The sequence below is a fragment of the Oryza sativa genome, chromosome 6 (genome assembly GCF_034140825.1).
Source record: "Oryza sativa Japonica Group chromosome 6, ASM3414082v1".
Classification (NCBI taxonomy): Eukaryota; Viridiplantae; Streptophyta; class Magnoliopsida; order Poales; family Poaceae; genus Oryza; species Oryza sativa.
Window position 1 is genome coordinate 26,816,590 of NC_089040.1, and position 68,859 is coordinate 26,885,448.

The 68,859-nt window shown below is 42.2% G+C and overlaps 7 protein-coding genes across 19 annotated transcripts; 2 read left to right on the top strand and 5 right to left on the bottom strand.

Moving 5' to 3' along the window:
* Positions 1-2,453: 2,453 nt before the first annotated feature.
* Positions 2,454-10,371, bottom strand: LOC4341616 (cyclase-like protein 2). Of its 9 annotated transcripts, none has more exons than XR_010742152.1 (10): positions 9,938-10,371; positions 8,605-8,649; positions 8,261-8,333; positions 8,065-8,162; positions 7,867-7,937; positions 6,758-6,904; positions 5,935-6,083; positions 4,951-5,063; positions 3,718-4,787; positions 2,454-3,053 (listed from the first exon to the last, which is right to left on the bottom strand). XR_010742152.1 is itself a non-coding variant. In XM_026026451.2 (6 exons), exons 1-6 carry the CDS (start codon positions 10,341-10,343, stop codon positions 6,779-6,781), a joined length of 819 nt encoding a protein of 272 aa, XP_025882236.1. In that variant the 5' UTR covers positions 10,344-10,371; the 3' UTR covers positions 6,534-6,778. The 9 variants fall into 9 exon arrangements, 1 of the variants encoding a protein (XP_025882236.1); XR_003243018.2 differs by having other exon boundaries at positions 3,718-3,873; positions 6,674-6,904; XR_003243016.2 differs by having other exon boundaries at positions 6,674-6,904.
* A 623-nt stretch (positions 10,372-10,994) lies between these two features.
* Positions 10,995-14,536, bottom strand: LOC9266130 (extensin). The gene is made up of 7 exons (XM_015787533.3): positions 14,414-14,536; positions 14,183-14,287; positions 12,438-12,564; positions 12,294-12,365; positions 12,178-12,226; positions 11,599-12,100; positions 10,995-11,496 (listed from the first exon to the last, which is right to left on the bottom strand). Exons 1-7 carry the CDS (start codon positions 14,445-14,447, stop codon positions 11,459-11,461), a joined length of 927 nt encoding a protein of 308 aa, XP_015643019.1. The 5' UTR covers positions 14,448-14,536; the 3' UTR covers positions 10,995-11,458.
* Positions 14,537-15,251: 715 nt separating this feature from the next.
* On the bottom strand, positions 15,252-21,763 carry LOC4341618 (probable E3 ubiquitin ligase SUD1). The gene is made up of 9 exons (NM_001424536.1): positions 21,412-21,763; positions 19,891-20,571; positions 18,063-18,830; positions 17,769-17,980; positions 17,307-17,675; positions 16,786-16,943; positions 16,505-16,668; positions 16,195-16,341; positions 15,252-16,078 (listed from the first exon to the last, which is right to left on the bottom strand). The coding sequence occupies exons 1-9, from the start codon at positions 21,658-21,660 to the stop codon at positions 15,560-15,562; spliced, it is 3,267 nt and encodes a 1,088-aa protein (NP_001411465.1). The 5' UTR covers positions 21,661-21,763; the 3' UTR covers positions 15,252-15,559.
* A 2,344-nt stretch (positions 21,764-24,107) lies between these two features.
* Positions 24,108-27,934, bottom strand: LOC9271266 (ethylene-responsive transcription factor RAP2-7). The gene is made up of 10 exons (NM_001424535.1): positions 27,388-27,934; positions 27,159-27,184; positions 27,022-27,052; positions 26,798-26,885; positions 26,546-26,691; positions 26,384-26,428; positions 26,200-26,291; positions 25,757-25,866; positions 25,518-25,673; positions 24,108-24,817 (listed from the first exon to the last, which is right to left on the bottom strand). Exons 1-10 carry the CDS (start codon positions 27,708-27,710, stop codon positions 24,515-24,517), a joined length of 1,320 nt encoding a protein of 439 aa, NP_001411464.1. The 5' UTR covers positions 27,711-27,934; the 3' UTR covers positions 24,108-24,514.
* A 9,569-nt stretch (positions 27,935-37,503) lies between these two features.
* On the top strand, positions 37,504-40,428 carry LOC4341620 (uncharacterized). Of its 4 annotated transcripts, none has more exons than XR_001546555.3 (10): positions 37,504-37,697; positions 37,816-37,893; positions 37,976-38,050; positions 38,133-38,197; positions 38,275-38,377; positions 38,483-38,533; positions 39,042-39,195; positions 39,552-39,696; positions 39,782-39,915; positions 40,038-40,428. XR_001546555.3 is itself a non-coding variant. In XM_015786602.3 (10 exons), the coding sequence occupies exons 1-10, from the start codon at positions 37,559-37,561 to the stop codon at positions 40,184-40,186; spliced, it is 1,065 nt and encodes a 354-aa protein (XP_015642088.1). In that variant the 5' UTR covers positions 37,504-37,558; the 3' UTR covers positions 40,187-40,428. The 4 variants fall into 4 exon arrangements, 2 of the variants coding, with proteins under 2 accessions (XP_015642088.1, XP_015642090.1); XR_010741817.1 differs by having other exon boundaries at positions 37,816-37,887; XM_015786602.3 differs by having other exon boundaries at positions 39,810-39,915.
* A 9,900-nt stretch (positions 40,429-50,328) lies between these two features.
* Positions 50,329-54,046, top strand: LOC4341621 (protein KINASE OF THE OUTER CHLOROPLAST MEMBRANE 1). Of its 2 annotated transcripts, none has more exons than XM_015788410.3 (5): positions 50,329-50,547; positions 51,255-51,623; positions 51,721-51,812; positions 52,087-52,560; positions 52,850-54,046. In XM_015788410.3, the coding sequence occupies exons 2-5, from the start codon at positions 51,258-51,260 to the stop codon at positions 53,808-53,810; spliced, it is 1,893 nt and encodes a 630-aa protein (XP_015643896.1). In that variant the 5' UTR covers positions 50,329-50,547; positions 51,255-51,257; the 3' UTR covers positions 53,811-54,046. The 2 variants fall into 2 exon arrangements, with proteins under 2 accessions (XP_015643896.1, XP_015643897.1); XM_015788411.3 differs by having other exon boundaries at positions 52,904-54,046.
* Positions 54,047-54,175: 129 nt separating this feature from the next.
* Positions 54,176-57,496, bottom strand: LOC4341622 (elongator complex protein 4). The gene is made up of 8 exons (XM_066311549.1): positions 57,158-57,496; positions 56,416-56,666; positions 56,251-56,326; positions 55,616-55,772; positions 55,359-55,439; positions 55,058-55,215; positions 54,875-54,966; positions 54,176-54,762 (listed from the first exon to the last, which is right to left on the bottom strand). The coding sequence occupies exons 1-8, from the start codon at positions 57,306-57,308 to the stop codon at positions 54,595-54,597; spliced, it is 1,134 nt and encodes a 377-aa protein (XP_066167646.1). The 5' UTR covers positions 57,309-57,496; the 3' UTR covers positions 54,176-54,594.
* Between the last annotated feature and the right edge of the window lie 11,363 nt (positions 57,497-68,859).

Sequence of the window (68,859 nt, forward strand, 5' to 3'; positions counted from 1 at the left end):
ATTTCCTTTATTTTTACTATGAAGCTACCAAACAATACTTTATACATTATAGCATGACACCATGACATTGTGTTCGAAAGATTTTCTTTTGTTCCCGTGTTTTGAAAATCCTGTGTTCCGAAGAAGCCCCCAGAGAAAGCATCTTGCGAACAAATCTTGATGCATGCATGCTAGCTAATTGTAACCATCTATCTATCTATCCTATCCTATCATCAAGTAATCAGCCGTCCATCAATTCATATGCATTGCATGCATGAATGCAACTACCATAGCTGCATTTTTTTTTTCAAAAAGAAAGAAAGAAAAAGACCTAGCTGGACCCTGGAGCTGTTCATGTGTCCCTCTAGATGATCAGTGAAGTGAACACGTCTTTGTCGTTCGTTCAGATCGAGCCGGGTGCTTTCTACGGCCGGCCATGTGTTTGTTCTTCACACACATGGTGTGTACTCTTGTTGGGTGGACAATTCAGGGAGTAGAAATGCCCCCACAAAACAGCTTGATTTTGCCCTGAATTTGATCGTTGTATCTGTACAATAATATGACCACACAATGCCAATTCTTTTGTGGTGTTGTTTTCTCCACAAGAATATCATTTGATTTTTTGTCCCAGAAGCTTGAGTTTGTTGCTTATTCAAAGTCATGGAACCAACAGTGTTAGAAATCATGATTGTTGATAGATGAGATCCATTCATGCATGTAAGAAGATACAAGTATACACATATTGACATATATATGACAGTCAAGTCATTATCATGTTGTGTGATCTCCTTGTAATGGAGCTGTCTAACTCAACATCATAGGCACTGTATACCGTATATATATGCAACAAAACTAACAGTCCGTTTTCAGGAACATGAAACACGAACTTATTTGTGTGTACTTAGTGATGGCTTGTTAAATGTCTATATGTAAGAAAACAACATAAGTGCAATTTGTGGCAGAATATTGTTCATGCCATCAAAGGGGCAGATTAGGCAGAGCCATCAAACACAAAGTCATCAACTTTTTTTTTTGTGAGGACTATGAAACAACAGGAAACATTAGAGCCATCAAACACAAAGCTATGATATATATATATGGTAGTTGGATTGGTGTAACGCCCGGTACCAGTGTTGAACAAAATTTCTTCACATTGATCATGAGATGGCATAGAGTACTATAGATGAATGTTAATTATTGGTGAATTCATGTTGCCGGTTGACCCACTTGAATTTATGCTAAACATTGTACCTTTTTCTCTTTATTGCTAAATATTTATTGTGAAAATGTGCATTCATTCAAAAACTAAAAAATATAAAGTGGGTCGCCAAATCAACACTGTGGATTAATCGACACCCATATTGTTAGCTTACACCTTGACTGCTTGGATCTAGATGAATTGACTTTGTACGATGACATTTCTTAAAACTTGTGCTCGCCAATAGCAAAACGCAGAATAATGCATTTGTTGATGGCATTTCTAACCATTTCTCTTAAACTGAACTATGAACAATTTCTCTGACACATTTTGCAGCTGGCGAATATATATACAACAAATTCTTTTGGCATGGAGTGTTCATATATATTACTATACACTAACAAGTGACAATCAATATATGAAAAATGCCATGATTTAGGAATGCAGATTGGCCATACATGGAATGAGGTTTTTTGTGTGTGAATAGGGGGGGAGTTGCTGGTGTTTGATCTATGCATTGCATATGCTTTTAACTGGACCACCCATGGATGGAGGAGGTGTGTAGTCATGAGATTTTCTTCCGTGTGGCTGCTTTGGCCGTTGCATGTGATGAGTGCGTGATGGACCACATGGGCCGGGGGATCATGTCATCATGATGTGAGAGTGAGAAGGTTAGTGGACAGGGTGATGTTGGCATTTGTGAGGATCTGACAAAGGTTAGTAAAAAAGCAGTCTGGGATTCATACGAAATTATGTCCTTTGTGGGTGCACTCACACAAGGAAATTACTATAGATTAGGAAGAGCACATCTAGGGTTTATCATTAGCTTTGGGATGTTTGCTCCTAAATACTATTTTAGGGAGCTGATGGTGATTTCTCAGTGTTGCCCCTGGCTAAGAACATTAAGGGGGTATAAAAGGTTCTTTTTTGAAGTTACCTAATCCAAAAGTCCATCCTCTTTGGGCTCAAAAGTTAACAAAGAAAGTTACTTTAAAACAATTAACATAACATTCTAGACCATCGGGTGAAAAGCATCTTGAATACTTCTACACACTGAGTAAATTTCATTGCTGTGGTCTAAAGATATTACCAGCTTCACACATAATCTTTTTCTTAAAAGATATTATCATACTAGCTAGTTTATAAGATCTTTTCTTAAAAGAGAACAATGAGCAATGATACATCAATACAAAACCTTCCCAAATTAATTAAGAACTTATAAAGATCTAGCCAATGGCACCAATTAAAAAGGCATTAAACAAAGGGAGAAGCATCAGGTGCATACCTGGTGGAGACAAGCAGATCTCCGAGAATATATAGAGTATTAGTGTGTGAGCGATGCAAGATTACGCAAAGACCCATCCTTTTCTCCCTCGGAGCCTTAAGCAAGACGGTTAAATTGTTCACATGAGCTAGCTTAATTAGCTGCATGCTCTGATCCGTACACACAAAAGCCCAAGCTGTTCATGTTTAAAATTTATCCTTGGACATATACGTGCATGCGTGACTACGTGGTCGGTCACATTGTCACATCTCGCTTGGTCACATACATACTCACATGCAATTTTTTTTGCAAAGCCAAAAGCCAAGGGAATCGACAAAATCCACCACTGGATTAGCCCGTTGCATTTGGGCAGCTTCCTGCAGCCCGGAGATGCTGCATGCTCTCTTCTTGTGTATTTCTTTTTGAAATTTTCCTCTCTTTTTGTAGATAAGAAGCGTCTGGCCTTATTGGTGGTTAATTGCATATGGCTTTCGTAGAAAGGAGCGTGGTCAGTGGTCACAAGGAGGCACCTACTGAATACTGATCACTAACTGTGCGCCCACGCACGCTCAGCCATACATGCAGCTGGTTTCATCTGGCAAAAGATTATACCTGCATGCATGCAGAGAATTGCAGATTACAAAATGTAGTAACAAAATGCAGTAAGTACAGTTAACTGTGCTTGCTTGGAAGGTATTTATGCGTGTGGCTTATAAACTGCTCTCTCTATCCACAAATATAAAGGTAATGTCAAATCTTTTTTTAACTTCAACTGTCCATAAAAAACATAAAAGATTTATGTTACTATATTTATCGTTAAACAAACTATCATGATGCACAACTATTTTTATTTGAAAATATTTTATTTATCCATAAATTGCTGATCAAAGTAGCACATCAGAGATCGTGTAGTCAGAAAATAAAAATATGTGGTACAATAAAAAATAATTCATGGAAAGAATATTAACCTTTTGTATCTCTTAGAGTTTCAGAAGGTTGAGTGACGAAAATGGTGAAAAAACCCTAAATTAATTCTACAATTCAAAATTGGTGCAACTCAAACAAGCAGGCTTTGAGATTCATATTCCTAGAACATGGTAAAACTGAGATGTAGTGAAAAGTACATGCTGATTACTTGTACATGTGTTGAAAAGAAACTTCCACATGTGCGTTCAAAATATTCATATAGGTAATCAAGAGTTAAAATCTATGGTTTTATGTGACCTTATATAACTTGTACAAGAGATGCAGTACTGTAGTAGTTGGATGGACGTACAGCAATGAAATGGCCAAATCTTCATGGAGCCGGGAAGGACGTCGCACACAACCAACGCCTGTAGAAATCAGCCCCCAAACCTGCAGTGAACCAGAGTGAACCATCGCCAGCAGCAGATAGCAGGGGTTCACAGCTTCTGGATTTCACTATTATCTCCTGCAAAAATATACTACACAAGTTCAGTGGTCCATTCTGGTAGTAGTAGTAATTTGGATCCTCCTTGCTTGCTCCCCTGTGATTAGAGATTCATGGATATTTCATTTCCCCTCAAGGCCACATGTACATATGGTCCTTGGCCTTGTTTGGCAAGAAGAAGGCATTGTCGGTGATGTACTGGTATTGTGTAGTGTAGCAAGTAGTGACCTCCAGCTAATTGCTTGCATAGGACTACAGAAGCACAACTGTACAAGCAACCGAGTAATGGCGCTCCTTCACTGAGCCCTTGGCCATGTCAGTCCTTCTGGGTACCATCCTGTCTAAAAATTGCCATATGGTGCGTACACATAAATGTGATCACAGTACAGACCCGTGAACGCAACACGTGGGATGGCAAAGCAATTAACACCACCAGGCTAATTAATAGTGCATCTGGTATTCTGGTAAGCAAAACCTGTACCTAGCGTTTCGGCTCATCTTCATCAAGAATATTATAACCATTGGATGCATGCACAGTTTCCTAAACGCAAACACAGATGAAAAACTTAACATACTCCACCCGTTCAAAACGGAAAGGCTTCGATCAATAATTACTCTATTAGGATATAATTCATGTGATATGAAATCATAATCATACTTTTAAATATGCATCTAATAAATTCAATATTATGTAAAAAAAATATCCTAATAGAGTAATTATTCGTAAAAAAATTATCCTAATCAAACAAAATACACCAAATACTTAAAAACTGAGTAGCAAAATAACAAACACTACAGTTTAATCTTTATTTTTTTTCCTTCTTGCCTATTGTTTTCGCTTACATGGTTTCTCTGATCTGATCAGCATCTTTGTATATCATTGTGTAGAGAAGGCTGGACGTGAGCAAGAATCGATACCAACCGAGGAAAAAAGGCTGTACTCCGGTGCAATGCAAGTGCAAGAAAGCAAAAGGCCATTAGGAACAAAACAGCCCAGCATTAGCCCCCAGAATGTGCTACTAGTAATTATACTGTGGATAATGCTGGAAAATATGAAGCTAATTTTTTCTTCCTAGGGCATCTGAGTCATGGGTCTACCTTGAGAGGATCCAAATGCAATGGACAAACACGCAGAAAAGCAGGAACTTTTGCCCCAAGCGCGTTCCGGCTTTACGCATTTGTGCTTTGGTGTCATGTGTGTACTGAAGAACCTGCAAAGCGTTGCATGTTTAAGGTCAACTGACATTATCAAACAACCCAATAGCTGTTTTCTTGCCCAGTTGATGGTGATAGATACCCCCAACTTGGTGAATAAATACAGGTCAGTTTAGTTTAAACATGATGCTGAATTCCTAGGACTTAAGTACCGATCTAAACATTCCAGGACATGTGCTTAATTAGTCCCCAACCATCAAATTTTCAAAGAGTAATCACAGATCATAAGTTTGAAGTTGAAGAAATGTGCTGTACACATTGTACATGTCACTTGGAAGTTAGTAGGACAGTAAAGTCGAGGCAAGTAATGGAGAATTTTCCCAAGAAACTTAATGGGTGCAAGTTCTGAAACCAAGGCAACTCAATCTTTATTTTCTATTTTGAAGGGAGACATGACTGCTCCAATTTGGCATGTTCTGTGCAGTTTGAAAAGAGGAAAACAGGAAGAAAAAAAACTGTAGTAAGTTCAGGTCTAATTTCAAAAGCTACTGAACTGAACAATCTAATTAGGTTACTATTTCGTTACCTAGAACGAAAAGAACAAGTACATGACCAGATCAGACTCAGACAAGCAGATTAGACAGATTTTGTCATATATAATAAACCAGCTTCACCTAAACCTAACCAGATTCGTCAGCCCAGCTAGAAACCTTGCTAAATGAAGTGAAGCAAAAGATATAAACAACACATCGTAGCATAAACTCATCATTAATCAATCGACACTTCAATAATTAGAAACACGGCTCCAATGATAGAACTAGCATTTCTCACCTGTCCGAAGGTTAGGTGAGGTCTACCATCTACAGTACCAGTTCATCTACAGATGGGACAAGGCTGTAAATTAAAAGAATTTTATGCCAAAGCTACCTTGGCATTTTAACCACCATGGCATAGTCCGCTTGTTCTATATGCAACTCTGCATCGTCTTCATCTCCTTGTGAAGCTGTGAGCACATATCAGAAAAGCAGCTTAGGAAGACCTGCAGGGAAAGGACCTGTCCTTGAAGAAAGGCTGACCTGTGATGATTGAATGACCAGTTAGTAGTTTCAACCCTGTATTTTGTAGTAAGATCTGAACTGTTTGGGGCTCCTTTTCTCTGTAGATGTTTGTGCAAGTGCCAACTGGCCATTGAGATTCCGGATGATCCTGGGACTACTACTTTCTGTCTCTCACTGGAGAAAATGGATGTGGGTGAAATAGGCAAAAAGATTTAAGGGTTCATGTCTGTTCAACCGGATTATAATTTTCAGCAAGGGCATTGAGTGAGTGTGCAAATTTCACACCAGCAATGTCGGTGCAGTAATGTGGTCTAGTGGAACGTAGTGGTTTGATGCAGGTTCCATCATACAGTTTCAGTTTCTGGAATGAGCTTTATCTCCAACTAGAAATAGAGAAATAGGACATTGGATTACTTTGTTAACTGCAGAGAACCTAACTTTTAATAGACCTGTACATAAATAATAGTGTTCCCAACTCTCATTTGATAGTATCCTAATAATACCAGAATGGAACCAGGGAAATTACAGCACTTGAGAGATATGATATATATAAAAAAATCACAAGTGTTGAATTGATAAAGAGAAATGGAAGAGCAAAGAACACGTACATGAAAAAGAACACTGTTTTGAAGGTACATGATCATTGAAAGCCAAATCCTACATTACAGCGGTCTCTTCAGCTGGTACAGTACCTCAAATCCTCAATGACGCGATCATTTTATAAGGATGCACCTAACGGGTGAACCCTCAGCTCCAGCCAGCCTTAGAGGTAAGCAATGTAACATGTACATGCCAGGTTCCACATCATCTAACTTCAGAGCTTCGACAATTACAATTTCCTTCATGAAAAAATAGCCAAATAAATAAGTGGCACATAAACTAGTAAAGAAATATCTGACTGACATAAAAAGCAGCATGCACCATTCTCGAATCACCGACACACATAGTGTAATGTTCTTCAGAGGAGCACTAGACAAAAGGGAAGTACACATTACAAAAAGTGAAGAGTAAAGTGCGTAAAATCATCATCTCCAACCTTGTCAGTTTAACTCTATTATTACCATCGCCTTTCCAATATAAAGCCCAAAGCCCCCGCCAGCACTAGCCAAAAGATGCTTCTTTATAAAACACAAATCCTTTTCTTTTGTCAACCAATGAGTATACAAATGATGAATCATTGAGTTGCTTTGTCCAAGAAAGTCCTCTAATTCTGATTATCTGAATTTCTTTTCATTGGTATACAAGAGATTGAGCATGGATCTTTGACAATGCATATTTAGTAACACATCTTGTGTTAGATGGTCATTTCGAAAGCTAAATTGGCAAAAGAAAAAAAAAAGTATTCAACATATAAGTCAAGACTAAATCCACCACTAGTGTCAAGGAACTTCTTGCCCTCTTGGTATCACCATTGGAGTATGAGACCCTGTAATTTGTGCAGCTATTTTTGTTTCGTAAATGTCCCCTGATAGATCTTGAAGCTCAGGACCCAGGAACACACCATTATTGAATTTCTATGCCTCCTAATTGTACTCCAAAGATTTAAAGAAAAGGAGGGGGAGCTAGCTGTAGTTCAATAAATAGAAAGGAGAAATATGCTGATTAGTTTTGGAAGTACTATTTTGGATCTAGCATCAGCATTCTCAGAGTAATTCGATCAACAATGCCTGATACAGAAAATTTGTGCAGTACAGGCAACAAATTCAACAGTAAGAGACTAATAGATCTTATTACAGGTGGCGAGAGTACTAAAGCTGATCCATAGATTTCAATATTTCATACAGGAAGTCAAGTTTCTTACCTTACTTTTCAAAAACACTACATGTGCAGGAATCATGTGTTCATACGAAGCAACTGATAGATAGTCCACCCCTACAGGATTATCAAGCAAACATGTTAAGTCCAGGTTGTAAAAGGTAAACACATCAACCTATCAGAACCATATACACCAACTGACCGATGTTCCATAGGACAGGATGTCAGCATAGCAATTACTTACCGACTAGCTTAATATCAGTGTAACCAACCAACCATTGCGCACCATCCTCTGTAAATCCAACAAAACTCAGATCACTCTCCTTTTGCCACATCAGTCTCCTGGAAATTAAAAATTCCCTATCTATTAAGCTTTCATCGCATGGAGCTTAAATGATAAAAATCATGCAGTACACCTAAGTCGGCTATTTATTAATTACTTGTCAGTGTTCATTGTTCTGAAAAGAACTCGACGAACTCCTCTTGGGATGTTCAGGGACTCCATTACTTCAGCTGCATAACGCAATTTTCTTAGTACTACAAACCCAAACACATGAGAACAGACATGCTAACTTAAGCTTCTTAAAGAAGTATAGAACCAAAGTGCTAAATTGGGCTGAGTTAGAGATAACTGAATAATGATGTGAACCATGCATCAGGTCACTTATCTCTACAGCCCCGGAATAAAAATTTAGATTTATGTTGACATGGATGGAAGATAATTTAGTCCAACATTTAATGGATAAAGTGCTCAACAAATTTCAGAAACTACAACATTGTGTACCAGTTACGTTTGAGTGTCTCGGGACATCAACCAGCAATGCAGGACCTGTCCATTACAATCAGAAATTGATTATTACAACTTTATAGGAATAATTAACTTTAAAATCAAAATCACACGCATTTCACCTGATCACCATAATTAAAAAATTGACAACAAAAACTACCAAAAGTATAGATGAATATGCGCCTCACATATCTCATAATCATGACTACTCACATGGATTCGAGAAATTGGACATTACGCCACTATTAAGAGTGGGATTCGCCACAATGCCATTACACGGAATGGCGTCGTTAAATGCCACTGCCAAGATTGGGCTTACATTTATTTTGCCATTTGGACCATTTCACTCCATTTTCACCTAATTTTTCACCCGGGTTACCCAAAATGCCTTTCGATCTGAGTGGTGGTTGCCAATGGCGACACCGAGCTAACCGTGGCAGAGGCCAAGGAGGAAGAGGAAGCCACCCACGACGGCGGCGGTCCACGACGGCGGCGGCATGCACTTCCAGTGGCTGCGCGCCGCGGTGCTAGGTGCCAGCGACGACCTCGTCTCCACTGCGTCGCTCATGCTCGGCATCGGCGCGGCGTGCCCCGCCGACGAGCGTGCCGTCCTCCTGTCCGGGCTGGCCGGCCTCGTCGCCGTCGCCTGGCCATCGGCAAGCCGTCCTCCTGTCCGGGCTAACCGGCCTCGTCGCCGGCCACGCGCAGCTCGATGTCTAGCTGGCCGAAATCAAGCGCGCGGCCCTACTCCGGTGTCGGCTGGCTTGCGACTGCAAGCGGCGGCGGTGTCGCCATCCTCCCAGGCCGCGGCCACGTCGGCGCTGTCCTTCGCCGCTGGCGCCATGTTCCCGTTGCTCGCGGCGTGGTTCGTCGCTAGCTACGCGAGCCGCAGGCTTCTTCCGCCTCCCTTCCGCCGCGAAGCAGCGCGCCCACCGCGCCCCTGGGACGGTCACCGCCTCGTCCTTCTCTCGCCGGCGACGGCGTCCGGAACAACGTCGCCCCTTCCCCTTCTCCTCGCCCACAACTCCCACATGTTCACCGGAGAGAGGGGTATTTTGGTCAGTTGAAGTGTGGAAAATGGTGAAATGGTGAATATGGCGAAACAACGGTTTCTCATCGGTTGGAAGTGGCATTTTAACGACGCCATTCCGCGGAATGGCATTGTGGCGAAGCCCGCAGTGGCAGAATATCCAATTTCTCCGTGGATTCTAAAAGAGTTCAGTTTTAATATCAGTTCATCAGAAGGACCAACAAAATTCGAGCGCGTGGCCTCGTGCAAAGGAGAATTAGAAAACCACGCCAAAAGTAAGCTTCGATAATCGATCGATACCATTGAGGAGGCCGAGGTCGAGGGTGTCGACGTCGAGGCCGGCGTCGAAGTGCGGCTGCCACATGTGGCCGGGGGCGTCGACGTGGGTGCCCGTGTGCACGCTCATCCGGAGCTCCGAGAGGTTGGAGCGCGAGCCGTTCGCCATGGACTTCTTCAGCCGCACCAGCGCGCCCACCCCGTCGCACGAACCCAGAACCGGGAGCTCCGCCCGCACCGCGTGCGTGATGTCCAGGATCCGCCTCCCTCCGCCGACGCCGCCGCCGTCGCCGTGCTCCTGCGGCGCAGCCACATCCGGTGCGGCTGCGCAGGTGGGGAGGCGAGGGTTCGCCGAGTGGTCGCCGGCGGCGAGGGGAGCTTGGCGCGCGGCCGCGACGAGCAGGAGCACGACGGTGGCGAGATGAGCCATGGCGCTCGCAGTTCGAGCGAGACGTACTGTTTTTTACATTTTAAAAAATCGAAGATAAGACGTGCTGGTTTTTTTTTTTGGGGGAAGATAAGACGTCTTTTTTGTTTCTCTGGTCGTGTGAGAATTAAACGGTTCCCTAAGAAATTTGTGCGTTTTGAACATGGGCTGTGTGTAGTACCTTCCAAAGTTGAAAGTTTGGGTTAAAATTGGTACGATGTGAGTGAAAAGTTGTATGTGTATGACAGGTTGATGTGATGGAAAAAGTTGTAAGTTTGGATCTAAACACAGCCATGATATAAATTTTTGAAATGGTTTTGATGTTGTTTTAGTGTAGACCCCATCTAAAACGTTTAAGTTTCAAAATTCTGTAGAAAGTTGGAGGACAGGAAACATCATCCATTGATATGAATTTGTATTGCACAAATTTTCCTTTGGAATTAAATTCCTGTTATGCAAACAGGGGCCCATGAGACTGTAGCTTGGAATCTGGATCAAGCCCATCGCAAAAATCAAGTACCAACTCTAGCCCAACTTTACACAAATCAGCCATCCAAACCTAAAATGTGGGCAAATTAATGCCACCATAATTCAGCATCAGCAATAAGCTAATCGAAAAAACAAACCGATCATATTTAAATTCACCACACATCAAGAGTACAAAGCAAATTTATTGAGCATCTCAAACAACATGGTACAAAGTCGACAAGCTACTGCAACTTTTCACAGTTAACACTTATCAGGCAGTTGCAGGTAGAACTAGAATTACTGCTTCCCCCCTTTGTAAAAAGCAGTAGTTACAGTCACAGAACAGCCAAACATGACCTCAAAACAGAACAAAGGTGGATCACTGTTACAACAAGCCCAAAACATACAACATAATCGAACAAATTCCATTCGTGACATTCTGCAAGCTATGATATATGATACATACCAGATGGTAACTACTACCATTGGTTGCTAAGATGTTGACATGAATCGCTTCAGGAATGATTTCATTTGTTTCAATTAACTGGATGATGAAGGCTGGATACCCTGGATAAATATAAGAACTGATCATCACTTGTTGCTTACTTGCTTTTGTATGTGGACAACTTCAGTCCACCAAGTGTGCCATATCAATATGGTGCTGGTGGATAAGTTGAAGGATAGGGCGCTGCATAAGATCCATCATGGTAAACAGAGATTAATTACCTTATTAGTTATTGACTAATGCTATGTGAATGGATGAATTCATGTCTGCTCAGCCATATCTTACCAGGTGGATATGTGGGCTGTCCTTTTGGAGGTGGTGGGTAAGTTTGTCCATATGGTTGCGGTGGATATGGTTGTCCCTGCGGCTGCGGTGGGTATGGTTGTCCCTGTGGCTTTGGTGGGTATGGTTGTACTTGAGGCTGCGGTGGGTATGTTTCTCGCTGCGGCTGCGGTTGGTATGTTTCTCCCTGCGGCTGCGGTGGGTATGTTTGTCCCTGCGGCTGTGGTGGGTACGGCTGTGGAGGATATGTTGTACTTGTAGGAGGGTATGCCGCATGCTCAACATCGCGAGCTAGCAGAGATGGTGGTGGATGTGGGTATGCTGAAGTAGGATATGGCGCCGGGACATGGCTAGCAGGATAGGATTGATATGGCGGTACTGCAGGGTATCCTGCAGGGGGTAGTGCGTATGAAGGTGAGGGGGCAGCATATGGTACTGCTGGTACCGGCACTGGAAGAACAGAATGTGTGGTTGACGCGGCAGAAATTTTTCCCGGCTTGTTCTTCTGGTGCACATAAGAAAACCCATGAGGCAATGCCATACCAACAAGAATAAGGCAGCAAAGATTAACCAGTCTCTCACCATTGCTGAAACATCAAAATGCATAATGAGCGTCACTTCCCCAGCAGACCTGAAGATACACTACTATCAGGAAGTTCACAAGTGCAATGAGCACAAGGTAAAAGAAATACGACTACCTCATATGGCGTGTCTGGAGGGGCCATGAGGCATCATCATAGCCACGCGTAAGCACCTTATGCAGCTGCACCCTACAAAAAGGCTCAGTGGACAGTTATTTAAGAACAGTAATCACCAAATGGGCGTAATTGAGGTCCACAAACCTGCCATTGCCAATGAAATCATCATGGGTGAGCGTGTTGCTGTTCCACACTGTGACGGTTAGCTCACGAAGCCCCTCAATGAGAGGTATATGAAACTTCTCGTCAAAAGTAGGGTTCCTTCCCCCATCTGGCAGAAACATTATATTCATATAAAAAAAGTATAGCACTGGATTGTGGTAGAGAATAGAGAAAGTGGCACGATGAAGCTCAGTTTAGCAGAAGGATGCTTGTATTAGAAAATAAGAAGCGCATGGATATAAAATATCAGCAAGATGAATATTATCCTAGACTCCACTCAGGAAAGGGCATTTGATGATTGATTTCATTATTACATAGTACAGAGCTAAGAACCCCTTGGAAGTTGAATAAGGAACATGTCGCCGTATTTGGAAAACTTCCTGACAATTACTATATTAACTCGAAGTTTGTACTATAATAAAATGCTGTTTAGGGCAGCTAGTGCCTGGATTTTCAGTTGTAGCACAGTACTTGTAAGGTAGCTGGAAATGGGGGAAAACATTCTTCAGCACTCTTCTAAACTTTGTATAGTATAAGAACAACATAAAAATTGGTCTTAATGGCACACTCCTCTAAAATTCACATATAACCTAATAAACTCCTTGTTGGGGTTTGTAAGGCTAGGATGTGGGTATGCAGCAATTTCCCCATTTAAACAAAAAAGTTGAATTTCTCAACTTCTAAACCAGAAAGATTGGAATACATATCACTCTTATAGGAGCCTTTTCCCTTTCCATTTGTGACTTTATTTTTCCAAAAGCATGAAAGCACTACCCAACACATGTCAGGAACTGGCAGACTTTACAGAAGGGAACAAGATTACAATCCCAATTGTTGATTATTAGCCTTGTACTGGTAGCAATTAAATTCTGATAATAAGGTAACATGGTTCAGAATTTCTTTTTTGTACCACATAGTATTATGGTAATTTCCTTAGCCTGAAAAGACACTTGTGCAATGGCTAATCATCATAGTACCCTAAGAAACCGCTCCTAAATTCCACTAGCAAGGGTACTTTTGTTATTCTGCTGTTGTCAACAAGAAAACTAGGCAAAGAATGGTGTACACCTTTATCTTTGTTATTTTTTTTAATCTTCCTATTGTTAAATGACGCAAAGCATTTGCCTGTTTTGATAAAAAAAGAAAGAGTTAAGATGATGGAGCTGAGAAGCAATAAGTAGCGGATACCACAAGCGTGTAGGACTGCCTTTATGTGGAAGGAATAACACAAAGGTAAAGGTGGCATAATTCCACCTCTAATTTTGTAAAGAAACGAGCTAAACGCCATGGCACATCTAATTTTGTAAAGAACAATCTGAACACTATGGCGCATCGCATCTAATACATGGTCCACATAGAAACTAGGGAAATAGTCAGCAAGGTACTACTTCACAAGTTATTTCAGCTAACTATTCCAACCATGACCAATTCGCCATCGCTCTTTCAAAGCAAAACTGAGCAAACCCCATTCCCATGAACAAAGGAAGAACGACCATGTTTGGTACCAATCACTCAAGGCAATCGGATGAGTGCCGCCCGAAAGGCAACAAAACAATGACGGCATTGACAGAGGAACGCACAGTAAACACTACCCCAATTCTCGAGTGTATTTCATCACGATTCAAAGCTCAAAACCCTAGCGGTTCTTCCTGGATTGCCGCTACCGAACTCGGGTTTATTCACGATTCACAGCTCAAAGCACTAACAAGATGGAGAGGGGGCTTTACCGGTGCAGGTGCGGGTGCGGAACTTGTTGGTGGCATACTCGATGCAGACGTAGGGATCCTGCCGCGTGAAGAACTCCGTGTCCCTCAGCTTCCTGCACCCAGTGACTGATGACGGATGGACAAAACACCCCAAAAAAAGAAAGAAAAACACAGGAAAGCCACACAGGTGAGACGCCGCCGCCGCCAAATTCGGATTCGGAATTGAGCGAGGAAAAAAACTCTCGGGGTCACCTCTGACTTCGAGGATCTGGCCTTGTATCGACATGGATGGCTACGGGCGCGGGTCGTCTCGCGGAGGAGCGGGGGAGGGGAAGAAAGAGAGGAGCTGAGTTGACGATGAACCGAGACGACTCTGCTAGAGCCTCTAGGCTAGTAGTGTTCGTATTGTAGGCTTGGAGCCTGCCCTGTTCGAACTTAAACAATTTTGCTTTTTTTGAGAACCACTCTAGAATCTGGATATGCCAAGACACTTGTGATTCATATAACAAAGTTAGGCAAGTCTATTTATAAGATGAACTGAAAGAATAGATTCATATTCGCAGAAAAAATGCTTTGCTAAAGGGATTGCGTTAAGTCTCCGCTGTGCTCATCTTCAGCCGCGTGCATCCTCAACTGCAAACGTGCCATTCAATTGCCAAGAGGTTTCCCGTCTTTGGGTTGTGAAATCCCATGTGCTGCACATATATAGGCATTCCGTGTCTGCTGCTATAAAGATCTAGGCAGGTCTTCAATCCCGCCCGCGGTACCGTAGCGGGTGAAACAAATCCCGGGACCCTCGTTAAGGCGAAATCAAAATACAAAGACACAGCAAGCATTTATTTTATATGTTCCTTGGCGATCTCGATGTGAACAAATGCAGGCGAAGTTTCCTTGCACGTACCGACCGAGTAAGTCAACCGACAAGTTGCCCCTCCCCGCTGCTGTGTGCCTTCCTTGTCAGCAGAGACGCGGTAAAAAAAAAAGATCCAACACCAACAGGTACAAAAAGTTCACAAGAAATGAAAAGAAATGAAGTGTGGACAACATCGTCTACCAACCCTAGCTACTATCCAACTTGATGTACTACTGTAGGAGTAATTCATTGTCCATTACACATCAGAACCACAATAAATTGTGTGGGGTAGTTCGTCTATATTTACAGTCAGCAACACATAGCCACAGGGAAGTGAGCTTACCATGAGTTTTCTGGTGTGTATTCTTTTTTTTTTGAGCTGTTCTTCCCTTGGACTTTGTTGTACAACAATCCTTACTTTTCCTATCACTAACTGACGGACTCATTTCACTCTACAATGCGGATTACTAATCACAAGCAGAAGCTCCAGGGCAGAAGTCAGATCGTGCATATGCCCCTTGCTTTGTCCAAAAACTCGTCCCTGCTTATGCAGCCATTCTCGGTTGGTTTCCACGCATGATATGGCGCCTGAACCTCAGCCCCAACTCTCCTTCCTGATCGCGAGGAATGAGTGCTTGCTCGTGTTCATCATCGTCAGACGCTGTAGTTGTTCCAGGTTCACTTGAATGGAGTGAGTCCTCACCAAAGTTGTGCAGCCTCCGCCCAATCAGATAACGGTCATCCCTAATGGAATTGTGGAGATTGGTGAACCAAACATGGAATCTCTTGCCACAGAAGAACAGCGCGCTGAATATCAGGCAGCCAAGCCACGCGAAACGGTAGACCGCTGAGTTCACAATGAGTGGGTAACCAAGCACTGGGAAGACACCCCTTGCAAGAACATATGGAACGCAGAGAGCTGTAAGGAGCTTGGTGACAATAGGCATTATGATTTCATGCAGGACCCATAGACCTCTCAAACGGGAGAAGCCATCCTCTCTAACCCTCTCAAACTTCGTCCTCCAGCTTTCATCAACCAAAGGTGCCATTTGATCCAACATAACCTGGAAACAGTATGTAAGCCAAATAATCAGCACAAACCTACCTCAATGACCTCTAAGGAGCACAATCAACAAATTAACTGAGGTGACAAAATGATCACAAATTTGTGTAATCTTACCAGCCTAGTCCATATTTTTAAGAATATTAATCCAAGAGCCCAATCCTGATACAACAGGAAAACCGGACTCTCGTCAATAGGCACCCTCATGGGTACAATGACCAGTAACTCAAACAGGAGTCCAATCAACACAGGAATAACAAAGATCTGAAAAGGATATAACATTTCTCGTTAGATATAAAGGTAGCCTCCAAAAGTACCCATAAACTATAGAACAACTTCTAGTTAAAGGACTCTACACTCTTCAACCATGGTTCGATAAGCTTAAAGCCATAAATACAGAAAAAGAAATTCAGCCCAGATGATTTACCCATATTGACAGGAGAGCAGAACTCTTCACAACAATAGAGCACCACTTGCAGATTTGTTGCACTAGGAAGGCCAGTCGTCGTGATCGAATGTAATCAATTGCATATCTGGTTCCAGCTGCTGCACTCCAGATAATATAACATCCAATGCTGAAAGAGAATAAATCTAACAAAGAGAAACAATTTACCATGGTGTTAGCAAATATGAAGATAACCAATATTGTGAACACGGAAAGCTATCAAGCAAAAAAAATAATTGAACATATTAACATCAGCAAATTACCATTGCACTTGATGCCATGTGTGATTGGCAGGCGGGGAATAGCCTCAAAAACTAAACGACCAAGTGAGATTGGAATAACAATCATTCCAGCATTGAATATCAGCAGAGTCATCCATGCCAGTACAAGCAAGAGCACAATCCGAAGGACGAAACCATACCTTGAAAAAGATCATATAATTGAGCCACAGATATAATAATATAATAATAATGCTATAGATGCAAAATAATATCTTGGGTTCTTGACTGACTTCTAGATTTTTCTAAATAAAACATACGAACATCGAGGGAATAATAAACACCATATTTACTTTTTTATAGTTACAATTTAATAAAAGATGTGAATATTAAGAGACAATATTTACTTTTTGTATCTACAGTTTACTACTATTTGAATCATTACTCAATTATATTCAAACCAGTGTAGTTACTGTAAATATGAGATGATAGTATAATGTGTGCGAGTTTAAGCATTTACAGAAAAAATAGTTACTCTTTTACACATATCTAGATATTATACTTACTCTGAATCTCCCTGGTCATCAACATCAGATTCTTCAGCGACCTCGTTACTGTCATTGGCATTACCCCTGCCATTCAGATTATCAGCAACATGTTGTATCATACGCTGCTCCAGCTGTGGGGCAACCATTTCCCGGCCACCATGTACCCTATCTCTACCTGCTCTGCCATTCCAGTTCTCTTGCCCACCATTTTCTTCATGTCTTGGCAGTAAGAAATCAGTTAAGCCTAATGCCCAACCAACAGCAGCAAACCAATGACGCAGAAGTGCTTTAATTGTTGCACGAGGCTTGAAGTGCTCAATTGCAAACGGGATGCATATTTGGAACAGAAGCACATCAACTGGGATCTCTGTAAATGGGTCAAAAATGCTGCAAATCCACAACAACAATGTAGGTTTAAAAATCTAAAATGAAAAAGGAACAAAATAAATAAATACACACACACACAGAGATGATACTCACGTGATGTCCAGAGGAAAAATCGATGGAGCTACTCGCATGGCCAGTTTGACAGGTAAGAAAACAAGTATCACAATCAAGCTTCCATACACAGCAACAGACAGAAGAACTCGCCGGGCATGTTTATGCACAGGATCATCAATCAAATCCCTAAACGGATTGTAATTTGGATCGGCAGGGTCCCGCAAGAAATAAAGAACACCATTGCGCAGTACCTATCATAGAGAGTCAGTGAGAATGAGATCCATGAGAATTTACGAATCTGATAGTGGAACTAGCAAAAGGATTGAGCAATACCCCTCGAAGAAGGCTGACAAATATGCTTATTTGAAGCATATATATAATCCCAACAAGCCAATGGATAGAGGAGCTTGCCAAGGGTGACATCGTGAAGAATTCAACTCTTTGAGCAATTGTTGCACCCAGCATCTTTAAGGTGCATACATCAAGCCACCAACCGCACATAAGGGGAAATACACCAAGTTCAATCACCAAAAGGAATGCAACTTTGACCATAGTCATGAGATGCTTCATTCCAGCAAAGAATTGCCTGCATAGAGATGGGATAGCCTCTAAAATGGTAGCTATACCGTAGAGCCTCCCAATGGTGAAACGTTCTCCCCTAGCATACCGCAGTAAAGCCAATGATCCAATGTACAAAAACACAAGGCAAAAGATAAACATATATCCCACAGCAAGAGTTGTCAGATCAGAAAGATAGGATGAGCCAATAGCAGTTCCTTTTATCAGACTACTCTTCCCAGAGGCCTGCATTACAGTAAGACCAGTGGCATTTATCTTCAATGATTGAGTAACCACCTCAATGACATGACCAATGACACCTTCATTATGGCTGTCAGCAGATAAGTTCTTCACGGCATTAAGTGCACTCTTCAATGTATCATTAGCCAATGAAATAGCAGTTTCCGTAAACGGCATCATTCTTGCCAGCATAGGACTAGAGGCTGAAGAGAAGAACCATGATAGATAGTACAGGACAATCCTTCCCAATGAGAATGGTACGAAGATCACAACAATGAGGAATATAGCATTGCTGGCCAGAACCTGGAGAAAATAAAAACAGGAATGAACACTATGGGACACAGCACAACTGCAGTAAAACTTGAAAAGATCAAGTGGTCCATGTTGTTAAAACTTAAAAGCACATGCCACACTATTGATTTACAAGCTTTTTAAATGAAGATATAGAAAAGACTCCCTCAGGCCATTCATGGCATATTTTAGGAGTCAGGAATAACAAACACGCTTGAAGAAGCAAAAAAAGGAAGAAAAAAAAGCTGGCAAAATTAGCAAAATAAGCACATAATGCGCAACAGTGTTGAACATCACGTCAAACGAAGAAACCAAGATAAACTATGCAAAGCCAGTTTGGGAAGTAGTGTGTGTAGTTTTGTAGCATATTCAATACTTCCTCTGTCCCACAAAACCTGCCATTTCACAAATGTGTCGTTTTACAGATGGGTGGTGGGTCCAGTCTACGCGTGGAACCAGAAAAAAACTATTTTTTTCCAATCCGTGATCTTACCTTCTCGCTGATTCAGTTACCCCATCCGACTCCTCGTCTCCTCCGTCGCTCGCCCCCTCCCACCGCACCGATCCCCAATCTTCGCCGCCCCCCACGATCCTTCTATTTTCCCCGCGGTAGACTGGACGTTGGCGACGGCGGCAACCCAAAGGGCGGCAGCTGCAGCAACGGCAACCTGCAGGGGGGCGGCGAGATTTGTGGCAGCAGCCAGCAACCAGGGTGCGGCGTGACCGGCAATCAGGGGTGGCGGGATTCGTGGCGGCAGCAGCTGGAGCCTCCAAAGCAGGTGGTGAGGTGCAGCTTGCTTGATGGACTCGGTGTACCACACATATTCGCAGTCAACAATGGTGATAGAGGATCGAGAACTGAATCAAATAAATGGGGGCAATTTGGTCTTTTTGACATCACGTTAATTTGGCTACATAACCTTAAAGCGACACATTTTGTGGGACGGAGGAAGTAATATTTATCACTTCCAAATTGGCCCATAAGAAGCAAGAAGTTCTGCAACATGGCAATGTCGTACTGTTCATTAAAAAAACAAGAACATGTTGTGGGGCAGGAAAGCAAAATCCTTACTGTTATTGCGTTCTCAACCAAGTGGAAAACAGGGCCTTGCATGCCTACAAGTTCATCAAAAGGAACATCCTCTGCACCATCTGCATCATCCAAACCATCTAGCATCTGCTCGACTTGAGCTTCAAGTCGTTCTAATCGAGCAGCAACATTTTCTGCATTTCTTCTCAAAAGTTCACCAGCACCAAGTCCTTGGGCTTCTGCTAATTCGTCAACGTTTCCATCTGCAGCAGGAACCCTGTTATTAGGACCAGGTAGCCTTCTGACAGCTCGTGCACCATGCCTTTCACGGCCCCCATCATCCCTCTCAGCATCATGCCCTCCAAGTTCCCGCAAGTGTCTTATATAGTCCCTTAAAGAGGTAGCTCCAAGAAATATAAGGACAATAATAGCTGAGAGAAGAAAACCATGTAAACAGTCACTTAGGATCAACTGAGCGCTGATATGACTCAAGAATAGCCTCTGTGCTTCACCAAGACTTCTCACGAATGTTAACCTCCATATCCAGTAAGTGATGAAGGGGATAATCATGAGCCAAACTGAAAGAACAAAGGCAAGCCGGAGGACAAACTGAAGCACATGGCACGCTTTCATCCCAACACCAACAATAAGTTCTTGGAAGGGGAGTCTTGACGGAGCATTGTCAGCATAGACGGGCGAGAAAGAGAATGCATGTTTGCAAACCTGCAAAGCATATACACACATAGTTTAAAAAATTACCTAAGCAAAGTTGCAAACTGTTGAGTTGAACAAAACAAAAGGAGAAAAGAATACTAATGTCCTCTTTTTTCATGCAAAAAGAGGCACTATGTCCCGGCATCTATCAACCAAAACCTAACTGGTCCGTCAATATTATGAACAGATCCAAGATGTAGATTCTTCGCAAGCTAAATAATGCGCTAGGTTTCAATCTCTTGCAGACACAGGAAGAAACCTTGTCCCTACTAAGCTAATGTCCTCTTTTTTTATGCAAATAGAGGCACATGTCCCGGCATCTATCAACCTAAACCTAACTGGTCCGTCAATATTATCAACAGATCCAAGATGTATATTCTTCGCAAGCTAAATAATGTGCTAGTTTTCAATCTCTTGCAGTCACAGGTAGAAAACCTTGTCCATACTAAGCTTTACATCTGTAAATGTGATTGTAGAGAAATATCTGAAACTAGCTAATGTTGCCACGAGATCAAATAAATACAGCTAGCAGCCTTGTAAAATAATCTAAATAAAAACAATGTCTCAGCGTACGGTTCACAAACCCTATTGCACAAATTATATCATCTTAGAGCCGTAGAAACCTCTCTCGCCCATAAAAGGTATCACTGTTATCACTTGCCCCTATCCAGCGCGAGCGAAGTGATGCTGACCTATTACAACCACCAGCTACATACAACACCGCAAAAATTCACCAGAAATTATCGAGCAAATGCACCGGATTATCATCCAATCGATCGATTCCACCGCCGAATCGAGACAAACCCCAAGGCCCCCGCGGCCCATAAAAGCGAACCGAGGGTTCCGTACCTCGCACTGGCGGGAGTTGCTGTGGTCGAGCCACTGGAGGAGGCAGTCCTGGTGCACGAACTTGATGCTGCCGCTGCAGGCGCACGGGTACCGGAGCGGGTGCTCGTCGTCCCCCGGGTTCCGGCAGATCCGGCACACGTCCCCTTCCTCCTCCTCCTCGTCCTCCTCCGCCACCGCCGCGGTGGATGAGGGCGGCCGCGCCTCCTCCTGCTCGGCCGCGGGAGGCCGGTCCGCGGCGACGTCCGCCATGGCTGGGCGCGGCGGCGGCGGCGGCCGTGCGTGCGAGCGATCGCGCGGGGGAGGGGGGGGGGAGGGAGACCGCGTTGGGGCGGAGGAGGCGGTGGGGAAAGAGGGGGAGAGAAGGATGGATTAGCGCCTCGTTAATAACGCGTTGGTGACGAGGAGGAGTCCCTGATGGGTGGGGCCCCCCGCGGGGGAGGCGGTCGGCCTTAGCGGGTCGCGGTTTGGGTCGGTGAGGTGGGGAAGGTTGGTTCGGGTGGAGGATATTTATAGCGGGTGGAGGTCGGTTTAGGGACTCTGGGCGTGTTGTTGTTGTTAGACTTGGGTAAAAAAAGCCCGTTTATCTGGTTGGGCTCAGTTATCCCATATAAGGGCGAGAGATGGGATAGCCCATCAGGCCCATCTATATCACATCACTACTAGAATTTCTTTTTTATATATTTATTTATTGATTTTTAAAAAGATTTTTAAAATAGTGTAAAGTGCACGAGCGGTACTTAAACTTGTAGGGTGTGTCATCTAAGTCTCAAACTCTCAAAATGCAAATCTAGGTCACATAACTTGTTAAAGTGTGTCATCTACTCCCTCCGTCAAAAAAAAAAAAGCCAACGGAGGAAGTAGATCCAAATCGCCACAGCCTCGCTAGTATCCTACATAGCGCTAATATTACATGCCACATGGATGTGATGTGGTACCATCTTAACTGACAAATAGGACCCGCTTAAAAAAATTTCTTTTTCCTTGTTTTATTCTTTCCTTTTTCTTTTTCTTCTCCTTCCCTCTTTTTTCCTTTCTTCTCCTTCCTCTCACAACAACTGTAGGCCACCGCCGCACGATATGCTCGGGTCATAGAGAAAGGAGAATAAAAGAAAAAAAAGAAGAAGGAGAAGAAAAAAAAGGAAAAGGAAAATTTTTAAGTGGATCCCATTTGTCAGTCAAGATGATGCCACGTCATTTCCGTGTGGCATGTCACATTAGTGTCACGTAGAATCCTGGAGGGGCCGTGGCGATTTTGGGATCTAGATGACACACTTTGACAAGTTTTAGGACTTGGATATGTATTTGAGAGTTTAGGGATTTAGATAGCACATCTCTACAAGTTTAAGAACCGCCTGTGCACTTTACTCTAAAAAAATAAATGACTGTTTCGAAGTTTTGTAGAAATTTACTCCTCCTGCTCCACCGTAGGATGGGGCATATAAATCGCTCTATGCTAGAGCTAGAAATGTGACGTGGTAGACGATGGGTAGGGCACGCTGTGGAAATTTTGCTGGCAGCCCCCTCCCGACAATAAATCACCCTATGAGAGAGCAAGAATAAAACACTCATTATGTCTATAATGTAGCAGCCTAATATGGAATTAGACATATATTAGTACTATGAATTTAGACATAACGCATGTCTAAATTTATAGTATTAAGATGTATTCCATCCTATATTATATTGCTATATTTTAGGACGGATGGAGTAAATGATAGCGATGTGGTCAGGACTCAACAATGACAACGTAAGGTCCCACATTTCATATAGATGACGGATGAGGGCCGAAACAAAGTTTATCACAATTATTTGAGGGCGTTGATGAATGGATGAAATATTAGAAAGCTAAAAAGGTGGTTTAATATAGTTCTATTCTATAAGAAAGAAATACCAATAAAGAAATATTTTAAAGATTATACCATTTAGTAGCTTAGGAAGTGTGACCATAATAATCTATAATCCATAATCCGAAAGAGAAAAGGATGGGGACCTGCGTGTAGACTGTGGAGCAAAGTGAGAAATCCATAGGGTTGGCCTCTTCTTCTTTTCCTAACGAATCGGCATAATATTTTTTTTTCTACTAAGTATTCCTATTTATCGAATAAAGCATGAGAAAACTATAACTCAAGGGTTCACATATGATTAACTAATCATGTGTTTGGTACAAAGAGATGGAATGGATGAGGTTGGGTTGAACACATTTTTCGGACTGTTTGGTTTGAGAATAGTTAGGATGGGATGATCCCTATGAATGCAATATTCCCCAAAGATCCAAGTTGATCTATTCCTTAAAAACTAATGGACCAATCCACCCCAAGTGCATAATGGTTTAGGGTTAAGACCATTCATAAGTTGTAACTAAATAGAACTGCACTAGGTGTTTGGGCGGGACATGATGACAACAGATCAATCATTCAAAGGTTAGAAATAATTGAGGAATATCACTAACTACAGGGCTGAGAAGTCAAGGACTTCATAAAAAAAAATTGTACCAGTACATATTCCACATGAGTAGTTCAGTTTTTTTTTTTTTTTTGCAGGAATCCCTGCGACTCTACACCTTGTGTCGCAATGTCAGTGCACGTTTATGCATGTTTTTCTTATGTCCCTTCATTTGGAGCAACATCATGTAGAGCGAGGCACAGCAACTCAGCAAGCAGAAACGGAAGAATCAATCAATCAAGCATCGACAATTTGCAGGCATCCATGGTAAAATTCCATTCCATTACTGCAGGGAAACCCAACAGTTCAAACAAAAAAATTCCAAAGCTTGAATGCAACCCGCTCGAATCTTTCCAAGCATGGCGATCTATCGATCTATCTGCGCATGCACTACGGGTCGTCCACGGTACAAATATTATCTGCTAATGCCGGCGCCGGCCGTGCCGGGATCGATATGCACCGAGGCTGCCCTACCAAAAACGAGAATCCGGCCATCTTCGTCGTCATCGGCGCCGGCGGCGGCGGCGGCGGCGGCGCGGCGCCCCGAGGGGGGAACATCAGGTCGTCGGCTTCCTGCAGCTAAGAAGAATCCTAGGCAACACGGCGTGCCCAGCTTGGCAGGTGGCAGATCAGTCAGGCAGCGAGCTGAGAGCCCACTGATTCAGCGGCCAGTAGTTGCAGTGGCAGCGGCAGTGCTGCTCCTCCTGCTGCTGCAGCTGCTGCTGCTGGGCCTGGACGGGGACGACGCCGTGGCCACCTGCCCCATGGGGAATCCTGATGATGCTGCAGCGGCGCTGTCGTCGTCTTCGTCGTCTTCGGCGCCGGGCAGCCGGGGCCGGGCGGCGTACGGCGGCGCCCAATTATTGCCGCCGCTGGACCAGCCATGGCGCGGACGCATGTGTAGCTCTGCTGCGCCCTGCCTGCCGCTTCCTCCTCCTCCGCCACTGCTGCTGATGACCTGGCTCTGTTCATCAGTCAGATACTGTTGGGTTACACTTACTCATCACTGCGTCACAAAGCCAAAAAATAATCAAAGCAAAACGACACGTCCTTGTACTCCTGTAGCCCGTGGTTAGCAATTTTTAGCATGCATGATGCATCTTTTAGTGAGGTGATCAACTGATCAGCGAGCAGTTGCGAACTCAGAATTAAAACTGCCTGGAGTTCTATATATACTTCTTTTGTTTCATATTATAAATTATTTTAGTATTTTTTAAATCAATCTTTTAGAAAGTTTAACTAAGTTTATATGAACATATAGAAACATACAGCAACACTTATAGAACTAAATGCATTTTGATAGTTTCTTTGTTTCATGTTAAAAATATTGATGTATTTTTCTATAAACTTGTTCAAAGCTTAAGAAATTTGATTTTAAAAAAAGTCAAACGACTTAGGACTTCTTTGTTTAAGCTTATAGGCCAGCTTATGAGTTGAAAAGTCTAAGCTTAAACAAATAAATAACTTTTTCATTTGACTTTTTTTAAAGTCATAAGCCACTTTTATACTGTTAAGCCTAATATGAAATGGAGAGGTAGTACTAATTATCCAATTTTTACTTCTAATTAACACGATACACATTAGTTAGAATAAGATAATCTACTCAGGGCCCGTGATCTCAGGAAGATCAATGTAGGAACACCACTGTCAGTAAGCATACATACCATCAGGAGCATGTTCCGGCTACTGGGGTGATGCTGATGCTGATCAGGGCGGATGACCGCGCCGCCGTCCGGCATCGCCGGAGCCAAGGAAGGCCTAGCCCAGATGCTCCTCTGACGGTGGCAGGCGGTCATCTCCTCCTCCTCCGGCAGCATGAACTGTTTTTTTTTTCCCGGGCATGGAACAGCTCATCGTCAATGTCACCGACAGTGTCATCTAGCAATGGACATGCGAGTCTCACCGTCAGGCTCGTCCTCTGGTTGCTTGGTGCAGAGTGGAGGACCTCGCCGGCGGCCCGTTCGCCACCGGAGCACCCGAGGCTGAGCTCAAGATCAAGCTCGCTATCCCAAGCTGCAACAACAAAAACACTACTGCGGTCAGGAAAATGCGAGGCGCATACCAGTTGCCAATTGTCAGGCAACTTATTTTTGTCGTGATCATTCATCAGAGAACTGAGATACTTCCTCAAGATATTTATCTTTCAATTTTTTTTCTAATTTTAGTCAAATTTATAAAATAAATTAACAACATTGACAATACTAAACTAATTTTATTAAATGTATATTCTGATAGTATGTTTGTTTTGTGTTGGAAATGTTACTATGTTTTTCTATAAATTTGATAAAAAAAAATTGACCTAAGAAAATCAAAGCGTTTTGTAGTACAAACAGGGAGATAGATTACATTGCAGGTTGAGCTCGTCCTCGTACGCTTGGGTGTCAAAGTTGGTCACAGCCTCCTTGCCACAGCACTTGATCGCCGCTTTGTCATAAGCCCTGATATCATAGTAAAAATAAATTAAGAACAAATCATGAAGGTGATGATCACAAGCAATTCTCCAGCAGACAGCGACGATGATGTCACATACTTGGCAGCCTCCATCTCCGTGTCATACAGGCCAAGGTACACGTACCTGCGACGATCGGGGAGGAAACGAAACCGAATCAGAACAAAATTGAATCATTCACTTTTTAAAACTAACAAAATTTCATCTTCTTTTTTTTTTTCTGAAATGAGTGGATTGATTTACTTCTTGCCCATGAGCTGGCCGATCCTGGCCTCCCATTTGCCGCACTTGTGCAGGGTGACACCTCTGAACCGCGAGCTCCCCCTGACGAAGCCGGCGCCCTGTCGCCGGAGAACCTGAACGAACTCCTCCTTGCTGAAGTTGTTCATCTGCCAATGCAAATGCCATGACAAAAAAAAAAATCAGAAAGATGCATGTGAACAGAACAGTTCTTTCTTGGGTAGCATCTGTTCTGCTCTGGCTTAATCTGATCACCTTCTTTATGTCCTCCTTGTAGTCATCCAGGGTGAAGTTGATGTCTGCCTCCACTCCACGGAACTTGATTGCAGCCTGGTCATAAGCCCTGGAACAGATCATAGAAGACGAACAATTCAGATAGTTTTTCTAACCCACCTTGCTCTCTCTCTCTCTCTCTCTCTCTCTCTCTTTTTCAGATAAAAACAAGACAATGTGCAGAACTCTGTTATAAACTGCTTTACCTTGCAGCAGCCTGTGCCGTATCGAATCCACCTAGAAACAATCACACAATGCACACATGAACAAATTCTGACACGTAATTGATTAAGCATTGACAGACCATATAACTGAGACATTTCCACAAGACAAAAGCACTCACCCAAGTACACCTGCTTCCCACAATCCCTGCACATTCAAAAACACAGAGCACAAGCAAAGATAAATAACAGAAGCAAAATTTTTAAATTGCTGGCACATTGCAAGCGAGATTGAAATGGGTCAGTCAGAATCATTTTACAGAATACAATTGCCAAGTATATGAAAGCAAAGCAAATGTACGTAAATATGCACATGTATAAATACAAGAAGAAGACAAGAGATGAACTGACCAAATGTGGGACTCCCAGCGGCCGGTGCGGCGGTAGAAGGTGACACCGCGATACTGCGAGCTCCTGGACCGGGGGCCCCGCCGCGTCTTCCTCGATGGCGGCCGGGCCCACTGCTCGGCGGCGGCGGCAACGTGGCGCTGCTCCGTCGACTCCGGCACCACCGCCGCCGCCGCCGCCGTCATCGGGAACAACTGCTGGGTGACGACCGCCGGCCGGACAAGATCGCCGGCGGCGAACCCAAAGACCCTCCCAGACCCTTCCTCCTCATCGTCCTCGTGCATGGCGAGTGCAATGCTGCCGACGCCGTAGAAGGTTGCCGCCATGGCCTACTACACACCGGCGTTCTTCTTCTTCTAGCTGCTCTACACCATTGCCGCTGTCCTCTCCTCTCCTCCTCTTATGCTGCTACGTGATCTCTCTCTCTCTGTCTCGTCTCCACACAGTGAGAGTGTGTAGCTGCACAGCGATGAAGAAGAAGATGATGGATTGGTGAGGTTGGTATCTGAAGGAGCCAGGCAGGAAGGGCTAAGGAAAGGAAAGGAAAGAGATTTCTGAGCATGCTGTCATGCATCTTCTTTTTATGGGGAGGTTTTGGAAGGAGGGAAGAGAACACAGGACAGAAGACAGAAAACACCAACACACAGGGTTGAGACTGAGAGGGACCCCCAGGCTATGTTTCTCACAGCCTCACCTCAAAAACACTCCAAACAAGAAAGCCATTAATACATAATTAATTGAAATTTTAATTATTTTGAACTTGAAAAAAGATAAATTTATCTTATATTTCATACAAAAATATATCGTTAAACAGTTTAAAAAGCATGCTAACGATGTAAGATCGGTATCTATCACCAGGCCTCTGTCCTTGCTTCCTTCCATCCCTACAATACTACTACTGCTAATCCTCTCTCTGTGTCCTCTCACTGTGCTTTGGGCTCCTCACCTAACAATCATCCCTCCTTTTTATGCCTCTTCATGATGCACATTTACTTGCACTGTTGCAGGCACCGATCAAAAATGGATCACATGTAAGGAGTAGCACCGTTGCACAGTGTATGTGTGTACAATGACGCGCACAATGCGATGCCCATTGGTTTGTGTTGGAACACAGGGATGCATGCATCCCACTGAAAATTTCTCCAGACAATATCATTCTCGCAGGTATAATTGTCGTATGCTTTTACTCTGTTATTTCAGACTAGTGTATTGCAAGTAGCCAAGTAACCAAAGCAGGGAGCAATCCACTTAGATTTTTCCATAATTTTCTAGTCATATTTCAGACTAGTGTATTGCAAGTAACCAGAGCAGGGAGCAATAGATGTTTCAGAACTAATTAGTAGCTCACAGGTTTCTTGTATTCAGCCAACACTACACTGGGTACTACCTCATTTAGGGCCAATCCACCCCAGCCATTGTCTGCACATTCACTTCTCTGCATATAAAGGCCCCATCACCCACCCGCCAGTGAAAGAGGGTTTAATACAGAAGCAATGCAAAGATATCATGTTTGGCCTCTGCCTGTGCAGAAGAGGAGAAGATCTCAAGATCCATATCATCATGTACTCCCAGGCCCCAGCTCCCCAATACCACGTTAACCAGATCGAAAACATCATGATACGTTCATACGCATGATAAATACTCTTATCCCCCGGTGCATTTTGGGTCCATTACACCATAGCCGAGTTTAGTTCCAAACTATTTCTTCAAACTTCCAACTTTTCCATCACATCAAAACTTTCCTACACACATAAACTTCCAACTTTTTTGTCACATCGTTCCAATTTCAACCAAACTTCCAATTTTGACGTGAACTAAACACACCCCATGTTTATCATACGCAACACCAACGACGCATCCCTCTGTTCAATGAAATTGGCACCCTCTTGTACTGGTTCGTTTAAAAAAATATGCCATGTTTATGAGTGTGTAGCATATTGCCTGTCTTTTACTGATCAGCTTAAGGTTTTTGTTCGTGTGCTTATGAAGAGCAGTATTCCGAATGCAATGGGTGTAAGGTATTGGCAAGTGCGCATACTTGCTACCCATGATGGAAAATAATTAGGAGACAGAGATTAGCACTGAGGTTGCATGTTTAAAGTAGAAAAGGAGAGTGGTTGAGATATTCCTAATTTTTTCTTTAACGTTGTGCCAGTTGTGGTTAGCTGCAGCTAAGATATGGATTGGAACGATTTTCATGGAATGTTCTAATGTTTGTTATTGATTAGTTCTATTCCTTGTTGCAACACCAAGGAAGCATATCCCTCTTTTGGCTGTGTTAGTACTGCTATTGGTATGATAGGAAATGAGTAGTTGGTGTAGTTTATCACTTTATCAGAAGACTCCATTTAATTTTCAGAACATCCATACTATGCACGGCCTGTCAGATATTTGATATTTCAAATTGCAAATATACTCGCCGTGTAGCTCTTAAAGAAACATTAAATCATCAAAGCCAATTGCATTTGGATTTGGGAAAGCTATGGTGTTGCCCTTCATAAAAGCGTCTAAACAAGCTTGCCAAAAGGGCATTCATTTTTGTTGTTGGCATAAATTGAAGTAGACAATTAAGATTGCTTGGAGATGAATTGTCCAACTAATATAGATGCTAAAATCATGCGGAGTTGTTAAACTTGTCTATAAGAACGTCATTTAGGAGGAAGAGACAAAACTTATTAAAAAAACATGTGAAAAACAAGCAATTGGCACAATGCCTTGCCCTTATAAGGCTGTGTTTAGATCCAAAGTTTGAATCCAAACTTCAGTTTTTTTCTATCATATCAACCTGTCATACACACACGACTTTTCAGTCACATCATCTCCAATTTTAACCAAAATTCAAACTTTGCGCTGAACTAAACACAACCTAAAACTATAGACAGAACACCACTTGAGATATCAACTTGTCCAATCCGTCACCAATTTCTTTCCACTGACTGATTTGATGGGTTTTTGTTATCCCCAAACTAAAGGCAACAATGAAAGCACATTCAGATGTTAAATAACTTGTGAAGTCAAACATTGTGGTAGGTATCTCCAGTTATGTTCTCTCTAGAAGCAAAGCAAGAACCAGATCGACAAAGAGATCTACTCCTATAACACATTTACTCTATATAAGGGACAGTGTAATGAATCCACCTACACCTTTTTTTTGCAGGAAAAGTCTTCCTCAGAAGAACCAACAGTCTCTATACGAAAGAAACATGCAGTGCATACATTGCAACATGAAGAGGAAAAAAAAAAGCGAGAGAGAGTAGTAGTAGCAAGTAAATACCATGAGTAAAAAGAGCCGCTTGTATTTATGCGAGAGATGATGATGATGAGGCTAGCTTTTATTGTGCTAGATCTCCAAGCAGTGCTGTCCAACCATCATAAACAGCTGCGAAGGGAAGGGGGGAATCAAATGCAAGCAAGCAAAATGTTTCCATAAGAGGCCAATCCAAGAGTACCTTGTAGGTCCTTGTTCCTCCTTTTCTTGCCTCCCCCCTCCTGTGCTCTCTCTCCTCTATCCGTCACCCCTTGAGGCAGACTTGCAGGGTTGCTGCAGTCCTTATTTACTGCTCATCAATCACTCATCTTCTCCTCCTTTGTTGATCACAGACCAGTAGAAACAATCACTTCAATCCCATTTTCAGTTCAGTTCCCCTTGTCATGCTACCTACAACTTAGATCCAGCCAAACTGTGAAAAGAAGTAAATGAAGGCCGTACCTTTGGGTGCAATATATGCTTGAGCCCCAGATGCTGCAAATCCACCTCTTCCTGTCTTTTGGTGTGCATCCAGGCATCCCAGCCGAAGAACAGCAACAATCACCATGCACAGACAATGCTACAGCTTGTGAAAACATCTTATCTGTCTAATACTACAATGTTCAAGTTCATGACATAGTGTTGGAATATGTGTTCAGTAAAAAAAAAGAAATTTACTGCTAAGTAGTAAAACTCCATTGTGGTATATATTTCAGTAGGATTTTGTTGGATCTGCAACTCCTATCCCAATCAATCCGATCCTCCTCTTCAGCTTGAACGTGGCAAGGACCCAGGGGGAGGCAACAGTTGTCAGGCACTTAAAAACAAAGAGCAGTGTGCTTTTATGCTCCCCTGCCATGAAATGTGGCAAGTGTGTGTGCGAGGAGGGGAATCAAATGCTACAAAAGGAGGAGCTCCCCAGAAGTAGCCAATGCAACAGTACGAAGCTCCTTTATTTGTCCACCAAACCCAATGTACCACCACCACCAGGCGGCGCATTTGGAAGTTGGAACGAAGCAAATTCTGGTCCTCTTTGAATTTTCCATTACTGTATCTATAGCCTTGAGTTACAACGATATGTAACTTCACAGCAATTCTCAACTGCAAAGAGAAGCATGAGAACATAAAAATGTTTCTTTACACCATAACCCAGATGATTTTAGTGGATGATAAGCATATCATCCAGCATTCATTTCTTGAATGACAGGAAATATTTAAGCTGCAAAGATAAGCAGAACATGAATGAGGCTGGTATAAAAATAGGTAAAAAAAAAAGCTCATGATGTGCAAACTGCAAAGCAAATCAGTAATAAGGCACATGCTGAAAGCAACCGCATGTAGCAATGCAATGAGAGTTCCAGATGCACATTTTATTGCAGAAATGGCAGGTGATCACATTGCGGTGCATAATGAAGCATCATTATTTACAAAAGGAGCACTCTTAAGTTTTACAACACTTATGAACCGAGCCAGGGCCTACCTGTTAAATAACTAAATTCAAGGTCTCAAGCACTCACATCACAGGCAGATGTCATATGGAGGACTTAGGATTGCTTAAAGCTTACAAGAAACATGTGGGCTAGATATGTCGATAATCAGGAAAAAAATACGTTGCTTCAAATATACCTTAACATTGTATGATTGAACCCCTAAGTTCATCTTGTAGACTGTAGTGTGTGCGTGTGTGTTAGAAAACAACACACTCTTACTATTTCTCCTTGGTTGTTAATCCCCCCGCCCCCGCCTTTTTTAAAGGAGACATAGGGTAATTACCATTTGCTCAAACTACAGTGGATCTTTGAACCTGCATTTCACTCACCCATTGGAGTTTTCGTCAAGTATGTTAGCCTTAGCCAAATATCTTTCAGCAAAGTTTGAGTTTGAAGTTGATATGAATTTGCAACAAGAAACGCCGGGGGTCTTCCGGCTAGCAGCACAAGGTGGTGGGCTAGTTAGCCTAGGTTCGAAGTCTTATCACCCCTCTTAATAAAATTCGATATGAGACCCCTTCCTCTCATATCTAGAGTTTTTTTTTAATTTGCAACCTCCAGGATATATAATTATTTATTATTAAAAACATCAAACTTTGAAAAACACAAGAAAAACCCAAATATTTTTAATCACATATAATGCTTTCCATTTTTACTGTAAAATAAAAAAGAACTAATTAGAACCATTCTCACTCGCTGCAAGCATATTAATTCTTTTTCTTCAAAAAATAGGCAGGTGTTTTGCCTAGTATATTAATAGAATAGAAAGGGTTTTGATAACAGCTTGGAAAGCTCCCAAGCTAAGGGTGGTGATAAAATCTAAAGCCCAATGTTCTGATAAGAACTCGGTGCATTCGTGCGCCAGGTAGACAACAAGTATGACCTCCCTCCTTGATCTTTGCTTGGGAGAGAAGCACGTTAATTATACTGTCTAAAAACGTGCCTTGTGCAGCCTTTGGTTCTTTTTTTTTTTTGCCGGGTCGGCCGAAGGAACGGCGACCAAATTTCATTAAGATGGGGGAAGTACATAAAGTTACAAATTGTTTCTTGCTTACAACGACAGGAAGCTGTCGAGATGGTGCTATGGCAAAGCCACAGCCTTTGGTTCTTCATATTCCTAATGCTGTTTGATCAGGGGTATATATATAACTTTCAAGGATCAGTATCCTGTATCCTCCGTCGAGCACACTGTCTCCTATGATCTTTGCCTCTCATCCTGATCTGCAAGAGTATAGCATGGGAAGAGATTGCAGTTAGGCTGCACAGATCAAAGTCAGAAGATGCCATAATTTTCATAGACCAACAGTGTTAAGATCATTGTTGCTATGAATGCCAGAATAGGAAGACATAATGATCAAATGTTCATGGAGCTACAGAAAACAGGGTACTAGAAGGAAAGAAATGGTGTACCGCATGGTCCGCATCCGCATGTATTACAAATTTTACATTTACGCATAAAATTAAACATTTGTTGAAAAGAGTACGGATGAGTCAACCACCAGACATTATTTTGGTTTCCAAAAAAGTAGCCACAGACAGAGCAAGCCTTAATACAACGGGTAATTCCACAAAGTGAGACTAGCAGATGTACTAGAAGAGAATAATTTCTGACAAAATTGGCATGTACGCACTCAGCACTTGTTAACACAATCAGCAATCAACACTATGTAACTATGTTCATCCAACCAGTTACAAAGCATACAATAGAAACACACCTAATGAAACTGTGCTTGAAACTTTTCAGGCTTGAACAAATTGATAGAGATAAGGATCAACAGTTGGGAGGGCTTGATACTGCATTACTGCACACCATTTTATCAGCTAGTTTTGCTAACGCGAAGAATTCCCGAAGAACTCGCACCCTTTCTCTTCCATTACACCCAAATCACACCTACCACCTGACGATGGCTCGCTTCTCCGTTAGCGACATTGCCGTGAAATATGCTTCGTTCGCAAAACGGGGGCGGAGAGAGAACTGAGAAGAGCAGACTGACCCTTCCGGAGGAGGAGCGAGGACAGTCGGGTCCAGCTTCTCTTCCGCGGCCGCCGCCGCCGCCGCCGCGCACGCTCGCCGCTTTCCCGTTCCCTTTTTTTTTTGGGGGGGTTTTCACTCAACACGTACCCCAATCCAACTCTCACAAACACGATGAATTTTTTTCGGTTTTAGATTTTTTTAAAAAAATATTTATAGAAATAATCTATCGACCAAAAAAATTACAAAAATAGACCCTGCCGCCCACCTCTGGGGCGGCAAGCTGACGTGGCAAACGGGGGGAGGAACGGGCGGTGACGGAAGGAGGGTTTTTTCAGGAAAACCCTTGCCGCCCTCTGGTGGGGCGGCAAGGGGCCCGAATGCAAAAAAGCCAGTCGGGGCCGGCTATTTTGCAGGCGGCCCCTTGCCGCCCTCTGGCCGGGCGGCAGGCCTCGCTCCCTATAAAGGCCTGCTGCCCAGCCCCCAGCCCTCATTCTTCTCTCCTCAATTCCAGTGAAAAAAAAAGAAGAGAGGGGAGGAGAAGAGAAGAAGGGGCGAAGCCCTGCCGGATTCAGACGCCAATTTCAGGTAATATTCATAGATCCTATATGTGACTATTGAGTTAAATAGTGTGTATTCTTTAAAAATTTGTTTGAATAAATGCATTATATTTTTAGGGTTTTAGTTGTACTAATCTAGAAGTGCGTATTGTAGATATCGGTAACTACGTAGATCTACTAGTTTGGAATCAATACTGTCATGCTTCCTTGTCCCATTATTATATCGTCGTTGTGTTCAACTATTGCACTACCTCCCTCCTAGTTCAAATCTAATATCATCTATGTAACCGCAATGCAAATAGTCGTATCATGTTCAAATTGTACTACTATTTCTTCATGTTACATAATTCTCCTTGTTTAAGTCCATATAATGTTTCTACGACCCAGACTGCGATAGGCCTATATAAATTATCCGAGTACTAATACGTCGAATAAGGTACAAAATAATACCTCACGTAACATATGAAATTGCGCAACAACCAACTTCAATACATTTTTATAACAATATTAACAAGTTTTACCAATAAATACTTCTTTATTTATTATTAACATAACATAGAAAAATCTTTTGGCCGTACTTTTTTCATCTGGGTCCCTTGCCGCCCTCTATTGGGGCGGCAAGGGACCCAGATGAAAAAGTACGGCCGCAAGCTCTTTATGGGCGGCCAAAATTGCAATTAGCCCCTTGCCGCCCTCTGTATGGGCGGCAAGGGCCTAATCGCAATTTTGGCCGACGGCGGCAGACGGCGCGGTCGACCCACCGTCTGCCACGTCAGCTTGCCGCCCACCATTAGGGCGGCAGGGGCTATTTCTGTAATTTTTTTGGTCGATAGATTATTTCTGTAAATATTAAAAAAAAAAATCTAAAAACGAAAAAAATTCCAAACACGATTCGGTTCCGAGATGATTTATGGCCCAATACAAAAGCCCATTAAAAATCTAGGGTTTAAAGGTGGGAAAAAGTCCACTTTGACTCCCTTAAATGTATACCGAATCTAATTCGTACCCCTCAACCAGAAAACCGGTTAGGATGACTCCCCATTTTACTAAAACCGGTACAAATAGACTCCCTCGGCGGTTTCAAGGGCGGTTTTGCTGACGTGGCGGTGTTGACTTGGTCTTCGTCCCACGTGGCGTTGACGCGGCACTGATGTAAGATTAGATTTAAAAATATATATGTGGGACCAATTTGTCATTCACACACAAAAATTATAATAGAATCCACTGACTTGTGGGGGTCCACATGTCATTCTCTTTCCAACCTTTATGCCTCCCTCTTTCTCCCTTATCTCTCTCTTTCTCTTCCTGTCGGCGAGCAGCGCGGAGAGCTTGCCGAGGGCACGGATGGCGGAGCAGAGGGCGGCGAGGGAACGGAGTGGAGGGCTCCAAGGGAGTGCGCGAAGCTGTGAAGCCGTGAGGCGGCGGTGGGTGGAGAAGGCCGGCGTGAAGGCCGGGCGGAGCAGCGGCATCGAGAGCTGCCAGTCACCGCGGTCGCTCCTGTCGCGTATCCTACAGCGAGGCGACGGCGACGGCAGCGGTGGGAAGATCGGGTGCCGGGTGCAGCTGCCGTGGCGGTACAGCTCCACCTCTGTGTTGATGCGATGTTGTTAACACTCCGCCGCCGCCGGTAGTGGCGGCGGCGGCGTGGGAAGTTCGGGTGCTGGATGCGGCTACCGGCGCCGGCCAAGGTCAAGGTCATCGGGAGGGCGCCGGAGTTGTCCCTCGACACGCCGCGGAGTTCTTGTACACTCGACGAGGGGAGAAATGGTATAATTCTTGCCGTGCGCGGCGCCGGTGCAGTGCCGGAGACGAGAGCGACGACACGGAGGAGGTGACTGACACGTCGGCGTCCTTCGCCGCCAAGACAGACGACGTGGCGGCAAGAAGGCCAAGGACGGTGGCGGCGGCGGCGCGGTGCTGGTGACGGTGGATGGCGACGTGGAGCTGGAGATGGAGACGCTACTGAAGGCGTCGGCGTACATCCTGGGCGCGGCGGGCAGCAGCATCGTGTACATGGCGGTGCTGGACGACGGCGCCGTGCTGGCGGTGCGCAGGATCGATAGCGACGACGCATCGCCCGCGGCATGGCGAGAGGGCTGGCCTTCCTCCACGACAAGAAGTTCGTGCGGCAACGTCCGGCCGAGCAACATCCTGCTCGACGCCGACATGGAGCCGCTATTGACGGACCTCAGAATCTACCGGCTCATCCGCGGCGGGGGCACGCTCAAGCCGGCAGCAGCGGCAGCGCCGGGGCAGTTCGGGAGCAAGCGGTCGGCGAAGTGCTTGCCGGACCTGTCGCCGCCGGGCGCGAGGCCGCTGGCGGGGCCGTCCGGGTCCGGTGACGCGGCGGCACAGTACCAGGAGAGGAGCGAGCCAGAGCTGATGCTGAGCAGCAACAACCACACCCTCGTCTACACCTGCGACAACGTGCGGTGCAGTGCCCGCACAGCAACTACGCGCTCGGCTTCCTCGACCGCTTGCTCTGCTGTTTCTTTTTGGGGGATTTGGGGGAAAAGATAGAGAGGGAGAAGATGGCTGACAAGTGGGCCCTACGCTTTTTATATTTTCTCCTATCACTTACATGTGGGCCTCATCTGTATTTTGGTGACTGGGCTGACACATCAGCACAATAGACCAAGTCAGCATGCCACGTCAGCAAAACCACCCTCAAAAACCACTTAGGGAGTCAATTTGTACCGGTTTTAGTAATTGGGGGAGTCATCCTAACCGGTTTTCTGGTTGAGGGGTACGAATTAGATTCGGTGTATATTTAAGGGAGTTAAAGTGGACTTTTTCCTTAAAGGTGTAGTAGATATTTCCGGCCCATTAGGCCCACGAGCTTTCCTCTTCGTAGGCTCGCGGCGTCTACTCCTCCACTCCACCAGAGCGAAACTGCAAGGCGGCAATGGAGGCCGGAGATGGAAGAGGAGGAGGAGCGGAGGAGGAGGAGGAGGAGCAGGTGATGAGCGAGGTGCACCTGGGATGCCCGCCCCGCTTCTCCGGGCTCTACGTCTCCCGCTTCAGCTTCTCCTCCCGCCCGCTAGGTAACAGCCCGGTCTCGCGCATTCCGTCGAACACCTTGCCTGCACCGCCTTCTTGGGCGCAACCCGATGTGGGGGGTGGATGGAAGAGCCATGGTTTAGTTCGATTCGATGTTTGCAGGGCCATCTGCGGGCAGCGACGGCGGAGAATGTAGCGGTGTGCGCGAGCAGGTCGCGGCGTCGAGCAGTTCTTGTGAGCGTGCGTGGGGCTGTTTCTTGCTATGGTGTAGAGGACTGAAAGGTGGTGCTTGCTTGAACTGATTCTTGGCTTTGTTGGGAAGGTGGTTCGCCTGACGCTGTTACCGTGGATGAGGACGGGGATCTCGTTCTTGACAGGAGAAGAAGGAACAGAGGCAGTGAGGCATTTGTTATTTTTAACTGCATTCTGTCTTGCCGAAATTGGTGGTTTGTGCAGTTAATCTGACCATTGGCTTGCAGGGAGTGATCATGTGCTCACTGTTCAGCATGGTATCACCTCCTCTCTTAGGAGCGTTGGTCTCCAGGTCTGAGAAAATGCTGCTTTTGTAATTCCTTTTCGTCTTCCTTTTTGTTTACGATCACGTTTGTTGTTGGTTCACAGGTTTGGAAGGCGGCATTGCTATTAACTGATTTTGTATTGCATAAGAGCTTTACATCGTCTGAGTTTAATGGTGTTACTGCCATAGAGATCGGTGCTGGGACAGGTGATTAGTCGATGTGAAATTAGTCAAAAAGTGTTCCCAGAATCATGATTTATGTGTCATTTGTTACTAATTTAGTGATCCTCTACAATCATGAATGTTTGCCAGGTTTGGTAGGGTTGGCACTAGCTCGAGTTGCTAAGAAAATCTTCATTACAGGTAGGTAGTTAGGCCTTCTCGAGTCCGATTCTGTAGAGTTGTTCGTTTTAGAGTTTTACCTTTTGTCCAGTTGCATGTTCCACATCAATCCAGTAGGTATAATTTGATCCGTATATCTGACAAACAGGGTTAATTGAAATGGCAAAACTATATAACAGAAATTGGTTCAAATGAGAATTCAGTTCCATGTGCGACCGCATAAATCAAAATTTCCTCTACTATACATGGATCTAATTAGTCTAAGAATGCAATTCCAATTCTAATCCTTATACTCAGTTTCAATCTATGAAGCTCAAAGTCTTATTTAGTGTTCATTGTCTTGCATTATTTGACTCAATTTTGCTACTAAGATAAGGTAAATAACCCAGCAGGAGTATTACTTACTGTTTTCCTTAGTCTTAGTAACCTTTCCTTGATATATAAAAGGTTAGTTTTGCATGACACCTGTAATTTGGTAATGTTAAAATCTTGATAACATTTCGGCATATTCATCATTGCAAATGATCAGATAGGGGCTCTGATATCCTCGATAACTGCTTGGCTAATGTCCAACTTAACTCAAGCATGCTAAAGTTTGATGAAGCTAAAGCCTGTGTGCGGGAACTGGATTGGAAAATGTCATGGCCTCCACCTGTGTTTAAATGTGATTCATCTGATCCAAGGTTATTTCTGCTTCTACACCAACTATTCCCACTTATACAAATTTTCATACATCATAATATGCGTTATCTACCACGAATTCATGTAAAAATGTGAATGCGAGTATCTGATAGTCATGTGCGTCTTCACAACTTTTGGTTAATTAAAAATTCATGTAAAACTTGCAGGATTAGTACATTGTTGTGTACAAAGACATGGGAGTTTTTCTACACTTCTTTGTGTAATACGCTTTTGCATGTTTTATGTTTTTGGTGAACATACCCTCAGCATTGGTTAGGAACATGTTCTCCAATGCTGTTTGAGATACAAATTTTTTTTTAATGATTGATGCCTAAGTAAAACGGTTTTTCCAATGCAGTTCAAAATACTTATGGTATACAAGTGAAATCGAGGCGGCTGAGAAAGCTACAACACTATTTGCTGCGGATGTTATTTACAGTGACGATCTGACTGATCTGTTTTTCAGCATAGCAAAGAAACTGATGTCTCATGGTGCTGAGAAGGTATCGGTTTATCCGGTTACCGTCATTTTTTCTTAAAATTTGACAAATACCCTAAGACAAGATGTTTCTCCTCTCCATGCTGAAGACTTGGTATTCTCCTTCGTATCTGGTAGGTATTGTACTTGACCCTGGAGAAGAGATATAACTTCAGTATGGACGAACTAGATGTTGTAGCCAATGGTTACAAGCACTTCCGAAGTTTCTTCACGGTTCAGGATGGTAGGTTGTTTGCAAAGCATTTTGATCAGCTAAGAATACGTAGAATTGGTATCAGGATCTCAATTGTCTGTGTTCATTCCACAGTACTCAGTCTTTCATTTTTCACAATCTTTTGTTCGCAGAAAGCGGAGCTCTGGATGATAATTCATGTAGACCAGATTTTGTTGGAGAGCAGATGGACCTTGCAGAGGTTCCTCAGTACATCAGAGAATATGACAGGGGCAAAGATTTGGAGATGTGGAAGATAATGTACAACCCAAATCCAGAATAGCAATGTCTTTTACAGAAATTACCCGCTTTTTAATGTACCACTACAATGCATTTTTGCATGTTTGTATAACTGTGGGTGTGTTTAGTTCTTTGGGTGTAAAGTTTTTGAAGTATACGGATATACATTTGAAGTATTAAACGTAGACTAATAACAAAACAAACTATAGATTCCGCATGTAAACCGCGAGACGAATTTATTAAGCCTAATTAATCCATCATTAGCAAATGTTTACTTTAGCATCACATTATCAAATCATGGCAAATCATGGCGTAATTTGGTTTAAAAGATTCGTCTCGCAATTTATATGCAAACTGTGCAATTGGTTTTTTCTCACATTTAATGTCCCATGTATGTGTTCAAACATTTGATGTGATGTTTTCGGCTAAAATTTTTTGGATCTAAACAAGGCCTGTATTGTATATGGCATCCGCATATCATAAACAAAAGAAGAGAGTGATATGTTATTTCTCCCTTTTGTCATCAAGCTTGCAGACTGATCACACAGACACAGAAGGCAGGAGAACAAGAATCCACAGCATATTTTATTTCGAGTTCTCATGTAAAAGAACAAATTTATCCAGAGATCTCCCATTCTCCCCTACTTTAATAACGCGTAAAAGACCAGTAGGATGATGATCACCATGACGGCGAAGCATGCGCAGGTTCCAACCGCAGAATCCTACAACCACGAGTAGATCAACACAGGTCGATCAATTCATCCATCGTTTGATCAACCCCCCCCCCCCCTCATCGTTTGATCAAAAAAATAACCTAACTATAGATACCTACAGATGCGTCCCTCCGTCCCAAAAATAGACAAATCATGGGTTTCTGTATCCAATATTTGACCGTCCGTCTTATTTGAAAAAATTATGAAAAAAATTAAAAAGATAAGTCGCGCATAAAGTATTAATAATGTTTTATCATCTAACAACAATAAAAATACTAATTATAAAAAAGTTTCATATAAGACGAACGGTTAAACGTTAGATACGGAAACCCAGAGTTGGTCTTTTTGCTTTTAGACGGAGGGAGTACTTACCAGATCGCTGAGGTTGCCGGTGTCAGGCTTGGGCTCCAGGAGCGGCGCTGCCGCTGCTGTGTCCACCGTCACCGCCACCGACGATGACGGTGGGTTGGTTTCTTTGAGAATCTTGGCGACAATCCGCTGCTGCTGCTGCTGGTGATGATGGTGATGGTGACCGTGGTGGTGGTGGTGATGGTGATTATGGTGATGATGCGGCGGCTGGGTGTGGTGGTGGTGATGGTGGTGGTGGTGGTGATGATGATGATGATGGTGATGCATGTCGTCCATGGCTGGAATCCGGATGATGATTTGTTGGTAGATCGATGCAAAGGGTTCGTGGGTTTTTTTTCCGGTGTTTTCGTGTTGGGTTTAAGTTAACCTGTTGGCGAGATATATCGATCGATCGATCGACTTAGAGTTGGAGACGATTTACGTATGGCGTCGATCGATGGATGATGGATTTACTGCCGTGCTTGCAAGATGTATTCTATCTGTATGCGACTAGGGGCGGCATTACGAAGAAGTTAAGAGAAATTTGTAAAAGAACACTCCATAAGTCGCTCGAAGTTTGACATTTCATCCCATAAGTTATTTTTGTTGCAAAATCCTAACCATTTATTTAGTTTTGTTGCACAACCCGGACGAGAGTCTAGTTGACTGGTGGGATCAAGAACAAAGCAACAAAGCAAATGTCAAAGTAAGGGGATGCACTCACTGCACATGCTCTTGAGTTGGGAAATCTGGTGCGAGAGAAATAGACGAGTTTTCAAAGATAAATAACTTCAAATCCCTCAATTAATGGCAAGAATAGTGGACGAAATACATACATGGTCGGCATGTGGGGCAAAAAATCTTGCGAGAATAGCGCCTTAACATCTCATCCTCTGTTGTAATTTTCCTTTTTTTCTGCTCTTCTCCCCCCTGTCTTTCCCCTCGTCACCTTTGGTGACATTTGTACAGTGCTTATCTTCTGAAATATAAAACCAGCTAAGCTGGCTAAGGTTTCAAAAAAAAATATCAGCCTAGTGTGCACGTGTTTAACCAAATCGATCTGTTATAACTAATACAGAGCTACCACAAGCTAAGCTACATGAGTCCATCTTTCCAACTGCTTGCATTTATTCTTCATGTTTCATTGAACTTTTTTTCGCATACAACAAAACTCAACGCGACAACATTTAAGCTCTCCAAAAAAGTGTCCAAGACTATACTCTAGAAGTATTTAATTTTAATAAAGACAATATTAACGACTCATAATTTAATGTTCATTTGGCTAAAACACATGTACACTAGAGTGGTTTTTGCAACAAAACTGAGTAGGTCAACAAACATTTGTAAGAAAATGAATTATGTGATGAAATGTCAAACTTCAAGTGATTTATGGGGTGCTTTTTCTTTTGCAAATTCTCCAAAAATTAAAGCTGAAAATCTATTGAAACTAATAATTCTATTTTAAAATATATTACGCTATTGACTTCTAGACATGATTTTTATCGTTCGTTTTATTAAAAAACCAATAGAAGTATTATTTATTTGGGGTGACAGCTTGAGCTTAAGAAATAAGGAGGTGGCTGCTAGCGCGTCTCCTTCTTGACCTCCGGCACAAGGAGGTTATAGAGCTCGAGCTCGACAAGGCAGCCCCCGGTGAGCGTTTCCTCCATTGCCTTCGAAGTGAGGCTGTAGAGAGCGAGCTCGATGAGGCAGCGCTGCCGCTGCTTCTCCCCCTCCTCCCCAACACTCACTTCGGATTGAGCTAGGGGCCATGTTAGATTAAACTCACTTTGGATTGAGTTAGGGGGTTATTCATCTAGATTAGAAAGTCATGATGTCCGATTTTATAATTTATGGGATAATTTGGTCTTTTGCAATAGTTTAGGGGTTAATTCGTTTTTTTCCCAAAACAATGTAACACCTCTCATTACTTCTCATGTACAAAGTAAAATTACTCTAGAACATGTATATGTACTGGTTCTCCTAGCCCGTTGGCCTCCATTGAATAATAAAATCTATTATGACGCGATATTTCAAAAGCAAAACTACACGAACCATCTTATATAATGGGAAATTACATCGAAACCGTTGAAATCTCTACTATATTGATCCTAGCTAGCTACTGATCATAACTTGACTTCCATTATTAACTCGTAGCCATGCATGTTGGTCCATTTGACAAAAAAGGCTGGATCGATCACAAAAAGATAATGAAGATGGCGACGACGCAGACGATCCCGACGGTTATCAACGCACACTGCACCAAAGATGGGAAAACACACACACACACAATAACGAGATCGCATTAGCTCTCAAATCAAAAATCGATCCATAGCGCTTAATTAGTGCAATAATGTGGTTGACATCGGATGCGTTGCGTGCTATACGTACCTTGCAGGCGGCATCATCATCGCCGTTGGCGGCGGCGGCAGCGGTGGCGGCGGGCTTCGGCTTCTGAACTAGCGGCCGGCGTACGGACGACGACGACGACGACGACGACGACGACGAGCTCGAGATTGTTACTGCTGCTTAGTCGAAGAGGATCATCGGCACTGGGCAGTGATGGCAATGCATGGCTGGTCGCCGGTCGCGGTCGTCGTCGGTCGGCGCCTCGGCCGGCGCGCGGCGGCTAGCTGAATTAATCCGGCGAGACGAGGTTCGACGTCGAGGCTGGGAGAGAGCTGATCGCTGTGGTTGTGCGGTTTGTGCCGCCGCCACCGACGGCGCGTCGTTGGATTTATGGGCGCGCGCTGTCGACCAACCGATCGTGAGCATGGCTAACAGATACCCACAAATATCTCTAAAATTTAGTTTTTAGATTTCTAATTCGATTTTATGGTGTAACCAGATTTTTATCTCTAGGAAATATGTTAAATCAACTCCCAATAATAAAAGGTGGATCCACTCATCACTACCAACGTTATGTATATATAAAAAATGGGGAAATCTAAATCGAGAGCGCTCTCGGTTACATTTTATAGCGTGACGTGTTCGATAGCCGTCCATTCACGCGTCGTTGTCCCAGTTGTTCCCACCACGCGTCATTGACATCCCCATCTAAGCCGTTCGTTTTCGTCCTCATTCATTCGCCACTGTTCAAATTATGGGAATCGAGAGAGAGAGAGAGAGAGAGAGAGGGGTGGAGGCTATGACGGTTTTGTCCCATCGTGGCAAGGGAAGGTGGAGGTTGTGGCAGTTTCATCCCATCGCGGCAGAGGAGGTGAAGGCTGTGGTAGGTTTCGGCTGTTTCCCCTCATTGTGGCGAAGAGGTAGATGGATGTAGCAGTTTTACTCCACAAATCACGACGAAGAAGGGGAGGGTAGTGATTGTTTCCTCCTAAAATTCTGATGAAGCAGCGACTGACGACTTCTACTACAACGGCGACGAGCGGTGGCCGCGATGGGATTCCGCGGTTGCGGGCTTCAGCTGTAGCAGAGACGACAACATGCTTTTGAACTAGTAAGTAACTTTTATATGTTTCCTAAAAGTTACTAGTAAGTAACTTTTATATGTCTAAAAAGTAACTATTTAAATTACCAAGCTTTTTGTAATCGATTGTGCATAACTTTCGAATTGAAAGAACTTGGGTATGGAACCTTCAAAAGTAAATTACGTGTTACTAGTAAGTAACTCCTATATGTCTAAAAAGGAACTTTTGAATTGAAAAGAATTGGATATGGAACCTTAAATTTCTCCATGTATAATATGTTATTATACATGTTTCTGATATACGTGTGCTAGTACAAATAAGTAATCATGTAAGAGATGCTAAATGAGCATAAGTTTAAACTTACATGTTTCTAGCAAGTAACTTTTATATGCCCGAGAAGTAACTTTATGTATAGTCGTTTCAAGTATAGACTTATTTTTCTTTTTCACATTTTTACATGCAGCTTGTTGTAGAAAAGGATATGAAAATTGGAACTAGATTTTTAGGGGGTCGATGCAGCATGTTGCTTTAAGTATCTGTGGCACTCGTTGGTGCTTTATTTTTCTATGAACTACTTGTGTGTTTAATTCTTGTTTTGTGTTTCTTCTTTTGGCGAACCTGATCTAGATCTATTAAATGTGGGATGTAAATTACATGAAAATTTTTTGGGATCACCTTTTTATTTGATTTTGGGTATTCCATGCCTTCTTCTTCCTTACTTCAGTTCTGTTTTCTGACTATAATGGCAACACTGGTTTTTGGAGAGGCGAAGGTGCCGTGGGCTTCGCTATCTTTTTTTATTGCTGGAAATGGTGGTGCTAGTTCTTAGGGGAGCCAAAGGTGCTAGTTGTGGTGGGCTTTGGGTTGGCCCATGTGAGGAAATTTCGGGCGTGCGGTGCGTTTTTTTGCATTCTTAGAAATGAGCGTATGGGATGGTCGTGAGGTTTCCTTTTGAAGAAAGATGCAAGTTCTATTTTTGGAAAGCGCGTGGGTCGCTGGTTAGCGTAATCGTGCTACCATGCACTAGGTAGTCATGTTTATCTCTTTACCCATTCCCTCGTCACGCGCGAACTCTCTCCACGTGTCGCCTCCTCCTTTCGTAGAGCTGAAATTAAGAGCGAGAGCTTCTTCTGACTTGTAGAGAGTGAGAAAGGAGAAGAAAATGATTCTAATTTTTAGATACATCTTTAGAAGAACCGTTTAAGCAAGATTTTCACATAAGAAATCTAATTTTTAAAATTAGGTTTTACTTAAAAGAAAACTATGGATAGGTCAATCGATGCAACCATCTACTAACTATCTACTCTATTCATGCATGAATGTATATATTAATTTTAAAAATAATATTTCTTATAAACTACTCGTCAGATCTACCATCTAAGCATATTGTTGTATTCGTTGTAATTAAATATTTACAACAAGAGATCAAATAATTATATTCTGATGAAAAAAATATATGTTCCACACTGTTCAAACTAAGTTTCACACGGGATAGCAACATGTTTCAACTTGTTTTTCCACTATGTTTCCAAAAAAAAAATGTTTCAATAGTTGATTTTTTTTACATCATGGACAACATAATGTTTCACCGGTGGCGGTGGCTAACAAAGCTACACAACTACCTACCCTTACTCTTTCTCGTGTCACGCTACTTAGGGTCTGTTTGACACAGCTCCAGCATCACCTCTCCTGGAGCTAGAGCCCAGCCAAACAGTTTCAGCTCCACATAAAATGAGAGTGGAGCTAGGTAGAGCTATCTCACAAAATGAACTAGAAATGTGGAGCTGAGTTTGGGCAGCTCTACAACTCCACTCCAGACCCAACTCCTGAAGTTAAATTGAGTTGGAGCTCTAACAAACAGGCTCTTACTCTCTCTCTCTCTCCACTCCATATATGCATGCATATAACGATATTCAAAATACTTTTTCTCCTATTCTATTTATCCGATCTACGATCCGAACACACCATTGCACTAGATGTAATTAAATCTTTATAACAAGATATCACATAATTATTTTCTGATAAAAGAAAACAAGATATCATATATGTTTTAAACCGTTAAAACTTCTTGTTTTATATGTGATAGTGACATGCTTCATCGGGTGTTTCCACTATGTTTCAAAAAATATTTTAAATGTGTCAATGCCTGTTTTTTCATTTCACCACATATAAAACTTAATGTTTCACCGGTAATCAACCGAAGCATTTAACCATCTGATTTTTTATTTTTTATTTTGGAATCGGGTGTTCGTATGTAGTTTCCTCCATTTTACTTACGTAGGTACTCTATCTCCGAGCCGGAGTGGAACGTGCTGCGATCGAGATGTATGTGTCGGGGATAATAAAAGATCGGGATCGAGTATAATACGGCGAGTGATTAATCTTCAACTTATTCAAACAAACACAAAATTTCCACATCTAAATCCAAGACGGAATTGCTAAAGAATTGTCGTAAGCCCCCCCTTTTATTTTTTACGGTTTTGCTGCCTGTCATTTGACAAATTCTAAGTACCTGTATCTTTCCACGAAATCGTTTCTCTCTTTTATTTTCTCGAAATTAGCCATATCCTCTCGTTTGAGAGAAGTTTCTGACGAGCAAAGTCCATCGTCCTTGCAAGCAAATAACCAAGGATTCAGAGATCAAGACGCAACCTTGACTGAACTGAATAACAGAAGATTAAGCAAGTAGCAGTGACTGTCCGATCCAGTGATTCGCAGATCCAAGACACGATCGTTCTCTATCACTCTATCATGTCTAGTCTTTTGCAGGGCCAGTGAGAGCGCCCATTGCTGTTTCTTTTTGTCCTCCGGAACGGCTGAACCTCGAAGCAAAGTGGATCTGGAGTTCTTGTGCTGCAATTTTATCGATTCAAGCATGTCAATCTTGTGAAGCAATGTCTCTTGTTTCTGTGAGACTTCTGAACTTTGACAGGAACTGAACTGTATAAGGACAAAGCTTCACCATCACAATGGGTCGTCAATTTGGAAGCTGTAACCTGAACAGAGACTCTGCAACTGTTTGCCTATTTGGAAAACTAGATATTTCATCCTTAGCATAGTCGATGACTGTGACGAGTGTCATTATATTGTCACTGTTATTTGTTCCTCTTTATGTGAAGGCCCCAATAATACCATCTTAGTAATAAATATTAACCTATTTCTCCAACAAAGAACACTGCACAAGATGGAGATACCTTGGCTCTTTTATCTTTTGTCAGTACTATGTATGACAATGTTGTCTCAGGCCATCCATTGTACTTTGCTCATAGCCTCGTATTCATTGGGAGTTGGAACTAGGTACAAGCTTTACTTTGAGGATTCAGGCTTTGTCAGCTGCTCATGGGAACACAATCTTTAATTTGAGCTAATTAATTAGTAATTTAAACAGGTGTTTCCATGCTCATGTAATCGAGTCCAAGTGCAAACCTATTATACTCTCTTTTTTTTTCTGCTAAACGTACATTTTTAGCATTGAAGAGTTCTGTACATAATCTTGTCTTTGCTAATGCCTTTTGTTTGTTAGTGCTTTAGTTTGTCATTACAGTAAGAAATGAGGCGTACAAGCAGAGAACTGATGCGAAAGAGTGTGGCACCCGGAGCCATTGCTGGCCACAGATGCAGAAATCTTGCAGAAAATGGAGCAGCCAAGTTCTTTCAAATTCTTATCATAACAAGATAGTAGCTCAGTAATCTAGTCAGATTGTTGTGTCTTGTTGCACTGAAGTAAAATAGAGAGATAATAGTACTAGGATTCCTTTGCTGACAGTCAGACAGAGGCTTTAGTCCAGAGCTCTTTAGAAGGCAATCAAGTGTGCTTAGATATTTTTGGACCATACCAAATCTTCAGATAACCAAATCCTCTTTGGTTTGGCTTTCAGCTTTTCAGGGAGGAAAGGGCACAAAATCAGCAAAATGATTAATAATTAGTGGTGTAGGTTCAGCTGTTCAGTTGGATGTCAAATCATCTACTTAAGTTAGTAATAGTGACTATGTCAAATCAAATCATCTGTTATTACTGAGTTACTATTAACTGAATGTAACTCTGCTCTGCTTCTGAATTTCCTTGCTTAGTGCCATCAAATTTTACCATCTTTTGCTGTGGAAACAAAGGGTCAATTATATAGACAAAGTGAATCACTGAATCTTTCATCAACTAGCAACCTTTTTTTACCACACAAATGATAGCACCACAGCATGGTCGAGAAGGATGGAGAAGTAGGGAATAATAATATGTTGCGCCTGAGACAGTATTTCAACAATCTTAGTACTTGGTATAGCAATTACCAACCATTTGCAGTCCAAAATGACGGCACTGAAATAAAGTTTTGTAGCCTCATCATTCCCTTGGAAAACCAGTGGTTGCATCTTGCATCAAGTAAAACTAAAAGTGTTTGGTTAAAAGCAAAACAAAAATACTCAAAAGTGGACTAATGTGGGATCCCTGACTGGATTTTTTTTGAACCTTTTTAATTTTTAATTTTAAAAGTAAACCTTTTCAAAACTAATTTCCAAAATCTAAACCTTCTGACCATGCCAGCCCGTCTGGCGTGGCAAAACAACACTGACACGTCACCTGAAGTAGGTGTAACAGTTTTATCCTGCCACGCCAGCAAAAGCGGTGTAACCAAATAACGCTACCACACCAGTGAGACCGGCGTAGCCAAATACCTCTATCACACTAGCGAGACCGGCGTGATAATATTGTTTTGTCATGGTAGTTTGGCTAGCATGATTAAAACATTCAGATTTTAAAATAAGTATTTAAAATAAAAAAGGTTCAAAAAAATAAAAAAATATTCCCCCAATGTTGCGTATCTTTGATATATCATCTCTACGTTAAGATTTTACACCTGTTTATTACCCTCGATATTTTAAACCCGAAATATTAGGGCCCATTTAAGATAACTGAAATTGATTGATTCATGGATAATCTGATCTTTGTGATATCTTAAGAGTATAAATGAATGCATTAGCTTGTAAAATTTTAAAAAGTTGTTTTACAAACGTATTTCAAGAAAAAATATATAATTTTCTTTTTGCACGAAAAGGTGTTGCTTGGAAGCTTGGGAAGCGTACAAACAAAAATCAAGAATTTTTAAAAATATGGCATACTCCCTCCGTCCCATAATATAAGGGATTTTGAGTTTTTGCTTGCTGTTTGACCACTCGTCTTATTCAATTTTTTTTTTGCAAATATAAAAAACGAAAAGTTGTGCTTAAAATACTTTGGATAATAAAGTAAGTCAAAAAAAATAAATAATAATTCCAAATTTTTTTGAATAAGACGAATGGTCAAACAGTGCAAGTAAAAAGTCAAAATCCCTTATATCATGGGATGGAGGAAATAACTTTTAGTATGGGTCAGTTTGCGTTTTAATGATGTTGTAAATTACTTGTATATCCTTCCTTTTTTTTTTCTTAAAGAGAAGGAAAAATTTTATGCCTCATGAGTCTTGAATTACATGTTTTTCTTAAGATATAAGAATTTAGTCCGGATAAGTTCCGGTTTTTATATTTTGAGATCGAGGAAATAACAAGCTTTATTTCCAAGTAATATTCAAATAACTGTTTAAAAAAATTAAATAACTCGAAAAAGGAAATGACCAAAATGCCCTCGCTCCCCCCTCCACCGCTTCCCCTCCTTCCCCCGGCCCCCGCTTCTTCTACAGTTCTACTCCACACCTCCTCTCTCTCTCTCTCGCTCGCTCGCTCTCCTCTCCTCCCTCGCGCGCGCGGCCGGCGAGCGGAGCGGGTCGGCAGGTGCGCGGACGGCGTCGTCTCCTCCCCCGACTCCGCCGCAGCCTCCCACCCTCCCTGTGCCGCCTCCTCGCGCGCGCTGCCGCCGCCGGCGAGCAGGTTTGGAGTTGGGGGGCGACGTGGCAGGCCTGCTTGCTCCTCTAACCGAATTGAAGGTATCCGTTTCTCCTCCCCTTTGCTACTTCATGAGCCGTCATAGATTGGAGATCCATCCGGGCGAACAATGGATTTTGTGCGGTTTCTTCCATTCCACACCCAATTTGTTAACCCGTACAGGTTACTAGATGGCAGTTTGCTTGAAGAGAGGATTGGGGAATTAATCGGCTGAACACCGATTCCCCGGCGTTATGTCCTCCTCTGCTCTCGTGCCCCATTGACTTTTTGCGTTATTGTAATGGCCAAATTGGCCGGGTTGAGTGAGCCTTACTGGTTACTGAGCTGTTCTTGCTTGAGCTTGGAGTGACCACATTCCCCGGCAAGCACGGTTAAATCCTGGTGCCCGTGAATATTACGCATATGCATGTGGACTTTCAAAAGGATTTTAGTAAGATCAGGGATGTGCGGCTGGTGTCCGTCTCTTAGAGCCTATGTTAAGTGGTGTATATGCGGGGGTGTGAGTGTGGTGTCACGTGAGTAGTGGTGTGTGTGCGTGTGTCTGCCGTGTAATTGCAAAAAAGAAAAGCTTCTAGTACTTTACCCCACTAAAAAAGTTTTGGATTTCTGATGCTACTAGTTTCAGCCACAGAAAATTGGGTTGAGTTTCATTTGGTGGAGTGCTGTGCTCCAGAAACAAGAAAATCTTGGTGAGAACATAGAAAGTTGAATGTTGCCTGAGTGCTTAATGGCGAAATTGTGTTGGCAGGAAATGGCAGGGCAAAGATCTGATTCGCAGTCAGATGAATCGTTCGAATACATGTTGCTTGAGAGGGACCCTGATCTTTACCGTACAGTCTTCTCGGGCCCGAGCCAGATAAGTCCGTGGATTGACCCGAGCGTGCTGACTTTGCAGCACCGGATAGGGAGAGGTCCATTTGGGGATGTTTGGATTGCAACCCACCATCAGAGGACAGAGGATCATGATCGGTACCATGAGGTCGCTGTGAAGATGTTGCATCCAATTAGAGAGGACCAACTGCAAGCCTTCTCAGTGAGGTTTGACGAGATCTTTAGCAAATGCCAAGGTCTAAGCAATGTGTGCTTCCTACATGGCATCTCAACACAGAATGGAAGGGTATGTATGCTATTAGTGGTGTGTTGATCTTTCTTGTCTTGATTATCTTTGCACATCAGGCCAGCCTAATAGCTTATTTTGTATCATGGTTTTTTAGATTTGTATAGCAATGAAGTTTTACGAAGGATCCATTGGAGATAAGATGGCCCGGCTTAAAGGTGGAAGGATCCCTTTATCAGATGTTTTAAGGTACGGTAGAATTTCCCACAGTTTATCACATATACTAATATTGCCATGATCAACGCATTACAAATTGAACCTTAGGATTTCAGCATGTAGTTTGCAACTTCCTATTGATGTTCTGACTGCTGACTTGGTTGGTTGGATTATTTGTCTGATTTCCTTTCTCATTTTAGCATTGGCACAAGTTCTTATTGATTTCTGAGAGTGATTATGGTCTATTTAGAGGAATTTCGTGCTTATTTTCTTCAGAATGTTTCTTATATATCTTTTTAATTCACAGATATGGTGCTGATTTGGCCCGTGGCATTATAGACCTGCACTCAAGAGGAATATTGATTCTAAATCTTAAGCCCTGTAATTTTCTCCTTGATGAACATGACCATGCTGTGCTGGGTGATTTTGGAATTCCGTCCTTGCTGTTTGGGCTCTCACTGCCTAATCCAGATCTTATCCAACGACTTGGAACTCCAAATTACATGGCCCCAGAACAATGGCAACCAAGCATTAGAGGGCCAATTAGCTATGAGACAGACTCATGGGGTTTTGCCTGGAGCATCCTTGAGATGTTGAGTGGCATTCAACCATGGCGTGGCAAATCACCAGATGAGGTTTATCAGTTGGTTGTCCTGAAGAAAGAAAAACCAATTTTTCCATACAATTTGCCTCCAGCAATAGAGAATGTCCTTTCTGGATGCTTTGAATATGACTTTAGAGACCGCCCCCAGATGACTGATATTTTAGATGCATTTGAGAGGTAACATGCTTATTATCCTGCTTTTCATGTTCAACAATTTACATTTTGATTGAATTGCCATTGAGTTATTTTTTTTGCTTATATACTATAATTTACAAAAGCTAATCGGTGCTAAATATGTGAATCCATGGAATTGTGTGTTTTAATACTTGTATTCTGTTAGCTTGTTGTAATTTGAAGTATCTTATATATTTATATGCATTTTTTTCCTTTGCATAATTCTTTACTGTCCCATAGCAGTAACTTGGATTACATGTTGTCCTAATTATTTCTTTTTAATTTTGATTAGTGCAAAAGATGTAGATTACGAAAATACTGACCAGGGAAATTCTGAAAATCTAAGGATGGTCAGTCCAGCCCTGCCAAGCCGCACTAACTGGTCATTCTTCAAGGACAAGTTGCAAGTGGGAGACAAGGTTCGCTCGAGAAAGCTTAAAAACACTTGTAGTCCAACAACCATGGAAGTCCCTGATGGAACCATAGTTGGAATGGAGGATAATGGAGAGCGTGATGGCTACATTCTTGTAAGGATCCATGGTTTACATGATCCTTTGAAGGTTCGCTCTTCAACAGTGGAAAGGGTAACCTATGGTTTCGCTGCTGGAGACTGGGTACGGCTTAGGGAGGATGAGAAGAAGCGATCTCAGGTTGGAATTCTTCATAGCATTGACCGTAGTGGTACTGTTTATGTAGGTCTGATTGGAGTGGACACCCTCTGGAAGGGTGAATACTCTGACCTTCAAATGGCTGAAGCCTACTGTGTTGGGCAGTTTGTGCGGCTGAAAGCCAATATTTCAAGCCCACAGTTTGAATGGCAGCGAAAGAGAGGTGGAGGACTGGCTACAGGCCGTATTTCGCAGATACTACCAAATGGATGCCTTTTCATAAAATTTCCAGGCAAATTTAACCTTGGTGAAGTATGCAGTTGCTTGGCAGATCCCTCTGAGGTTGAGGTGGTGAGCTTTGACAAGTGTGAGGGGATCGTGAAGAAGTACGAGCACCTCGAGGATTTCCATTGGGCGGTCAGGCCGCTGTTCATTGCTGTAGGTTTCTTCACCGCTCTGAAGCTAGGCATCTTTGTTGGGAAGGGCATTGCTCGGCCAAGAAGTCGAAAGGTTGCCAGCGTCTCTGATCAGAGTGATCATCAGCAACTACAGCAGCAAGAAGTGCAAAACAATGCCAATGCAGCATGGCTCCCTCCAACTGTGGCAAACATGCTGTTTAGAGACGGTCCTACGCTTTCTGGATAAAATGAAAATCAAAACCAGTGCAAGATGGAGAGTTTCAGAACTACTGGATAATGCAACGCCCAAGCAAATCGTAGTTCATACTTAGACCTGAAACTTGTCTTGCCACAAGACCTGTAAATATTTCCACCTTCACTCTACTATCATCTCCATGTTCACAAAAACATGTTCTGTGCTTATGTCTGTAAATTGTAGGCTTGCAGTCCAAATCCTGATACTGTCTTTTGCTTTTGTCATTACACTGCAATCTCTCAGTATCCCTGGATTTTCTGTTCCCGATCCATCAATTTGCAGTTGCATCTGCAACGTGATGAACGGCATGCGAATATGGATGAAAATTGCCATAAACGCTGGCAACACAATCAACATAGGAAATTATATGGCATCATCTGCAATTCTGCATATAATATACCTTCTTTCCGAAAGGACTTCATTCCTAGTACTTGTCCAGATTCGTTGCTAGAAATGAAGTCTTTTTGGACAGAGGTAGTACAATTTCAACCTGATTAACAAAAGAGTTTGTATAGCAGAAGTCCACAACTGAACCATACATGGGATTGGACTGGCTGATACTATCCACCAAATTGCCTAATTTGTAAAGAACTAAACCTCTACAAACTACATTTTTCCAGAGAGCAACAATTACACAACACCAGAACCTTCTGTGTCAATACTTTTTCTGAGCATCCTCTCAGCTGAAACATGAAAGCTACTAGTCATCAAGTGATACTGTGAAGCTCGTGTGAAGGCCTTCCCATCTTCTCGGAGACCAGGTTCAGCATCTGAACTAGAAATCAAGCTGTGAACCTTGTGAGGATGAGGAGCAACTGCCAGATGCATCAAGTGAAGGACCACCTGATCCATCCACTGGAGCTTGATTCAACCGTTCTAACACCAGCGACCTCCTCTTGCGCAACTTCAGAGAAAACGTGGACGCCTCCAATATGACGGGGACCTGCTTGTTGATAAGAAAGGCATCGAAACGAGAGAGTGCAAAGTTTTGTTTATACAACTATTATGAAAGCTTAATTCGTGGAAAAAAAAAACAATCATGAAAGCTTTGATACCTGGCTATTAGTCTGTGCCACCTTATGCACATGTAAAAAACCAACCATATCCTGATATCCAGTGAGGAGTTTTGCTAACTCTTTGTCCTCATCTGGTGACAAATAAAATGGAAACTTAATAAAGGATATAGTTGATCAAAATAGCAATCACATGACATACTTTAAAGGGCCATGCTTGCTTACCTGGAATTGCTTTGATTGACAGAAGTGTGTCCGCCAGGTGCTGCCATCTCTTACAAAAGGAGCTTGATAAAACTGTATTTGGAAATGTTATAACAGCAACTGCATTAGATGCACGAACCATGGCCTTCAGCGATCTGATAAATGAGACCATGTCCCAGTCCTGCAATACACAAATATAATTAGTTGCAAGTACATAACGATGATATTAGAAAGGTGAAAATATATAAATTGGTCTGAAAAAAGATTCAATGCATCGCAGCAACCAATCAAGACTAATAGACATCAGTCGCATTAAATACTTTCCTTCTCAAAGTATCCGCATTGTGGTGCACATAGTGATTGTATAGCAATCCGTCCAGCATGCGCATTTCCACCATCTTTTCTGAACACCAATAACAAAATAAATTCACGAGTAATAACGAATATGGTACATGCCATCAAATTTTATGTTAATAAAAAAAATATTATGGTAGACGAATTTATGGTAACATGGCATTGCAATGTTAGAATGATTTTCCTTCAGAAAAACCGTCTGAGCATAGAGACAAGAACCCTTACCTCGGAAGTTTGGACAAGAATGTGGAACAACGGTCCTGGAGGACACCAAGAGTGTCTCCTTCTTGAGTGCTAGCACATTCAATATTCTGAGCATTAAGTAAATGCCTTTCCAAGGGCTTCCGTAAATCAAAATCATTGCTAAATTCTTGCTTGTTGTCTGCAATTATACTAAACTGAGTCAGAACTTTGACAAACATCTTGATAGACAGTGATGATAGCTAATAAAAAACACTTTTAAAGCAAACTGATAGGTATTATGAACATTGCTATTATCCTGAAGTATGCTAATATTATGCATTTAGGTCTTTGCCCAAAAGGATAATCCTAGAATCCCATCTTTCTTCTGGATTTGGAGAAATGTCGATTTTCAAGAAAGAACGCGAATCTTATGATATGGTGGGAATCTCTTATCATCATCATCCACGCCTTAAATGTATCCTAATGCCCAGCTCAGGTGTCAGTGACAACAATGGTGCTTAGGAATAAGTAGATTATAGAAGCTAAGGGCTCAGACAAAATCCATTCACGAACAATATTATTTATTTTGTTTTCTTGCGTATCCTCAAAAATGTTTACAAGCATGCTTTTTTGCGTATTCATGGCCAACAAGAATACAAAGGAAATAATAGTATCACCTCTGTGTTCAGCATGAGAAGTCTTCTCTTCTCCAAAGTATTTCTTGTACTGCCAAGCTATCCTCAAAGCCTCGTCCTACACAATTACATGTCGAGATCAACATTAAAATAATAACACTTTTCAGGGCTCAAGTTGACTGCCAAATATTCTTCCTCGAGACATACACTTGTTCGGCCATCGCTACTTGTTCCAGCCCCCATCCCTCTTTGTCGTCCATCCTCCTTTGAAGATGCAACAGCAGGTAATGTACCAAGGAACAAGCGGGGTTCCTTCATAGGTCCTGCGAAGAGCAGCGGTTGTTTGTGCACAACACCCTGCGCCATGAAGCTCCGAAGCAGTAGGAGGTGGTGAGGCGCATCAGAGTCCTCCATGATCATTACAACTGATCCAATAAGAAAACCCCCACCTAGAATCCCTGCATCCGTTAAACTAGTAAATTATGGTGAACTGAATTGCACATCACCATAACTCATAAGAGCATCAGCTTTTTTTTTTCCAGTTTAAAGGTTTTACCCCATTAAACTCACCGCAAGAACCAAACTTTCCTCACGGCATCTATACATGGCTAAACACAAAATATTGAAAGGAATTTGTACTCCTAAAATAACAAGTAATGCAGGTGATCAAGATATATCATCGAAGCAATTTTATTTGATTCCTAACAAAACTACGCACATTGCATTTGCAAACATAGTTAGTAGTAGCATATATTGTACTATGAAATAATACTCCAATTAGCACCCTTTCCCTAATCTCCTAGGTAACAACCAAGCATGTGAAGTGACCTAAAGATAAAAGGAATTTCTTACATAAATAGGAATAATCGCGTTAGTAGAACAGAAAAAAAACGCTAGATTTTAATTCAGCAAAACAATAAAAAGGGTCTGCAAGCAAGAATCTGCTTACTGTCGAGGTCGGGGATGCCCGAGGAGACGAAGGCGGCGCCATTAGGACCAAGCTTGACTCCTGCGGCGGTGGATGAGGACGCCACATGAGGTGCCGCTGCTCGAGAGAAGCTGCTCCGGCCGACGGTCTGGCCTCCGGCGGCGGCGGCCATGGAGTTGGCGGCGAAGTTTCACGGGGCACAGATCGAGCTCCACTTCACAGCGGCGGCTTAGACTAGGAGAAGGAAGGGAGAAGACCGCAGCGAGGACGCCGCGGCGGCGGCGAGAGCGCTCGAGAACGAGGCGGAAACCCACGGCGGCGGGAGGGGTCGAGGGCGAGGCGACGGCGGTGCCTCACTACGAAGACCACATGGGCTATTTGCTTGGGCTATTTCTTGTTTGGGCCAAGCCCACTAATTAATTTCACAATATATTAGTTCACCGATCACTCCTCCCGTCCCATAAAAAACCAACATAAAATGAGATGTGATATTTCCTACTGTACAAATTATTTGTATCAGAAAATATTACATCTTATCCTAGGTTACTTTTTTATGAGACGGAGGGAGTATGTTTGTCGACATCATCATGATGTTAGTATGGTATCTAGGTACTAGATGTGTTACGTATAGGTATCGTATCTGGTATCATCGGCACTAAGTGTGTTACCTATGGTATCATCAGCATCAACATGGTAGGTACTAGAGTTTAAGGCATCATACTTATGTCTGTGTGATATCATCACTTAAAATGTTCCTTGGGACCAACGGTATACCGATCTAGTATTTATTATCCGTTTGTTAATCCTTAGTCATTTTTTTAGAGGGCGACTAGACGATAGGATCCAGTTAGGACGGGATACTTAAGTGACTCCTCCCTCTTCCTTTCCTATGTCTAGCTGAGCTTTAACGTGCAAGCGGATAGCAAATGCACTTATTTTTTCCCTTGTCTCGTCAGCTACATCAACAGAAGGGAAGGGAAGGGGCATGTTAAGGAGAGGAAGGGAGAAGAGGATAGGAGATGACAGCAAGGGGCTCACTGGTCGGTCTAGCGGCGATGACGTGTGCTCCCTCTCACACTCGGTTCGTACCTGGTACCTATGGGTACCGGCTAGTACCTAGGTATCAAATCTTGGTACCTAGGTACTAGGGCTGATATTTGTGGGCATCATTCATGATTCTCCGTGGTACCAGGCCTGATACTTGGTATCAGCCATGATACCCTAGACATATCATGACTGATACTTGATACCAGTCAAGGATGACTTACCTACCCACAATAAAGGAAGCAGCACAAGGAGCTAGCGAGGAGTACGATGCAACAACCTCAGAGACCCGCATAAACTCTGAGATTACCCTCACGCTGAGAACTACTGACCCTGCATTACCGCTGGCTGTTGAGAACGCGAAGGGATGCCATATTGATTAGAGTGGAGGAGTCCGCGCGGGGGGGGGGGGGGGGGGGGGGGGGGGGGGGGTGGGGATGGAGGACGGAGAGAAATGAGGATGAGAGATATATCCGGGGAAGAAGAAACGGATATGGGTTGTTGGGGTGTTCGTTATATTAAGTAGTATATCCCTTCCGACGGAATTCTATCCATTAGTTTTTCTGTCTTCTTTTTTAAGAAATTACAACGGATTGCTGTATTAAGAAGTAGAAAGAGAACAACTATCGGTGTGATGGTATAGTTAATTATTCCACCTTTTCCTAAACCAAACACTACAAATTGTTAAATATGTGATCCGAATTTTGGGCCCACAATATATTCGGATTAGTTTCCTAGTAGGAGTCCTATTAGGTGTCTTTCTTTTATCCCCGATATATACTTGTAAGCCGTACGGGAAGGGGTGGCGTTCTCATTGTGATTCCCCTACGTTTGTAATCATCACCTCTATAGTGATCATTGCCGGTCGGCGCCCGTGGTTTTTTCCCGCAAGTGTTTTCCACGTAAAAATTCGTGTCTCCGTTGTGTATCTATTTTCATAACAAGTGGTATCAGAGCATTGAAGATCGATCTACTGCAGTCCCGGCTACCGGCGATTTTTCCCGATCGAAGAAATCGATCTAATCGGTGGCACGCGTCGTCGTGTTCGTCGTTCCGTCGAATCAATCTGTTCACCCCCCTACCTGTCGACTCCGAGTCGGCCTCGTCCCACGCCTGCGCGAGATAAAAAGGCAGCACCGCAGCAGCAGCCGCTCAGGCGTCGTGAGAGGAGTACTACAAGCAGCGCACGCGTCACGAGGATTAAAACAATCAGCCGAAAGCTTGGCTGTTCTGTTCAGGCTTTTTTCCAGGGAGGAAATTGCTAGGACTTGTTATAATAAAACAAGCAGGTTATAGAAAAAAACTCTTTTTTTATTATTTATCAACAAAGCAAAAAGGGGTCTTATCAAACCAACCCACCCCATAAAATTGGAAAGAAAGATAAAAGTAAGTGGACCTGACTCCTTGAATGTTTCTTTAGCAGATCCCTTGCTAATCCGAGCGAGCTTTCAAATATTTGTCCCACATTCATTCGGGAGGGTACTCCTAAGGGATTGAAAACCATATCAACAGGCGTTCCATCTTGCAAATAGGGCATATCTTGCCTAGGCAAAATTTTGGAAATGATCCCCTTATTCCCGTCTTCCGGCGTTTTTGCTATTTTACCCTAATTTCTTACCAGCAAATTCAGGATTAATTCCCATGGCGAGTTTGAAGTATGATCTACCGCTCATGGACCGAGACACAAGATTCTCACTTTGGCAAGTGAAGATGCGAGCCGTTCTTGCACAGCAAGACCTCGATGATGCGCTTTCTAGATTTGACAAGAGGACTCAGGATTGGTCCAACGATGAGAAGAAAAGGGATCGTAAGGCTATGTCATATATTCATCTTCATCTATCTAACAATATTTTGCAGGAGGTGCTTAAGGAGGAGACAACCGCTGGGCTGTGGTTGAAGCTGGAACAGATATGCATGACTAAGGAGCTGACCAGTAAGATGCACCTGAAGCAAAAGTTATTTTTGCACAAGTTGCAAGATGATGAGTCTGTGATGGACCATCTCTCCGCTTTCAAGGAAATTGTTGCTGACCTTGAGTCTATGGAGGTAAAGTATGATGAAGAGGATTTAGGCCTTATTCTATTGTGTTCATTGCCTAGCTCATATGCAAACTTCAGGGATACTATACTTTATAGCCGTGATACTCTAACTTTAAAAGAAGTTTATGATGCTTTGCATGCCAAAGAAAAGATGAAGAAGATGGTAACCTCTGAAGGTTCAAATTCACAAGCAGAAGGCTTGGTTGTTCGGGGCAGGCAACAGGAGAAGAACACAAAGAACCAATCAAGAGATAAAAGCTCAAGTAGCTACCGTGGGAGATCAAAGTCCAGAGGCAGGTATAAGTCATGCAAATACTGCAAGAGAGATGGACATGATATCTCTGAGTGTTGGAAGCTACAGGACAAAGACAAGAGAACCGGAAAGTATATACCAAAAGGTAAGAAAGAAGAGGAAGGTAAAGCCACAGTTGTTACTGATGAGAAGTCTGATGCAGAATTGCTTGTTGCTTATGCTGGTTGTGCACAAACTAGTGACAAGTGGATTCTTGATACTGCATGCACCTATCACATGTGCCCGAATAGGGATTGGTTTGCCACCTATGAAGCTTTGCAAGGTGGTACTGTTTTGATGGGTGATGATACACCATGCGAGGTTGCAGGTATTGGAACAGTTCAGATCAAGATGTTTGATGGCTGTATCAGAACATTGTCAGATGTGCGGCATATTCCAAATTTGAAGAGAAGTCTCATCTCTTTATGTACTCTTGATCGCAAAGGGTACAAATATTCCGGTGGAGACGGAATTTTGAAGGTAACTAAAGGCTCTCTTGTTGTGATGAAAGCTGATATTAAATTTGCCAACATGTACCATCTGCGAGGTACAACTATATTAGGTAATGTTGCAGCAGTTTCTAATTCATTATCTAATTCCGATGCTACTAATCTTTGGCATATGCGTCTTGGGCATATGAGTGAAATTGGTTTGGCAGAATTGAGCAAGCGAGGATTGCTAGATGGACAAAGCATCGAGAAGCTCAAATTTTGTGAGCATTGCATATTTGGCAAGCATAAGAGGGTGAAGTTCAACACATCTACACATACTACTGAAGGTATTCTTGATTATGTGCATTCTGATTTATGGGGGCCTGCTCGTAAGACATCTTTTGGAGGTGCTCGTTACATGATGACTATCGTTGATGATTATTTGCGAAAAGTTTGGCCTTATTTCTTGAAGCACAAATATCAAGCTTTTGATGTGTTTAAAGAGTGGAAAACTATGGTTGAAAGACAAACTGAGAGGAAGGTGAAAATCCTTCGTACTGACAATGGGATGGAGTTCTGTTCTAAGATATTTAAATCATATTGCAAGTCTGAAGGCATTGTGCGTCACTACACCGTTCCTCACACACCTCAACAAAACGGCGTAGCTGAGCGTATGAACAGGACAATTATATCAAAGGCCCGTTGTATGTTGTCTAATGCAGGTTTGCCTAAACAATTTTGGGTGGAAGCTGTTTCTACTGCTTGTTATCTTATCAATCGATCACCCAGTTATGCCATTGATAAGAAGACTCCAATTGAGGTATGGTCTAGTTCCCCAGCAAATTATTCAGACTTAAGAGTATTTGGTTGTACTGCTTATGCTCATGTTGATAATGGTAAATTGGAGCCTAGAGCTATTAAGTGCATTTTTCTTGGTTATCCGTCTGGTGTGAAAGGCTATAAGTTATGGTGTCCTGAAACCAAAAAGGTTGTGATTAGTAGAAATGTTGTCTTCCATGAATCAGGTATATTACATGACAAACCTTCTACTAATGTTCCTGTTGAGAGTCAGGAGAAAGCAAGTGTGCAGGTGGAGCACTTGATCAGTTCAGGGCATGCACCAGAAAAAGAAGATGTTGCTATTAACCAAGATGCACCTGTTATTGAAGATTCAGATTCTTCTATTGTTCATCAGTCTCCAAAACGTTCTATTGCAAAAGATAAGCCCAAAAGAAATATTAAACCTCCTCGAAGATATATTGAAGAAGCGAACATAGTTGCTTATGCTTTGAGTGTGGCAGAAGAAATTGAAGGTAATGCCGAACCTTCTACATATTCTGAGGCTATTGTTTCTGATGATTGCAATAGATGGATAACTGCTATGCATGATGAGATGGAATCACTTGAAAAGAATCATACTTGGGAATTGGTGAAGTTGCCAAAGGAGAAGAAACCTATCCGTTGCAAGTGGATCTTCAAAAGAAAGGAAGGTATGTCTCCAAGTGATGAGGCAAGATACAAAGCAAGGCTAGTTGCTAAAGGTTATAGCCAGATTCCAGGTATTGATTTCAATGATGTCTTTTCCCCTGTTGTGAAGCATAGTTCAATTCGCACTTTACTTAGTATTGTTGCAATGCATGATTATGAACTAGAGCAAATGGATGTTAAGACTGCATTTTTACATGGGGAGTTAGAAGAGGACATTTATATGGAGCAACCTGAAGGTTTTGTTGTTCCTGGAAAAGAGAACCTAGTCTGTAGGTTGAAGAAATCTCTTTATGGGTTGAAGCAGTCACCTAGACAGTGGTATAAGAGATTTGACTCTTTCATGCTTTCTCAGAAGTTTAGAAGATCCAATTATGATAGCTGTGTTTATCTCAAAGTTGTTGATGGTTCAGCTATATATTTGCTTCTTTATGTCGATGATATGTTGATTGCTGCAAAAGATAAATCAGAGATAGCAAAGTTGAAGACACAATTGAGTAGTGAATTTGAGATGAAGGATTTGGGTGCAGCGAAGAAAATTCTCGGTATGGAAATTACTAGAGAAAGACATTCTGGCAAGTTATATCTTAGTCAGAAATGTTATATTGAAAAAGTTCTTCATCGTTTCAATATGCATGATGCAAAACCAGTGAGTACTCCTTTAGCTGCACATTTCAGATTATCTTCAGATTTATGTCCACAGTCAGATTATGATATTGAGTACATGTCTAGAGTTCCTTATTCAAGTGCAGTTGGTTCACTTATGTATGCCATGGTATGTTGTCGTCCTGACTTATCACATGCATTGAGTGTTGTCAGTAGATACATAGCTAATCCTGGCAAAGAGCATTGGAAAGCTGTTCAATGGATTTTTAGATACCTACGTGGTACATCTAGTGCTTGTTTGCAGTTTGGGAGATCTAGAGATGGACTTGTTGGTTATGTGGATTCAGATTTTGCTGGAGATTTGGATAGGAGAAGATCGCTCACAGGTTATGTTTTCACTATTGGAGGATGTGCTGTTAGTTGGAAGGCAAGTTTGCAAGCAACTGTTGCCTTATTTACTACTGAAGCAGAGTATATGGCTATTTCTGAAGCTTGTAAAGAAGCTATTTGGCTTAGAGGTTTGTACACTGAGCTTTGTGGAGTTACGTCTTGCATTAATATATTTTGTGATAGTCAAAGTGCAATATGCCTTACAAAGGATCAGATGTTCTATGAGAGAACAAAGCACATTGATGTGAGATATCACTTTATTTGAGGTGTGATTGCCGAAGGTGATGTCAAGGTATGCAAAATAAGTACTCATGATAACCCAGCTGATATGATGACAAAGCCAGTTCCTGCTACTAAGTTTGAGCTTTGCTCAAGCTTGGTGGGTGTTATAGTATAGTCTTAGAGACTATTTGGCGCGCGGTGATTTTACCTACATGAGGTATTTTTGGTGATTGATGTTTTTATGCTACAAGAGGAAATTCGTCTCAAGGTGGAGATTGTTAAATATGTGATCCGAATTTTGGGCCCACAATATATTCGGATTAGTTTCCTAGTAGGAGTCCTATTAGGTGTCTTTCTTTTATCCCCTATATATACTCTTGTAAGCCGTACGGAAGGGGTGGCGTTCCCATTGTGATTCCCCTACGTTTGTAATCATCTCCTCTATAGTGATCATTGCCGGTCGGCGCCCGTGGTTTTTTCCCGCAAGTGTTTTCCACGTAAAAATTCGTGCCTCCGTTGTACATCTATTTTCATAACACAATTAATATATTAAATTAAGTGAGAATTGGTCAAAAGATGGAATTAATTAATTATATTTCCTTTTCAATTCAATCAAGATCATCCTGAAAAATAGTTAATCCCTCTCTTTTCTCTCTCTCTAAACCGCATATACGTGCATGGTAATATATACTCCCTCTGTCCCATAATATAAGGGATTTTAGAGAGACACATCATAATACTATGAATCTGAACAAAGTATGTAGCACATTTCTCTAAAATCTCTTATATTATAAGTCGGAGGGAATATTATATATTTTCTGAAAGGTAGCGTACACATGCATGATTTTTGTTTGAGACTATATCATGATTGCTAGCTATAAATGAGTGATAAGTCAACTACCCAACCACTTCTCCTGTTTCTAAATGATCTGATAAGTGCCACGTATGCCACAGGATTATATGCTACATGTCAATAAGACAATATACTCCATCCATCTCTAAATATAAGGGATTTTGGTTGGACGTGACACATCCTAATATAACAATGTGCCACGTCCAACTAAAATCCCTTATATTTAGATAGGGATGGAGTAACAAATACTAACAATACAAAGAAAGTGAAAGGTGATCGTCATGCATGTAGCTAGCTGCTAGCCTGCTACTACAGGGAAAGAAAACTAATGGTGATCAGTTCATGCCATGCTGAAGTTGCTAGCTGGAGGATAAAGTGTAAGGACGACGATGGCGCGTGACTGAGGAAGGATGGGATGGCACGCGAGATCAAGAATTTTTCCTCGCCAAAGAAAATAAGACGATTGGGGGCTGCAGCCTGCATGTGGAGTCCGCAGGTCTATAGGATATACGAGTTGATTTGGGGGCCTTCTTATTTTTGGCCGTATATTAGAGGTCCGTATGGACCTCGTTTCTTCACATCCACACACACAAAAACAAAAATTGTATGAGTGTTTAGTTTAGGGTGCTTTACTGAATATGCTCTTACTTTTTAACTCTCCAACAAGTTCAAACATGTAATAGTAATATGCCCATACTTATTTGACAGAAGTAGTTACGCACACGGAACATATGGACGTGCTACACGTGATGGGAGGAAGGGATGGAAGGAACATGACATCGGTTTTAGATACTCTCTCTATCTATTTTTGATAGTTATATTTTATCTTGGCACAATTACTAAGGATAAGTATATCATCCATTTAAACATGCTACTAGTTATTCCTTATAAACAAGCGATTTATCAATATTTACATTTCTCGATGCCCACCAATTTTGCACGGAAGTATGGAGAGTCATCAAATTCGACAAAGTCATTAAGATGATATAGGTGGTTGGATTGAAATATGCATATCAAACACAAAATTTTTAGATTTGGAAATATACCTATCAAAAGTAAATGGAGAGAGTACTAGAGGCAAATCTTTTAAATTTGAATAGCCTAAGCTTTGAATGGTCAAGTCGGAGCCCCGTGAGCTTAGGCCACGGAATATAGCTAGGCTTGGCACGGTGGAGGAACCTATGAGGGGAGAGGGCAAGAGACAACGCCATACAGTGGGAGGGGCCAAAGGGGTGAGAAACATTGTGACAAAGTCCACATGACCTAACAATAATACGGTATTAGACGATAATGAAACGTGGTGTGGTTAGAGCAGGATCTGCTGGTGAAAAGGAACAAGATGAGAGACCTGAAGTGAACTTATTCAAGGCTAGAATTAAAGTGAAGTTGAAAATGGCTTGGGACTTTAAATTAGAGGTTTTATACAATAACCCTAAAATTGGTCATACTTGATGGAAAAATGGAGATTATTTTGTTCCTTCCCTCTTTCCCGTATTTTTTTTATTTCAACCTAAGTATGATCTTTAGAATTATCTTTATTTATTATACTTTAGAATATTAAATCCATTGTTTTGATGGTTGAAAATCTTATCATTCGTATATCTACTAGTGACTTGGGAGATATGAAAAGGAAGGATCCAAAGGGTGTTTTAGCGCGGAGAACTCTCAGTGATTTTCCTCACTGCAAAGGTCAGTGAGAGACCAAAACCTAAGCCCTAGCAGGGACAAAACGACTCTCACAATTCTTATCTTAATTTTCTCTTAATATTTGTACAACTATTTTAATTAATGCATGGAACTTTCATGCTATATTAAATGAAATTGGACAAAATTGGCACGTTTTAAACGTCGATTCGTAAAAAAATAAAACCACAAAAGAGATTCGATAACGAGAGGATGTACTTAGGAAACTGGGAGGGCCACATATCCATCCGTCGTATTATTTCTCTTTCTTCACCATCACGACTCTTCGTGAAGAATCACTGAGGAAACATGATTGTATATGTCTTCTTCTAAACCGTATGGGCCAACATACATGGTTTAATGAAGCACTTGTTTTCTTTTTCTAAACCGCATTAATTACCAGTTAAGATCAACTTTAAAAAACACTGTAGAGGAAGCCCCACATCAAAAATTATATTAAAATAGGAAAATTAAAAAAAAAGATACAACATCAACTTTTTTAAAAAAAAACTGTAGAAGAAGCTACCACAGTAAAAAGTATATTAAAATAGGACAATTTAAAAAGAGTTACACATACTACGTAGTAGTATTTAACAAGAGGAAATAAGAGATCTCTCCCATCTAAATTTACTCGGAAAAGGAGAGAAAGATCATTATTGAAGAATGTCTTCTAAGACTACACAGAGGGAATTATACTATCAAAAATAAGCCCATGGTTTTCCTCCCGATTGATAGGAACATTTAGGAAAATTTTCCATTGATCATGCTAACTGACAAGAGAACAGACGACCGAGACCAAAATTGCTACCGGTGTGAACCTTCAAAGAGAACCAGTAGTGATAGGCCTATAAACCGGTATTGTTAGCCCGTTCTGTGGCAGTAGTGCATTGATCACGCCGAACGTAAGCCAAATCATTGATGACCCAAACCGGTTCTCATTGGTGATTTGATCATGACGAACTCACAACAGGACGCCGGCACCAATCTAATCTCATCCTGTTCGCTAAATGGAGAAACACCATATGATGTTTTGCAGCCGCGTCCTCTCTACTGAAGATATATATGCACGTCGTCCATTCTTAAAAGCTGTAAATAAATATCCTACTGTACTGCTCGAGGCTTCTTTCATTCCTTCGTTTGGCTTCAGCACCACACACTTTCTAAATTGCTAAATGATAGATTTTTTTACACAAACTTTTTATATAGATAAAGTTTCTTTGAAAATCAAATAAATATATTTTTTATATTTATAATAGAATGCTTAATAAATTATATAATAATGTCATTTCTCATTTTACGTGCAGAAAAAAAAAGCAAAAGCGAAACGAACTTTCAAATAGACGCTTAACAACCGCACTTCACCACTTTTGGGTTGGAGTATGTGTTTCAACCACTATACTTCATCACCTTCGAATCTATCGTGAACTCTAATTTAGTAATTCTATAATTTGACGGTATATCAGATCTATCTTTAACTCTCAATTTAATATTTTATTTATTTATAAAATTTAAAATTAATAATTAATGGGCTGTAAATGACGTGGACTTTTATTTTAATATAAACCGATAGAGTTTTAAAGATAACAACTTTAGTAATCACATGTCGTGTAACACACAAGTTAGTCGTATATATTTCTTCGGTTAATTTAGTAATTTTTTAGCTATATAAATATTTCTTGTTTTATCCTATTAATGTGTAATTTTTAGGTTTTCATAGAAAGAATGGTGGCTTCTTTTTAAGATTATAAGATAATAGATGGACAAACATATACATATAATCATCTTGCGCTAGCACAAGAGTCGAACCTACAACTACTCACTAAATTGGTCAAGATAAAGATAAAGCATAACTATCATAATTAATGAATATTCTTATCCGGTTACACCATTAAAATACTATCCAGTCCTTGATCGATGGTGAACTAGCTATCTCCAACATATAGAATTAATAGATGGACCTTACCCCCATTCAAAGAATATTTTTTTTGGAAAATCACAAAAGCACACCTTATGAGATGACGTGCATGGGAAGTTTAGTACCACCATACACAGAGGGATACCTCCTTATAAAGATGATACTCTTCTAGCCACTTTAGGCATGTGCGGAGAGAAGAGGGTGAACACGTGCTCCTCGCCTCACCTGGCATGGTGGCGCACGTGCACATCGAATGTTCCGACAAAATTGGTTCATCACCCATGTGTAGATGCAGTCTACTTTTGTAGTTTTGTTTTGCTGCGGAAAATTCGGATTTGTTTTTCGGAAACAGTTCTACTTTTGTAGTTTTGTTTTGCTGCGGGAAATTCGGATTTGTTTTTTGGAAGCAGTTCGAATAATCCGGTGCGTGAGACGGCATGGGGTCCAAATAAGTTACACGCGACTTATCCGGTTCGGTTACACGGAATAGAGATCGTGCAGGCGTCCTGATCAAAAGTCAAGCCTCCGCCTCCACGCAATACACGTCAAATCAATTTAGGGTTTGCTTTTTCCTCTGTATTGCACCGTCACTCGTAGTCTACTCCATCCCGCTTGTCGGCGTGCACCGGTACGGTGATGGGGGGGCAGGTCTCCGGAACCTTCGCCTTCGACGTCCTGCACTGGGGTGAAACGGTGTGGAGTCCGAATAAGTTACACGCAACTCATCTGGTTCAGTTACGTGGAGTGGAGATCGTACATGCGT

Coding starts and splice junctions, on each gene's coding strand:
- LOC9266130 (XM_015787533.3), bottom strand. CDS start 14,447: ATGTCGATACAAGGCCAGATCCTCGAAGTCAGAG. Junction 14,288..14,413: donor CCAGATCCTCGAAGTCAGAG/GTGACCCCGAGA, acceptor ATCCGTCATCAG/TCACTGGGTGCAGGAAGCTG. Junction 12,101..12,177: donor ATTTTGATGTTTCAGCAATG/GTGAGAGACTGG, acceptor TATGTGCACCAG/AAGAACAAGCCGGGAAAAAT.
- LOC4341616 (XM_026026451.2), bottom strand. CDS start 10,343: ATGGCTCATCTCGCCACCGTCGTGCTCCTGCTCGTCGCGGCCGCGCGC. Junction 8,163..8,260: donor AGAACAATGAACACTGACAA/GTAATTAATAAA, acceptor TTTAATTTCCAG/GAGACTGATGTGGCAAAAGG. Junction 6,905..7,866: donor TAGTGTTTTTGAAAAGTAAG/GTAAGAAACTTG, acceptor TTTTTCATGAAG/GAAATTGTAATTGTCGAAGC.
- LOC4341620 (XM_015786602.3), top strand. CDS start 37,559: ATGGAGGCCGGAGATGGAAGAGGAGGAGGAGCGGAGGAGGAGGAGGAG. Junction 38,378..38,482: donor AGAGATCGGTGCTGGGACAG/GTGATTAGTCGA, acceptor AATGTTTGCCAG/GTTTGGTAGGGTTGGCACTA. Junction 39,916..40,037: donor TTTCTTCACGGTTCAGGATG/GTAGGTTGTTTG, acceptor TTTTGTTCGCAG/AAAGCGGAGCTCTGGATGAT.
- LOC4341618 (NM_001424536.1), bottom strand. CDS start 21,660: ATGGCGGACGTCGCCGCGGACCGGCCTCCCGCGGCCGAGCAGGAGGAG. Junction 17,981..18,062: donor TTGTCAGCCTTCTTCGAGGG/GTATTGCTCAAT, acceptor TCTCTATGATAG/GTACTGCGCAATGGTGTTCT. Junction 16,342..16,504: donor CTGCTCTCCTGTCAATATGG/GTAAATCATCTG, acceptor TATCCTTTTCAG/ATCTTTGTTATTCCTGTGTT.
- LOC9271266 (NM_001424535.1), bottom strand. CDS start 27,710: ATGGCGGCAACCTTCTACGGCGTCGGCAGCATTGCACTCGCCATGCAC. Junction 27,185..27,387: donor CGCTGGGAGTCCCACATTTG/GTCAGTTCATCT, acceptor TTGAATGTGCAG/GGATTGTGGGAAGCAGGTGT. Junction 27,053..27,158: donor TGGGAAGCAGGTGTACTTGG/GTGAGTGCTTTT, acceptor GATTGTTTCTAG/GTGGATTCGATACGGCACAG.
- LOC4341621 (XM_015788410.3), top strand. CDS start 51,258: ATGGCAGGGCAAAGATCTGATTCGCAGTCAGATGAATCGTTCGAATAC. Junction 51,624..51,720: donor TCTCAACACAGAATGGAAGG/GTATGTATGCTA, acceptor ATGGTTTTTTAG/ATTTGTATAGCAATGAAGTT. Junction 51,813..52,086: donor CCTTTATCAGATGTTTTAAG/GTACGGTAGAAT, acceptor TTTAATTCACAG/ATATGGTGCTGATTTGGCCC.
- LOC4341622 (XM_066311549.1), bottom strand. CDS start 57,308: ATGGCCGCCGCCGCCGGAGGCCAGACCGTCGGCCGGAGCAGCTTCTCT. Junction 56,667..57,157: donor GGGCATCCCCGACCTCGACA/GTAAGCAGATTC, acceptor TAACGGATGCAG/GGATTCTAGGTGGGGGTTTT. Junction 55,440..55,615: donor TTCTTGTCCAAACTTCCGAG/GTAAGGGTTCTT, acceptor ATTGGTGTTCAG/AAAAGATGGTGGAAATGCGC.